Below are 72089 nucleotides of genomic sequence, written 5' to 3'. Positions count from 1 at the left end.
CTATTTCCTGAAATACTATAGAAACAAGAAGGAAAAAGTTTGATCGTGCTTAAGGATCTCCTTTACATCTAAAAGCTAACCACTGTTTTCCTCCCACTCCGAAGCAAACCATGTGAAGTTCCTGATTCAGCAGATAAATAAAAAGCTGACTTAGACTTCTTTTTGAAAAATAAGATATAGGGAATTCCCTGGTGGTCCAGTGGTTAGGGCTCTGCACTTCCACTGTAGGGGACATGGGTTCGATCCCTGGTCGGGGAACTAAGATCCCACAAGCCACGTGGCACGGCCAAAAAATAAATAAATAAAATAAATCATTTAAAAAAAAGAAAAAGAAAAAGGTATACAGTTTCTTAAGGAACATATGGATGGATGACTAGCAAATACCCTGGATAGGAACTTCCACATAGGAACTCATATGAATGTAGCCATTAAGTACGAAAGAAAATATAGCTTTTGATATATGCTAAACTAGTTTAGAAATTAACTATTTTACATAGAAAATAATAGTGTTTTCAAAAAATTCTACCTTGGGTATTTCCTTTCTTTCTCCTAGGTTTGTGGCTCTTTTTACTTTATATAACATGGATACATTTCAGCTGATTTAACAAAAACAAAACACAGGAATGTTTAATCCCAGAAGCAATTTTCATGCAATGAACATACAAACTATCTTAATAAAACCATTTAATTTTAGCTAAGCCTTTATTCTAATCTGTATATTGCTATAAGAGCACAGTAAAACACAGTCTCAAAAATTCTAGGGTCTCTGCCAGAGAAGTGACAACAATCCAAATTCAGCTCTCTGGCAAAGGAGGCTAACGTTCAAATACTTTGTTATGCACCTTAAAGATTTCAGCAGGTATTTGAAAAAAGGGATAGAATTGTGCGAGTCATTTTGATGGACAGAAAGCTTACAAATAAGGAATTAAGTATTAACCATTTTACAATTCAATCCAATAACAGATTATAAAACAGTCACTCAGACAAGTATAGCATATGACAGTAATAAAAATAAACCTAAAATGCAGGGTGAAGACTATCTCATTTCTAATCTTTGTACAGTTCAATCAGATCACTTACTTAGGCTGTGTCTCTGTGGAGTCTCTAGTATCTTCTATGCTCTTGTACGTGACTGTATCTTGGGTTTATATGATGAGTAAGTTACGGTCACAAGCCAATGTGAGAAGAGGTGACTTACTGCCACCTAAGTCTCTTCCTTCATTTCTTAGATGAAATATGCCTGCCAAAAAGCGCAAGTCTGCAAAGACTTCTAGATATTCTTGGCCTTTTATAAGATCTCTGTGTAGAAATAACCTAAGGTGTTTGCATACAGTTGATAAAGTCAAAGTTATAGGTGCTGAAGTGTGCCTATATCTACATGTTCATTTATTTTTCAAGTCTTAGAACCACAGGCCCTAGGGGAGAAAGAAAACGTGAGTGTATCTCTTTACAGATACACACATGGATTGCTTCCTCACTTCACTAGATCTGCTTGGCGAGTCTTTGGCTGACCACCTCGTCACTGGAGCTCTCCTCAAACAGACTCATCCTTTACCTGCTCACTGTCCATTCATCACAGCATCTGACAACATAATGTATTTTATTGGTTCGTTCTCACCCTCCCCCAGTGGAATGTAAGCTCCACAAGGGCGAGCACTTCATTGTTTACTGTTGTGTCCTTAGTGTCCACAGGAGTGCCAGGCACATTATAAGCACTAACATATATTTGACGAATGAATGACCCCAATGTATATTTCCCCACAATTCATATTTTTACAAGGACTCTGTAAATTCTCATTGCTGGTAGTGTATTTCACTTACTATGTTTTCTTAGAAGGGCTGAAACTAAGTCTGCCTAAAACCAAGCTCCTTGACTGAGTTTGTAATTAATTTCTCAATCCAAAATTGTATTCCCCTTCTTGACCCCCTGACCGCAATGCTGTCCTAACAGAACACTCATCAACCAGAGTCAGATGACTAAGATTGCTGTTGTCGATAACATCATGACTGTACTAAAATGGCTATTATAGATATCATCATTGATGTACAAACTTAAGGTGGTTTTTCAAGGGCAAGGTGAGCTAACAGACCCCCGAGCGTGGACCACCTGGCCAGACACGTCCTATGACTCCCAAAACTATGATTAAGAAATGCCACAGAAATGGCATTAATTATAATTAATGGTTATAATTATTATAAAATAATTAATCAAAATTATTAATTAATAATTAATCCCAGCCTCTTTGTTCTTCCCCTTAAAAAATAAAAACCCTAACTCAAAGACCAAGTTGGAGAGATCTGAGGCTTGTCTCCCACTCCCTTGCTGGTGCCCCGCAATAAATCCTTCCTCTGATGCAAATTCTCACTGTCAGAGTTTGGCTTTCTGTGCTGTGGGCACATGAGCCCTTCGCTCCGTTTCAGGATCATGTGGTTTAAAGTAAACCTGGAGGGGAAGATTCGCCTACCTCTTGCTGATAATCTGATACAGATTAGTAACAAATGCTTAAATGTTTTAGAAATTTATTTTTCAGTCCTTAGTGCAGGAATTAATTCCAGCTACAATATTAGAACAGCACAGTGAAAAGATCCAGTGAAATACCTGTCTGGGCATTACTGAACCTGCAGATTATCCATGAAACATTTTAATGACAGTCTGGCTTTCAACTTCCAGAAAATGACACTCATAGCCAAGAAGAGCAACCTATAAATCACGTAATATTTCCTCTTCTAAGTGCTTTAAACTTTGAAAAGTGTCTTTTCATCCATTTATTGTAAATTAAGAAATGAAATTAAATATATTAGTCTGTAAAAAGTCTAATTTAGAAGACATAAGTACAGCCCCTTACCTGCCAAAAAGATATATGTAACTCAAAATCAAGTGCAAATGGAATGGAAGCTATGCAAAATTAACACACTGTATTTGTTATCTTTCACTAAGTTTTAACTTACACTTTAAAAAAGTCTTTTTGTCCTCACCTCGATTATTTTGAATCCCCATTTTAAAGATAAGGAAACCGAGATACAAGATACAAGGAAATGAGATAAATTGGCCAGGAATTTGGGATGGGATAAGCTAGGATTAAAGCCTAGGCCTTCTGACGACGCATTTAATACTCTTTCCCTACATAATGCTTCGGTGGAAAAAATATCAGATACGCACAAAAAATAGCACTTTCCTCATTTTCTGTAACAATTTTCTGCTTTACAACCCATTCTGCTTGGCTGGTGGAAAACAAATCATTGGTCAGGGGAGGGGTGGCCATTTGATCCTTGGTCATTGATCGACACGGGCTGTCCTGGAGTCTGCCCACTGGCTTTGTGTGTGTGGCTTTCACCTTTCACCTTAGCAGCACCTTGCTGCTTCTGCTACTTCTCTATCCTCATTCTGCTCAAATGTGGCAGTTTAGTCACTTACAATGCTGCCTAAGGTTCCAGGTGCCCACCACCCAACACAACTATCCCTTCAATGTGGTCTTGCCACCTCCTGGGCAACACAGTAGGGTCCTAGCATCCCTCTACTCAGGAAGCACAGATTTCCCTCCCTCTCTTTCTATCCCCAACCCAGGTGGGGATACTGAAGAATCTCCTAGCCTACTACCAGCTGTGGTACTTTGGGCATGTTATTAACCTGTCTGTGCCTCAATTCCTTCATCTTTAGATGCAGATTTCCTCTACACCAAATATTTATTGAGTACCTAATCTTTGCCAAATACTGTTCTGGATAACAGAGGTAAAGCAGTAAACAAAAGAAGACAAAAGTCCTCACTGGCATGGAGCATTCTTACGATATTAGTAGTAACTCCCTCATAGGGTTCTGAGAGCATTTAATGAGTACATACCTATGTGCTTCAAGAGGCGTCTAATGCGTAGACACCTGTGAGTGTTAGCGATTGTTAATATCATTCGCAATTGTCTGAAGGGAGGATTGATTTCCTTCAAGCCTATGCTGACGGATTCTTGCCGTCTCTGTGGTTAGGTTTTGGAACTAAGAGCCAGGAAGAAAAGCAGTTGCTGGGCCACTTTTATTTTTCATGCTGCTTCATCCTCTCCCAAGGAAATATGCACAGAGCCAACTCTCTGTTTGAATGGAGGGAAGAGAAAGGTGAGAAATGCAGGGTGAAAACCCCGTGTGGATCTCCATCTCACATTCTCCCCATGAGGCGGTTATCTCTTCAAGCCACGTGCCCTTCACGGACACCCTGTGCATCCAGATTGGACCCTGTGCGTCCAGATTGGACCATACGAGAAATAACTGTGAATAAATGTGACAATTTTTTGTCCACAATGTCCACACAATCACTGGAAGGACTATTACAATTTGATTGAATATATTTTCTCTAGCGGTTCCTATGTTGGAAAACTCTTACGACTCTGATATAATTAGCAAGTTCCCAACTGCTGCTCGAAACCCAACATTAACTCAGAGTCCAATTTTATTCTTGTTTTCCTTATTCTCCAACCTGGGTAGTAGTGTGGTCATACAAAGTACGAATGAGACTTCAGGTCTGGAGTACTGCCGGCTGGAGCCCTGGAATTGGAATCCCAGCCCTACTTCTTTCCAGCTCTGGAACCTTAGGCAGATCCCTCAGCGTCAGTTTCCTCCTCTATAAAACAGTGATATAAAAATCATTCTTGGGCTTCTCTGGTGGCACAGTGGTTGAGAGTCCGCCTGCCGATGGCAGGGGACACGGGTTCGTGCCCCGGTCCAGGAGGAACCCACACGCCGTGGAGCAGCTGGGCCCATGAGCCATGGCCGCTGAGCCTGCGCATCCGGAGCCTGTGCTCAGCAAAGGAAGAGGCCACAGCAGTGAGAGGCCCGCGCACCGCAAAAAAAAAAAAAAAAATCTTATTTCTCAGAGTTGAAAGGATTAAACGGGTTAATATATTCAAGTCACTGCATTGCTTGGCAAGTGGTTTCTGCTTGATAAATATTACTGGTTATTACATATTTCTTTAATGGAAAAATAAATATAATATTTTAAAAATAGCTCACATTATTAGTTCCTCTTTATTTATTTTGGTAAAGGGGAAGTGTTCAACCAAACCCATTTCTACTTTTCTAGCTGCACTGTTGATGGAAAAAGAAGGAAGCCTCCAGAAGAAGACCACAGAGCTTCCTTCTCAGCTTCTAAAGCTTTTGGGTATATTTTACTTAATCAAACAATTTCCTTTTCACAGTCAGTTATTTGAGAAACTAAAAACATCTAAAACTAAAGTATTTAAACGTGGGATTGAGAAGGCAGGAAATGAAGAATGTTTCTTTTTCTCCTCCTTAACCTATTTGGGTAATTGAAATGTGCTTGCAAATTTTTAGTGTCTGTGTTTTCCCAGATTTCCACAGTGATAGCACTATTTTTCTTACCTGGCTCTTCAGGTACTGTGAAGAATAATACAGTAATTATCACCAAGAATGTGAGTAAATGTTTTACTGCCTAGCCTTTTGGTGGAAAGAGGATTCCCAGATACAAGCGAATAATACTAATAAAAATAGCTAATATTTGTTCATTGCTTCCTGTGGGCTGGCATTGAACAAAGGGCTTGCCATGTATTATCTCATTTAATGCCCACAAAATAACATCACAAATAGTTACATAACTTGACTGTGGTTACATAACGACTAGGGCTTGTCATGAAAGTATTTCTAGAAGTAAAATTTCTCAAACATTTGAATCTTATTCATGAGATTGCATCTTTACTCTTCTGTCAAGAATGAGGGCAATAAGCATTAAAACAGAGTAAGTTAACTTGTTTTTCAAGATTTTTCCAGATTTAATTCCTGTCCCCTCTGTATCATCACAACACACACTAAGAGGAAGGACCATGCATTAAATCCCACCTCTGCCTCCACCCTGTCGTGTAAACACAAAGCAGTTCACCTCCTCTCAGAATGTCAGTTCTAGGAAAGTAAGAGTAGGCCCCGTGACCTCCAAAGTCACTTTCTGCTCTATTGTTCAATAACATAATTTTCCCCTGAAGACATTTCTCTGTCTTACATGAAAACTAAGTCCAAAAGGACACAGAGTTCTGGATTGAGGGTTACAAGGACATAAGCTATTTTGTCCTCTAATCTAGCAGCAAAGACAAGATACTCAGATCAAAGGTAGGTCACCCTCTCTGATAATCCCAGGATGGATTTCCTATTTATAGGCACTAAAGTAATGCAGACAGGAGTGTAATTTAGGGAGAATTTTTTGGTGACAGTAAACCCTTTCCTAGAACTTATCGAGAAGCAAGCAGCCAAGCTGTATCTATTAAAATGATTTGCATATTTGGATTTTTTACATATTTTGAAAACATATTAATGCAAAGAGGTGTGTTTTTCTCATGAAATCTAGCAAAACAAGATTTTGGAGAAGAATGTATCCAAAAATTTCCAGGACTCTACAAAGGACTAATAACAGCAAACACTGATTATTTGTGCTAATCACATACCTAGTACTAATGTTTTAATTTGTCAAATTCTCAAAGCAGCAGAGTCAATATTTTAGCCAGCTAGAGTGCCTTCAGAGTCTTTGCTATTAATCACTGCATTATATGGTCTCATAAATACATCACTAGAATGAAATATATAATAAATATATATTTATAATAAATATATTTCTATTAATATAAATGCATTTATAAATATATTAGAAATAGTTTTAAATTTATATTAATTAAATAAATTTTTAAAATATTTCTGTGTATGTTACTTATGTATTTGTTTATTTGTTATTTATATTTCTTAAATTTTTTTAAATTTTTATTTATTTTTATTTTTGGCTGTGTTGGGTCTTCGTTTCTGTGCGAGGGCTTTCTCTAGTTGTGGCGAGCGGGGGCCACTCTTCATCGCGGTGCGCGGGCCTTTCACTGTCGCGGCCTCTCTTGTTGCGGGGCACAGGCTCCAGACACGCAGGCTCAGTAGTTGTGGCTCACGGGCCTAGTTGCTCTGCAGCATGTGGGATCTTCCCAGACCAGGGTTCGAACCCTTGTCCCCTGCATTGGCAGGCAGATTCTCAACCACTGTGCCACCAGGGAAGCCCTGTCATTTATATTTCTTACTCTATCAGGCTTCTATAATTTGCTGATACTATTTCTTAGTATTATTTAACTATCTTTAGCCTGGCCGTACATATCAAGCAAACTTCTGATCTAAATTCTTTCTCTTAAGCATGTTTTTGTTTTGTTTTTTTTTTCCATTTCATTCTAGAAATTGATTTTGCATGCCTTTGTATGAAATATGTAGGATTTCTAACAGAATCTTTCAGACTGACCTGTAATGCAAGGTGAGGAAATTGCTTAGAACAAAGGAAATCAGGAAATCTTGGTTTTGCTGACACAACTAACATCTGCTGTCCTGTGTCTACAAGGGAAACAGAGCTCCAGTGAAAGGAGAATTCTAAGTGATGAATACAGAAATTAAATGAAGCTTCAATCCTTGGAGCACAGACTTATACAAGAATATAAACATAAATACAGTTTTTATAAGCAAAGGAGAAGCAGCTTTCATCTATAGCGAAGGAACAGAAAGATCCAGAAAACAATAAACAAAGTTATGCTAAAAAATTTTTTCTGGCCTCCAAGATGCAGTTTTGCTACGTGACTACTTTGGTCCTTCATGAGCCTGAGCCATATGGAGAGAAAACATCAGTTGTTAAATGCTGGAACCTAGTCCACAAAGGCTGGAAATGGTATGTTTCCTGGCAGTATGTACATCTTGTTAATATAAACAGTTTCAATAGCTCATGGGAAGCTACAGGCCTCAATTAGGATGAAATACCATAGTCTGGAGGAAAAGACCCAGAATTGTCTCCAAGGCCTGGGGTTTCGAAGAATTTATATAAATGGTAAAAATTTGACATCTGTAGACTGATGTCACAACTGAAAGAAGATAGATAAATGTGATTCTGAAAAGAATTGAATGCTTCCTAAATATTAAAACGATCCAGATGGCCCATGTAACAACGTCAGACACCACGGTGCTGTGATCACAGCATTTTTGTTTAATTGCTTGCAAGGGTGGTTTTGACCATTTGGCTATTCACTTCCTTTTCAAAATCCATTTGATTTCCTCTCAAAGTTCTATTTCTTTCAAAGAGAGCAACTGCCTCAATCAAATACTTGGGTTTAACCAAGGAATGAAAAGCTCAAAGAAATGAGTAATTAACATGAGATTATCGCTCAATGGACGTTCACACAACCAACATGTATTGAACACTGGTACCAGCACTAGTAGATGTCTCCTGTAAAGATTTTTTTTTTCATAACATGTGCTTTTGGGTGTCTGGTAAGAACACTTTAAAAGAAAAAAACTTTGTAAGACAATTTTCAGGTTTCCATCTCTATCTTAGATAAAAGATGCTTTGATAGACAGGTGCAAGTATTCCCTTTCCCATGCAAATTTATCCCTCTACTGGTTATGCTGTTTGTTAAAAGGACCCAGTTCTCTATAATTTGATGCAACACTTGGAAAGATTTGCTAAACAACTGACAGTAATTTTGTGATTTATTTGGCAAGTGTATTTTTAGTATATTCTAATAAATTATATTTTGGTTTTTTAGTGGTTCATGAAATATTGAGTGACCTAATTCCATTTCCCAAAAGCCCAGAGTAAGGAGCAGATCTTAAATTAATGGAGACTTGCTAACTGCCGACATTTGGCGAGGCTCAATTTGAAAAGCCAGGTTTCTTTTCTACAAATGAATAGAAATTCATATGAAACTATGTTATATTGACTTAAACTTCATGTTAATATGCTATTATGTTTTTGTAAGTGTTCAGAATCAGATCTTTGTCTTTTATTTTATTTCTTTGAATGTAGTGGTAATCCTACCTCAATTTTAACTTTCTACTTGTTTTCCGTTTTAAAACAGCAGATAAGAGACGTATGCTCTGGGCAAAAGCAAAGTCTCTTCAGTTACACAGCTCGAGCAAAACTGCTCAGATGAGTATCAGCTACCAAGATTAAATTGCTGTTCATGGTTCATTTTATCAGTTTTTAGCAGATGCAAAGTATTACATTCTTTAAAAAAAAAAATCAGAGCCATCTTTTATCTTTTACCAAAGTCAAAGGCATCTTTTAACACCCTATGAACTTCAAAAAGTGAAGTTTGAACTTAAGCTAGTTGAGTGTTTAGTTTTAGTTCTCATTCTTTGGATCCTATTCATTAAGCCCTATTTATAAATTCAAAGAATCAGGATAACAAAACTCCTGAAAAATGTGCTTTTAAAAGAAATGTGTCGCACCACCACCATACCCACTGCCACCACCACCACCACCAAAGAAAGAAACGTTTAAAAAACAAGTGCTGAAGCTTTTTCGTGCATTGTCTTAAAAGTTGTATAGTGGATGTGCTCAAATTAAATGTATAGATTGATCGCCTTTTCAGAAACTGAAAAATAAAATTCTTATACATCCTTTACTTGAAGTTTTAAAAATTTTCTCTTTTTCATTATTCACGTCTAGTTTGAATCCTATCGTTTAAATTTCCAGACTTGTTCTTTCAAACAGCTGGTTAGGCATGACATATTAACAACACTTGTTAATATCCCCAAGCCCAACACTTGTTAATGTCCCCAAGACAGTGCAAGTATACAGAAGGTATAGTCAGAAAGGAGAAGAAAAAGGGGAGGAGTCAAGCATATAGGAAACATTTCAAAAAATATTGTGGCAGACAGGAAGCAAGTTGGAGGAGAAGCACTTGATTAAATCCATGTAGTCAAGTAATGACCCAAGTTTCCCTAAAGGTGGGAAGGAAGACATATACTGAGGAGATGGCATCCCAATAACCCTGAAGAACCCACGAGACCCTAGGATCCTGGGACCCACAAAAGTGAACTTGACATTCAGGGCAGAAAAAAGGGGATTGGTCAAAAGCCAGCAGAGAAAGCATTAGAGCCCTGATTGCATTATTCTTTCTCAACCACCTCTGCCCACCACCAACTCCTCTGTCTTTAAAAGAAAAGGAGTGGAGAGAATCTTGAGGAAACAGAGGCTATGCAAGGTATGAGACAGAAAATCAAGTATTCTAACTATTGAATAATATTTTTATGATATATAGTTTTGGAAAATAATTTCCATAAAAATTGAAAGTGGGAATATTGCAATCAGTTCAAGTATCTGGTATGCTTATTTCATAATCGTGAGAGTTGTAGGGCTGTTTAAGACACACAGCAAGTTTGTAATACAGATCTTATCAGACCCATTGCACAGATGAGAAAATTAAGGCTTACAGAGATTAAGCCATTTACCCAAAATCAAACAGCTATTAGGTAGTGGTCCTAGTACTCAGACTCAGTGCTGTTGATTACAAGCCTAATGCTCTTACAACTACTCCAAAATGCTTCGAAAAGTTTTGGTTTACAACGACTCTGAACAAAAAGAAGATTCTTCAGGATAAAGAAAGATGTGTAATGGAATATTCCCTGAAATTTTAGAACTTCTAATTACTTCATTGTTTAATTAGATTGATGAATTTGAAATGTAAAGGCTGGTATAAATACTGTTGAATATGATTTTTTCCCTAAAGCTGCAAATACACAAAATTAAATTTAGAACTGCATATTAAACTGAACAATGTGGGTCAATCCTCCCCAGTGTTTCTTGTCTTTTTTTCTGTTAGTCATTTCCTCTGACACTTGTTTTTCTCTGTGCCTATTATGTTCTAAACTCTTCTTCTGATGGAAGTTTTCCTGTGGTGAATAATTGAAACCAAAGTACCTAATATGATTTCTACCCATTTAAATATTAGCTTAATATTTTTTGTATTCTTTACTGACCTTTGTCAGGTTGTTCAAATAGCAATTTGCATAATCACATATTGATTCTGTATAGGAGTAGGTGATTTTGCAGAGCCATCCCTCAGGAGAGTTGGACTGAGGTGGGGTGTGGAGAATTGAGTAGGGTGGGTGCAGGCCTGGGTTTGCGGGAAGATCTGGAAGGAAAAACTTTACATCATGTCTTTTGTCCATCTGTCTCATCCAGCATTTTTAGGCAGGTGGAATATAATGAAAAGTCTATCGAGAACAACCGTAAACATGGGGAAAAATGCTTTGTGAAGAGCATATGCAAATGGGGGAGGGACAGTGTCACCCGGCATAAGTCAGATGACGTTAAGGATGGAGCTGAGGTCCTTGAACATGCTCCAGCCTCCATAGTCTGTTAGTGGCAACTGGGAAGCTGTTCCTCCGCCACCCCACTGCATGCCTGCCTGACTGGGAAGACCCTCAAAATTATGAGCCTGGGTCGACCACCTCAGGTCACTTTTTACTAGAAACTTCTGGAAAATGCTCAACATCAATTATGCTGCACATCTTTTCCTTCCATGCTAGTTTCATAATATCTGCTAAACAGGCTTCTGACAAAGTGTGTTAAGTGCTAAGGTTTGCAAGCTCTGGGTAAAAAGCTATAAAAGTCAACCTTTTCAAAGGCCCACAATGAAACCCTAAAAGTTTGTTAAAATGAGGTGCCTGATAACCTTCCTTTTTTCATTTTTTCAGTTTTATCTTTATTTTTAATCTCATTTTTTCCTTCCTGTAGAGATATTTTTTAACATTTCACAGTAAAAGCACATTTTTTTAGTGTGGAAAAGAAATTCATTACATTGGTGGTGGTAAATTTGTTACTTTATTGGTAAATTTAATCTACTACGTCACTGTGCAAAATTTGTGATTATATACCACAGATGAAATGATCAATTTAGCTCTGCCATGTATATAATGATAATATTCAGGCAAAAGCAAGACACCAAAAATTTTTATTCAATTCGTTTGGCCAATTTTTTCTTTTCTCCCATAGTAAATATTTGGTACATAAATTTTTGCACAATTTATTTTTAATTTTTAGAAGGGGAATTGCTGAGTAACTGGTTATATGCATTCTAAATGATAATACCCATTGCCAGACTGACATTCACAAACTCATTCTCCAGCTAATATGAGTTAATGTTAATTATTTTATTCTTTTTCAATCTTATGAGTAAAAACATCTCTAGTTGTCTTTTGTTTTGTTTTTTACTTTTAAAATCTTTTTATTGTAAAGTAAAATACATACACAGAAAACCACACAGAACAAATGTGTATCTTAGTGCATTATAATAACGTAAACACAATCCTAACTACTAAACAGATCAAGAAATACAACTTTGTCAGCCAACCCCTGTAATTTCCCCTTAACATACTCCTTCCCTTTAAAAGTAACCACTATCCTTACTTTTTATAGTAATCCTCCCTTGCATATGTTTGTGGTTTTATTATCCAACTAGGCATGTCTAAAAACTATAGCTTAGTCTTACCCTTTTTAAAAATTGATATGTTTCTATTTGTTTCAATTTTATTTATGTTTTATTGAGGTAACATTAGTCCATAACATCATATAGGTTTCATGTGGACAACATTATATTTCTACTTCTGTATACACGACAGCATGCTCACCACCAAAAATTTAGTTTCTACCCATTACCATACAGTTGATCCCATTTACCCATTTTACCCTCGTCCCCTACCCCTTCTTCGGTAACCAATACTGTATTCTCTGTACCCACATGTTTTTGTTTGGTTTGGCTAGTTCATTTATTTTGGTTTTCTGTTTCTTTGTTTGTTTGTTTTTTATAATACACATATGAGTGAAATCATATGGTATTTGTCTTTCTCTGACTTATTTCACTTAACATAATACAGTCAAGGTCCATCCATGTTGTTACAAATAGCAAGATTTCATCTTTTTTATGACTTGAGTAGAATTCCATTGTATATATGTACCACATCTTCTTTATTCATCCATCCATTGATCAACACTTAGGTTGTTTCCATATCTTGGCTATTATTAATAATTCTGTAATGAATATAAGGGTGCATGTATCTTTTTGACTTGGTGTTTTCATTTTCTTTAGATAAATACCCAGAAGTGGGATACATGGATGTTATGGTAGTTCTATTCTTAATTTTTTGAGAATCTCCATACTGTTTTCCATTGTGGTTATACCTATTTACACTCCCATCAACTGTGTGTGAGGGGTCCCTTTTCTCTACATCCTCTCCAACATTGTTATTCCTTGCCTTTTTATAACAGCCATTCTAATGGCCATGAGGTGATATCTCATTGTGGTTTTGATTTGCATTTCCCTAATGATTAACAATGTTGAACATATTTTCATGTGCCCATTGGCCACCTGTATGTCTTCTTTGGGAAAATGTCTATTCAGGTCCTCTGCCCATTTTTAATTAGCTTTTTGTTGTTGTTGTTGAGTTGTATGAGTTCTTTATATATTTTGGATATTAATCCCTTATTGGATATGCAATTTGCAAATGTCTCCTCTCTTTAAGTGATTTGTCTTTTGGTATTGTTGAGGGTTTCCTTGGCTGTGCAGAAGATTTTTGGTTTGATGTAGTCCCATTTGTTTACTTTTGCTTTTGTTTCCCTTGCCTAAGGAGACACGTGCAGAAAGATATTGCTAAGACTGATGTCAAAGAACGTACTGCTTATGTTTTCTTCTAAAGGTTCTATAGTTTCAGGTCTTACAGTCAAGTCTTTAATTTCATTTTGAGTTGATTTTTGTGTTATAGTGTGAGATAGTGATCGTTTCATTTTTTGTTTCCCACACCATTTATTGAAGAAACTATCCTTTCTTCATTGTTTATTCTTTACTCCTTTATTGTAAATTAATTGTCCACATATGTGTAGATTTATTTCTGGACTCTTAATTCAGTTCCATTGACCTATGTTGTTATCTCTCTGTTGTTCTGCAAATACCATGCTGTTTTGATTACTATAGCTTTGTAATATAGCTTGAAATCAGGGCGTGTGATACCTCCAGGTTTGTTTGTTTTTTTTTTCCTCAGAATTGCCTTGGTTGTTTGGGGTCTTTGGTGGTTCCAGACAAATTTTAGAATTTTTTGTTCTATTTCTGTTAAAAATGTCACTGGGAGTTTGATAGGGACTGTATTGAATCTATAGATTGCTTTAGGTAACATTTTAATAATGTTAATTCTTCCAAAGCATGGAATACATTTCCACTTATTTGTGTCTTCTTCAATTTCTTTCAACAATGCCTTACAGTTTCTAGTGTACAGGTCTTTCATCTTATAGTGTTTTAAATTAGCACATCTTTGATTACAGAAAAGGTTGAACATCAAAAGATTGAACATCCTATGTTTCTTTATCATTTATATTTTTTCTTTTGTGAATTTTCTACATTTTTTCTATTAGGGTTTCCAACTAAAAAGATGGAAAAAATTCTTATTGATTTGCAAGAATCTCTTTATATGTGTTACATATGTGCTATAGAATTACTCTTTCCCATCCTTGTGGATTCACAGTAGACAGAGTGTAATTTCCCTCCATTTGACTTAGGACTTCACCATGTGATTTCCTGTGCCTAATGTAATACCAGCAGACATGATACAACCAGAGGCTTTAGAAGTGCTTGCACAGTTTGGATTTCCATTTTGTTCCCCTGCTCTCTGCCATAACATCATGCCCTGGGTAGCCAGTGGTCCCAGAATGAAAACATAGAAAGCCTGAAGCAGAGCTACCCCAGCTGACCTGTAGACTTGTGAATGAGGATACTAAAATGTTTGTTGTTTTAAGCCACTGAGAATTTGTTATGCAGCATTATGGCAGCACTAGCTGACTAATACAGTGCTGTAAGCTCTTTCTCTAAATATCAATGTGATCCTGTCTGCTAATTACAAGAAGGGGAGGAATTTCAAAATAAAATAACATATAGAAAATATACTGTTTTTTTTCAAGAAAAAAGGTACTCCAGGAACACTCTGTCCATGAATAGTCACCAAGGTTAGCAAGAGAAGTAATAGCTTCCAGCAAACCAGCCAATGTAGCAGAGTGTATAAGAGGCCAAGCAGAACAATTAATATTTCTTCAAGAAATACCTAATAGTTATTGTATTAGTTAAGGTTCTCCAGAGAAACAGAATCAATAGGATTTATTTATTTAAAGAGATTTATTAGAAGGAATTGGCTCATGCAATTATGGAGGCTGCAAAGTCCAAAATCTTCAGGGTGGGCTGGCAGGCTGGAGACCCAGGAGAGGTGCTGCTGCAATTCCAGTTCAAAGGTCATCTGCTATAGAATCAGAAAAGCCAGTGCTACAGATGAAGTCCAAAGGCCATCTGCTGGAGAATTCTTTCTTGCTCAAGAAAGCTGGTGTTTTTGTTCTATTCAGACCTTCCACTGATTGAATGAACACAGCCACATGAGGTAAGGTAATCTGCTTTCTTCAAAATTTACCAATTTAAATGTTAATCTCATCCAAATCTTCCCTCACAGAAACACCTAGGATAATGTTTGTCCAAATACTAGGTACCCTGTGGTGCAGTCAAGCTGACACACAAAATTAACCATCACAGTCATTCTGAGATTAATATTGACCATCAGGCTAAATTTGGTATTTTGAGAGCAAATATGAATCCAGCGTACTCAGGGTAAATAGCAAGACAAGCCAGTTACAAAGGCATTGAAATCATCAACAAGAGGGAGACAGGAGTCCAATTAGGAGACCACACACCAGTTATCTTAACAGACAGAATTTAAGAAATAGAAATACTCACTAGTTACTGAGGGACCAAAAAGGCAAAAAATTACCTTAGAATACCATGGAGTTAGCATATGCAGGAAGCAGTTACCACTTCTGGCCTGGAGGAACAAAGGGAAAGAGGTTATTTAAACTTTTAAGCTTGAAGCAAATGTCCATGTTGCTGAAACTCAGACCCTTAAGTCCATGGAGCTGGGAGCACAGACCTCTAAGGAGTGCTGGGCAGGGGGAGTCAGCTGGAGTTAGTGTCCCTGAGCGGGCAAGGTGAGGCTGGCCTGTGAGTGTTCGAAAAACCAGGACCTGGAATCAAGGGCTACTACTGGAATGGACTGCCACTTTCAGAGTGAAGAAGTGTTGCTAGATGACACTCAGAGGTACAGCCAACCAGAAGAAACAGAAACTGTACGTTCCTCCTTCCTCCTCCAGTATGAGGTCTCCCTCTAGTGCCCTCTCCTGGCAGAGCCTAATAGGCCATAGCTGCCGAGGAAAAAGGTGGTTCAACCAACCCCAGTCCACTTCCAGCTGAGTAAAGAAGGGTGGGTTTGTAGCTGGGAGACATTAGCTTAATAATGGCTGTGAGCTCCAGAGTGGAGTAGCTGCACCCAGGAAGATGCATGAGACAATCCATTAGGAAATGGGAAGAAATCTATTTGCATTTTTTATCTAAAAAAATAAGAAAGAAAGAAAGCTTTATTCATTTTAAAGTGCATATTGATAGCAAAAGCTGTCTTTGGGAACATTAAAGGGAGAAAAATGAAAACAGAGAATGTTGCCAAGAGAAAACAAAAATCTAAACAAGACAGCAGGAGGGAAACTGGTCTGGCTAAAATGCAACGCACTTACACTTACATGTGCAGCGGCAAGGAAGAACTAATGCAGTAACCGAGAACCTTTTTGTACAAGTAAGTCATATTTGTACTAGTGGACACTAAAGAAAATCAGATAGGCTTTGTGGATTCCTAGTGTCCAAGTGTAACATTAAGTTGGCGTGAAAGAAGGATTCTCCCTATTTCTTTGTGGGATGCAGCATGGCTCCAGTGCTCAGAAAACTGAAATATACACTCTGCCATTCAGCACACTCAAGATTTTTCAGCCACGGAAGCATCAGGACAAGCACTCTTGTCAAGGGCAGCACCGTGCTCACATTCTCTCATTGTTCAGCCACAGCAAAGAGAATAAAGAGACACTCCCTCAAGTTGTTTGTGCCACGGGCAGCAGCAACAAGGAAGCCAGGTCAGAAGAGCTGGAGTAGACTTCTTATACACAAGGTAGACACATGTTAGGGACACCTACAAAAACTGCAGGAGATTTGGGGAGAGGGAGGCTAATAAATCAGTCAGACAGAGGAAGCACTGAACCTGTTAAATTTGCATAATTAATGTTAATGTGATCTCATTTGTACCCTCATGCTGGTTGTATCAAGAGATGTGTGTGTATGTGCGGGGGTGGGTAAGGGTTTATTCTTTCATTCTGGAAACATTTCTTGAGTTCCTTCTGTGTGACCGGCACTGTTCCAGAAATCAGTGGTACAGAGATGAACAAGGCTGACAAGATCCCTTCCTTCAAGAATTACACACCGGGACTTCCGGGGTGGCGCAGTGGTTGAGAATCCGCCTGCCGATGCAGGGGACAGGGGTTCCAGCCCTGGTCCGAGAAGATCCCACGTGCCACGGAGCAACTAAGCCCGTGAGCGACAACTACTGAGTCCACGTGCCACAACTACTGAAGCCCTCGCGCCTAGAGCCTGTGCTCTGCAACAAAATAAGCCTCCGCAATGAGAAGCCCGCACACCGCATCGAAGAGTAGCCCCCGCTCGCCGCAACTAGAGATAGCCCGCGCGCAGCAACGAAGACCCAACGCAGCCAAAAATTAATTAATTAATTTTTTTTTTTTTTAAAGAATTACACACCTAAGGAGTCCCTCTGAAGTAGGAATGGCCTGGAACTTCAATTTCCTGACATGCTTGAGCTCTGTAGGTGGTACGGTTCATGTCGTCTAAGAATCCTCAATCTCTATGAACTGGCCCCTAAATTAGATTCAGAATCAAGGTAATCTCACCAAGTCTACAGCCAATTCTGTAATATTATAATGCCTGTTCCAAGCTAAACTCAAAGCACAAAGCTTTCCTCCAACTCAAGAAGTCATATATTAACTCCATTAACTCCATTCTATACATAATATTTAGAGACCTGCTGTCATCTTGAAATGAAAGATATGATTATCTAAGCTTGGTAGGAGAGTTGGACACATCAAACCATTGGTGTTCTCTTTTTCTCAATTTCTTCAGATGTAGCTTTTAAAAAATAGGGCCACTATGATAGTAGGTCTAAAAATTATTTGATAAAGTGGAATAGTGATCACTCATGTGCATAATTGATATCACTATTTTTACACTGTGGAATTCTTACACTGCTTTACATTGGATGTAAATATAATCCAAGGTAACTTTCTGCTCATCAACACTGCTTTACATCTATTCCCAGTAGGGCTGTTTTCCAGTGCTCCCAAGTAGACAATTAAAGAACAGAATGAGCAAAGCATGCATTTGAACAAATTGAACTTACACTGCGAACTCAGATACACATTCTTTTAAGGAACTGTGATGTAATCAAAAGTTTCTTTAAAAAGACATTTTTAGAGCTTCCCTGGTGGTGCAGTGGTTGAGAGTCCGCCTGGCGATGCAGGGGACACGGGTTCGTGCCCCGGTCCGGGAAGATCCCACATGCCGCTGAGCGGCTGGGCCCGTGAGCCATGGCCGCTGAGCCTGCGCGTCCGGAGCCTGTGCTCCGCAAAGGGAGAGGCTGCAACAGTGTGAGGCCCGCGTACCGCCAAAAAAAAAAAAAAAAGTTCATCCTGAATAAAACCGAACTTGAAAATATTCTCCAGACTGAGTTTGAACTTTCGTCATATGTTATTTGGTTTGAGTCTTGAAAGACTACCATACCAGTGGTTCTTAGGTTCCTGCCAAAATCTTTCTGAGTGTCTTTGGCTTGGTTTTGAAGGATAACATTTATTGGCTACATAAAATATAACTCTTGTCCTTACTGACTCATTAAAATAAATGAATAAATAAACTGCCTAAATTGAGCTCAGTTTTGAATTAAAACTCATATCCTTAGCTCCAAGAAAATGCCTATTGCCTTTCTAGCATATGTGTTCAATACTTACATTTGTATTTGCCAAACTATTCCTCTAGAGATACCATATGACTATTTCAATTGAAACACGTTGGACTTTATTTGATGTCCAAATCTTACAAAAAAATATTTGTATGGAAAACTGGTTAATGGTTCAATGTCCATGTTCAGGCCAAGGTATGTACACAGCTGAAATGATGATCAGTTCTAGTCCATTGGGATCAATGTTCAATACAGAGTTGATGGTCCTATGATCCAGGAGATTATTGTCAAATACCTCAAGTAGATTCTTAAACCAACCAGGTGTATGTTTTTAATGTAAAACTGACCCCAACTTTTATCTGTCACCAACTCAGAATGTTGTTTTCCAAGATTTTTTCATAATAGGCCATAAGGTATTTTGCAGTAAGTCTAAGTTAATACATTGCTGAAAAGTTTATTTTGATTCTGTTTTTATTTGAACAATTTTCTGTTATGAACAATTTAATATAATTCCAGCAGGTTATAGGTATTTTTATTAATGTAAATGTATTTTTAATTCTGATCATACATAAAGTGATTACTATCCAACTAAATTCAAAAGGCTTGGCGCAGAAGTAAGGTTTCAATTCTTGGTCAGTGATACTTATCTTAAGGGTTCCGCTTTTTTTGTTTTCCAAATATTACATTCTTCTGTAATGTAGCTTATGGCAAACATATAAGTACTGGCAGGCTATGCAGAATGCCAACATTAATGATGATTCTGGTCAATATTTCAATCAATATTATCAAATAATCTCTGATTACATAGATCAATTCTTCAGAAAACCATGTTTGGCTTTTGTTTTGAAATGCAGTGGCTGCATTTTATGGTTTGATTAAGTTATTGTCCTTTATTTCCTCTTAATACCTATAGCTTCATAAATTACTGGCACCAGGCATTTTATAAATACTTCGTATGAATTAATTTAATCCTCACAACATCACTATGGGGTACGTTTTATTATTATTATCCCTATTTGATAAGCAAGGAAAATGAGCCTCAGAACTTGTCCATATGTTACAACTAATAAATAAGAGTTAGGATTTGAACCCAGGAAGTCTGTCTTTAAAAGTATTGCTCTTAATCCCTAAATTATCATACAGGCACATCCTGATAAATTTCTGCCTGTATCTAGCTTCCTTTCTCAGCTTTGCCTCTTTGTGCCTTATGCTCATGTATTATAAGGCTCTTGGTTGTTTTTGTTTTGTTTGGTTTTGGCCTTTACAATACTTATGTTAGTTGGTGAAAATTATATGGCAGAGAGCTTCCCTGGTGGCGCAATGGTTGAGAGTCCACCTGCCGATGCAGGGGACACGGGTTCGTGCCCCGGTCCGGGAAGATCCCACATGCTGCGGAGCGGCTGGGCCTGTGAACCATGGCCGCTGAGCCTGCGCGTCCGGAGGCAAAAAAAAAAAATTATATGGCAGAGAGCAGAAGAATGTTCCTGACTACATTGTTTTGCTCTGAGTTGCTGGGTCTTGGTCTCCTTGTCAATTGTGACTAACAGTCAATGAGGATTGCCCAGGTGGCTTTGCCTTACAGAAATCAGCTTTTGCAGAAATGAATAGAATAAAAGATATTATAAATGTATTTTTGAAGTATTCCCTATGGAATTATTGCAATTCCATGTAAAGATAATCTAGGTGAGCACTGTAATAAATACAGTAAAAGCTGAGGTCCAGCATCATTCATAATTTGTCTAGAGTAAGATGAGAGTTGACAGCAAGGCTGAGAGTAGAGGCTACTTCTTTTGACTCCCCATTTAGTGCTCTTTTCATTCTGACCTCAAGAATTCAGTCTAACACTGGGTGCAGGGAAGTAAAGAGACAGTTATACAACTGGGAATGTGTTAGAGGTGAGCACACGGGAAATGGAATCCAAATGGAGAGAGTAGAAAATGTTTCCCACAGGAGATGATACAGAACTTTAGAATTGACCAGGTAAAGGGAAGGGGAGAACGCCCCCAGCAGTGACAACAGCATATATAAAAATCTTGAATCTGTGAAAGTAGAGGACCTGTTCAGAGACTGCAAGTCACCCAAACGTCTGGGTGAGCTGGAGTGTGGGAAAGAGGACGCTAGATATCGAGAGGAGAAAAAGTAAGTGCCTACGATGCCATACTAAAGAATTAAAATTTTAGCCAAACTTCTTGGGATGACATTGGAAGATTTTATACAAAGAAGCATTGCGGTTAGATTTGCATTTTAGAAAGAATACTCTGGCAGGAGAAGGCAAGGACACAAAGAGACGAGGAAACTTGCAATGCCATGGAGAGAAAATGCAAGTTCCAGAGACAGTGAAGAAACAGTGATACTTTGGAAAACACAGGCTGTAGGTGTCTGCTACATGACACCGAGACAGAAATGCAGAATGAGGAACACTCTAGGCATCACCTTGGTGAGCAGAGGTAACTGGGACATCCAAGTGGAGACATGTAGTTGGTATATGGTTTTGTGCCTCTGGAGCTCAGGACAACAGTCAAAAGAGAGCTAAAATGGGGTGATGGCTAGTCATCCATTCAGTAAACATCTAGTGAGCATTTACGAAGTGCCAGATACTGTGATAGGCTCTGGAATTCAGAGGTGAATTAAATCAAGCCCATCTTTGTCTCCCAGGTATTTATAGTTTGCAGAGGAGGCAGGAAAGGAAAGAATCATAGCTTCTACTATGCCACTGTGTCCAGAGCATGGTGGGGTATTCAGTTCTCTCTGGGCCAAGTTAATCTGATGCAGGGCTGTGAAGTTATATTCTCAGTCCTTGAAAAAAGAATTTGCATAAATGGTAAAGCACTAACTTGCTCAGAAGTTTCCTTTGGCATTTGATTCTAATGAATAATGCTCACTGGTAAGTTTATCTAAATTGTTGTTTCAGGAATAATAACAGTAGCTAACTTTATTGAGTATCTACTACATGTGAGGCTGTCCAGTCTTCTGAATATTTCACATATATTTTCTCATTTAATCCTTCCAAGGACCCCAGAAAGTTGGAACTATTATAATCTCTATGGTACACATGAGAGAATCAAATCACAGAAAAAGTAAGTAACTTACCCAAGGTCACCAATTAGAAAATGGCTGATCTAGGATTCAAGCATGACGATCCTGTATCTCCTCACAGGAAAAAGTAAGAATAAGTTTCTTTAGGAAAGATAACAGAATGCTCTTCTATCATTAATTGTGTATTAATGTTGACTTTTGTTATTTTCCTCTTTTAAAAAATTATTTTCCTCTTTTAAAACAATTTCGTTGTCATTTGTCTCTAGGTATTATTGTTTGGCCTGAATAAACACACCATACCTCTTCCTTTCTTTCATGTGAACTACCAGAATTTGGTAAAGTCTTTGTATTCCTCATGTCTGCATGGAGACCTTACAGGATCTCTCTAAAAAGAAAGACCCTTTACAAAGATACTCAACTTTTTATAAAGAATTGGTTAGTAAAACATACCTATTGGGTAATTATTTTGACTGAGAGAAATATTGTAATGAAAAGTTATCATTCATTAAAGAAAAATCATTCAGCACTTACTCCTGGGTGTCAAGTACTGTCCTAGGCTCTAGAGATAAAAACTCACACAAAATATGGTTTCTGCCTACATGTTAGCAGGAAATAATGATTAAATCATTCACCTCTGGTTCCCAATAAAGATAACCTCCCCACAGAACACACAGAGGGCATAACCCTTAGTGGTTGAAACTGGGGAAAGAAAAATCACACACATTTCTTAGCTAATACATACCATAATCACTTAGTTTGGTTTCCAAAATAAAGGCCGTTATTAGACCCTGAAAGCTTTTTAAAAATTTTTATCATTGATTTTCTGGGTAGTCCAGAAAGTATTACTTATAGCTTCACTCTTTTGTATAACACACCCTTAGCTTTTAGGACCTGGATCTACATTTTTGGGTGTATTTAATTGGAAGAATTTGAGAAGGATAGTTATTAGCTCTTCTCTAAATGTTTGAGAGAATTCGCCTGTGAAGCCATCTAGTCCTGGACTTTTGCTTGTTGGAAGATATTTAATCACAGTTTCGATTTCAGTGCTTGTGATTGGTCTGTTTATATTTGCTATTCCTTCCTGGTTCGGTCTCCCAAGGTTGTGCTTTTCTAAGAATTTGTCCATTTCTTCCAGGTTGTCCATTTTATTGGCATATAGTTGGTTGTAGTAATCCCTCATGATCCTTTGTATTTCTGCAGTGTCAGTTGTTACTTCTCCTTTTTCATTTCTAATTCTATTGATTTGAGTCTTCTCCCTATTTTTCTTGATGAGTCTGGCTAATGGTTTATCAATTTTGTTTATCTTCTCAAGGAAACAGTTTTTAGTTTTATCGATCTTTGCTGTTGTTTCCTTCATTTCTTTTTCATTTATTTCTGATCTGATTTTTATGATTTCTTTCCTTCTGCTAATTTTGGGGGGTTTTTGTTCTTCTTTCTCTAAGTTTAGGTTAAACCTAAATAAGTTTAGGTTGTTTATCTGAGATTTTTCTTGTTTCTTGAGGTAGGATTGTATTGCTATAAACTTCCCTCTTAGAACTGCTTTGCTGAATCCCATAGGTTTTGGGTCATCGTGTTTTCATTGTCATTTGTCTCTAGGTATTTTTTGATTTCCTCTTTGATTTCTTCAGTGATCTCTTGGTTATTTAGTAACGTACTGTTTAGCCTCCATGTGTTTGTGTTTTTTACATTTTTTCCCTATAATTGATTTCTAGTCTCCTAGCATTGTGGTTGGAAAAGATGCTTGATATGATTTCAGTTTTCTTAGATTTACTGAGGCTTGATTTGTGACCCAAGATGTTATCTATCCTCAAGAATAGTCCATGTGCACTTGAGAAGAAAGTGTAATCTGCTGTTTTTGGATGGAATGTCCTATAAATATCATTGAAATCTATCTGGTCTATTGTGTCATTTAAACGTTGTGTTTCCTAATTAATTTTCTGTGGATGATCTGTCAATTGGTGTAAGTGAGGTGTTAATGTCCCCCACTGTTATTGTGTTACAGTCGATTTCCTCTTTTATAGCTGTTAGCATTTGCCTTGTGTATTGAGGCACTCCTATGTTGGGTCTCATTTGTTAATTTTTGTTTTTATTTTCATTTCTCTAGGAGGTGGGTCAAAAAAGATCTTGCTGTGATTTATGTCAAAGAGTGTCTGCCTATGTTTTCGTCTGAGAGTTTTATAGTGTCTGACCTTACATTCAGGTCTTAATCCTATCTTGGAAACTCTTGACAAAACACTTTTTTTTTTTAATTTGGTGAAGGTGCCAGGGATTGACGACAAAACGCTTTTTAATACAAAGATTTTAAACATTTCATAGAATTGTGTTTTCACAAATTTCATATTGTCTCTTTCTGAAATGAAAACTTCAGATGAGGTTTACAAGGAGCCCATGTGCTGATCACATTTCAAATATGTAGACAGGTTTCCTTATAAATCTCTCAGAAAACTCAGTTTTAGAATCATGAATATAGATGACATACTTCAATATTGACCATTGGGGAATGAGGCTTCCTTGAATCAAGGTAATACAAGAAGGTTAGAAGGAATTAGATTAGAACAGTGACTTTCCATTTCTAACCCACTTGACAATAGAAGGTTTTGAAATTAAGTAAGGAGTCTATCAAACACTAACTTTTTTCAGAATAAATAAAATATCGTACAAATATATGTATTAGTAATTCTCAGATTCACGTAGATGCTCTTAAAAGTAGTAAAATGTCCAAGTGTTGCTAAACTCATGGCGGTTCTTGCCACTGTCTGTTCATCAGTTACTTTCAAGTGGAATGTGCATTAGACCCATTACCAGAGTCCAGCAAGAGAAGGAGTTGGTCTCACTGAAGGCAGATATGCCCTGGGATGTCCAGAAATCTCTTAATTGAAGCAAATAGTCTCCACTTGATATTCTCCATTTATCAGTGAGAATTGTTAACCTTTCCTTCTACAGAAAGACATATCTTGATAATAGCTACAGAGATAAGTTCTCAGTCAAGTTACAGATGGTTGGCTTTGTTGACTGGAAGCTCAGCTACCCATGGATAAGCTTCCCTCATGGTGATTATCTGTATGACTCAGATTCTAAATAGCCTTGCTTCCAACTGTGTTGCAGCCTCTATAAACCTGTTGGGATACTCAGGTACTTCAGTTTGTTCTAATGCCCATGTTGGTGTTTGCTTAAACTGTATTTGAAGACCATTGAAACCCCTGGATACAGGCTTTTCTGCAGGAGTAAATCTGTGTTGTCAACCACTACTGTTGGGGCGAGTTTCCTTGAGTCTCTCCTGCTCTGGAGTATGGGTTTATTGCCATCCTTGGATTTACTGTTCCAGCCATTCAAGCGCCATACAGAGTCATAAAATTTCAAGAATGGACACCCAGTGGAAACGTTATCTAAAAGATAACACAGTTATTCATTTAAGAAAATAAAGTCCCTTCTTTCTGGAGAACTCCAACTTGTTTTTTGTTTCATTTGCCCTCTGCTTTAATTGAACTAACCATTCATCTTGAATATGTTAAGCTGTGACAGGTTTTTTTTTCCAGAGTGTTAATGAACAAAATTGTTTTAAATTTTCCACTATCTATATTGGTGACCTGAAAACTAGGGCACACAAAGACTTCTCATGCGGGGTGTGAACATGGAAAGTTTTAAGGGAATCAATTTCCTTCATATATACTTTTCCTTAAAACTGATCTGCCTCAAGGAGTCATGCCAATTTTCCTCTCCCACTTTCCCTTTCACAGTATAAAAGTGAGGTGAGCAATTCAGCCATACTGAGTTTTACTATGTACATTGTGCCAGGGTGTAAACATTTCTGAGAGTGCCAAATATAGGAAAGGCTGAAAATATTGCTGTCAGTGAAGCCTTATTTGAGCAAAGCACCATAAATCCACAGTAGGACTTTATATATCCCTGATTTATACGTATTTCTGTGAGTGGTGTTAGAACTAGAGGTTTTGGCCCATGCTGGAATGTTCTGAATTTAGATATATTGTAGAGTAGGAGTAGCTAGAGTGATGACTTTTTTTGTTTAATGACAATTTTTCTCTCCCCTAATGATAGGCAACAAAAGTATATTTCATCTGAGGGACAGTGCAATGAGAACAAGCAAAGACAGCATCAGTAACGCCTACCAAAGGTGACAGTACATTATTTCATCCAGTCAGGGAATTCAGTTTCTTAAACTCTTCTCCTCCAATGATCTCGCACTTCATCCTACTTTAGCCATTAACTTCCAGGATCATAGATTAGACCCTGTCATTACCAGTAACTTCAACACCTCCACAGTCTCCCACTACCATACAAATTCACCCACCAATAAATGTAACCACATCCTCTGCTTTCCCACCTGATAATATAGATAAATATCATGCTATGGTGGAAAACCAATTCCGCCACTTGGGCATAGCTCCCACCCTCTCTCTCCCTAGTCAAGAACTGAGACTAGCAATTCCACTTCTTCTCATATAATCAATTTTTTACTATCTACCAAATTTCCTATCAGTATCCAAACATGTTGAGGTTTTCTTTTTCTATCTTTAAAGTACATTATTTTTAACCTCACTCTGAAAACTGTTATCCATTTTTTGCTCTCATTTCTAATAAGACTCCTCAAAAATTGTCTATACTCACTTCCCCTGATTCCTTTTCTCCAATTCTCTCCTCAACCTATGAAGTGCTACAAAGTTAGGCTTTCACCCAACATTACACCAAAAGTTTATTATAAAGTTCACTAATGACTCTCACAGTTATTAAATCCACTGATCATTTCGGCTTCATCTTCCTTGATCTATCAGTACGATTTAATATAGTAATTGATTAACCTTTCTTCCTTGAGATAAATTTTTCTCTTAGCTACATATCGCCTTGGTGTTCTTTCTCCCTCACTGGTCTCTCTTTCCCAGGCTCCTTTGTTTTTTCTTCCTCTTCACTCCAACCTCAAAATGTTGGTCCGCCATGTGACCCAGTCCTTGATCCTTGATTGTTCTCAACACACACACCCTTTGTGATCTCATTCAACCTCATGGCCTTAAATAACAGTCTATCATATTACCAATGACTCTCAATTGTACATTGCTATCCCAGTCCACTCTCTTGAACTTCAGGCTTATCTACAAACTTTATGTTGTGTATATAGATTTATTTACATCAAAAGCCCGGAGCCATCCTTTACTCCTTCCTTTCTCTCATGTTGCACATTCAATGCATCTGGAAATCTTGTGACTCACCTTCCAAAAAGTCCATAATCAGACTTCTCACTAGCCTTTTCTGAGACACCATCAGGTCTCACTTGAATTGTTCGATACCCTCCTTACAGGTCTCCCTACCTTTGCTGCTATACAGTCTATTTTCAACAAAGTGACCACAATGATCCTTTAAAAATGTTTGTATCTTTATGAGATGATAGATTTTATCTAAACTTAACTGTGATAACCATTTCGTGAGGTATGTAAGTCAAATTATTTTGCAGGGGCTTCCCTGGTGGCGCAGTGGTTGAGAGTCCGCCTGCCGATGCAGGGGATGCAGGTTCATGCCCCGGTCCAGGAAGATCCCACATGCTGCGAAGCGGCTGGGCCCGTGAGCCATGGCCACTGAGCCTGCACGTCTGGAGCCTGTGCTCCACAACGGGAGAGGCCGCAACAGTGAGAGGCCCGCGTACCACAAAAAAAAAAAAATTATTCTGTGGTACACCTTAAACGTATACAGTGCTGTATGTCAATTATATCTCAGTAAAACTGGAAGAAAAAATGCAGTTCAGGTCATGTTATTCCTGTCTTAAAACTCTCCAGTGCCCTCTTCCTCCATCTTACTCAGAGTTAAAACTAAAGTCCATATAATGGCTCCAAGTTCCCTCAGGATCTGGCCTCCCATTGCCTCTCTGAATTCCTCTTTTACTGTCCCTACTCCTTACCATATTCCAGAAACACCAGCACCCTTGAACATGCCCAGCAAGCTCCCATATTAGGGTCTGTGCACAGGATTTCTCCTTTGTCTGGAGTGATCTTCCAATTTCCCCCTTCCTTTTTTTTTTTTGGCCATGCCACGTGGCTCACAGGATATCAGTTCCACGAACAGGAATCAAACCTGTGCCCCCTGCAGTGGAAGCACGGAGTCCTAACCACTGGACCAACAGGGAATTCCTGAGTTCTCCCCTCTGTTAACACATTGCTCAAATCTTATTAATATTACAAACTTCCCAATGCATTCCCTTGCTTTTGCATTCCTGACCTCTATTTTTCCTCTTCTACTTTTTTTTTTCCATAGCACACATCACCTTCAAACATACTATTTAATTTCTTTATTATCTGTTTCTAAACTGTAAGCTCCTTGAAGGCAGGATCTTGGTTTTTGTTTACTGATGTGCCCCCAAAACATAGAATAGCACCTGTCCACAGAAGCTGCTCAAAAAAATATTTGTTAAATAAATGAATAGAAATCCTCTAGGGGCTATGCAAGCAAACAACTTTGAAAACCATTGATACGAATGATTTTCAGTTTCATAAGGGAGCTGTAAGTTCAAATGAGACATGTCTAAAGAAAAACCTTGTAACCTCAAATTATGGTTTCATTTTAAAAAATTCAACAGTGTTAAATTTGGAAACTGCTTTAAGTCATTTTGTGAAATGTAGGTCTGACTGAACACAAAGAGATACAGACTTTTTTTTTTTTTTTTATGCGGTACGCAGGCCTCTTACTGTTATGGCCTCTCGTGTTGCGGAGCACAGGCTCCAGACGTGCAGGCTCAGCGGCCATGGCTCACGGGCCTAGCCGCTCCGCGGCATGTGGGATCTTCCCAGACCGGGGCACGAACCCATGTCCCCTCACTGTCAGGCGGACTCTCAACCACTGCGCCACCGGGGAAGCCCGAGATACAGACTATTTTTCAACTCAGAGCAATGAGGTGATTGCTCTAATTCATGATCACTTTAAAATAGAGCATTCTCTGTAAGTCTGCCTTCGGAATAGGGAAGAGAACTTCCCTGGAAAGTTTCATATTCCGTGGTTATATGTTTTTTAAAGACAAAAATCAAGAATTGATTTCTTGCCTTGGTTTTAAAATGCTAATCTTTAGTGTTTTTGGTTAACTGTAAATCCTGTCAGTAAGAGTCAATGCAGTGCCTGTCTTGCTACAAAAGAAAGGGGCTCTTTAGAAATTATAAAGAGTTTAATGCCTCTTCCTTCCAAATACCCCTTAGAAACTGTAGGTTTAAAAGTTCAACAACTCTTGCCTCCAAAGAGTTAAATTTAATCGTTAGAAAATCAACTGGCAAACACCTTAGGAACAAAAGAATAATAAGAAGCATGGCTTTGTGGAAAAATAGCCTGTGGGACCAATCTAGCTTTTCTGGAGACCAGAATGACAGAACTAGTTAGAATAGGTGTAATTCTTCTTGACTTGAATAGGATCACTGTGGGAATGGAAATTATGACCCCAGAAAAATACAGTCTGGCATGAACGTCAACTCCTCCTTTCAGTGATTTTTCTGTCAGACTATAGGCAAGCTTTCTGCACAGGCCGCTTTTTGTGGTTATGGTAAGAATTTCATTGGCGACAGCTTGTAGCCACGGTTTGGTAGCACACAAGAGGAGTAAGATACTCTGACAAAACGCTGCTGCACAGCAGGCCAGCATACACCAAAGCCAATGGCAAAAGCTCACAGTGAGCCATTTCTCATCTGTCCACAGAAGGCAAAGAAAATGATGCTTGAGGAACAAGCTCGGTGCAGCAGCAAAGCAGATTAACCCCCAAACAGAAGATGTATGTGTGTTGCCCCCAAAGATTGCCTAGCTAATACTACTGTCCAATGGAAATATTTTCCTAGGAAAAAATGAACAGTCCTCGAAGGTAAGACTGACCTAGAAGCCAGGTATTTTGTAGAGTTTAATCTAGTTGGGTTTATTTTCATATTTTATTTGATGATCACATTAATGGAATATAGAGCATATAAATTAAAATCATAGGTAATTTCAAATTAGAATAAGATATTTGCCATGACAATAAGATATTTTGTCCTAGCCAGAAAAAATGGAATTCAGTTTAAAGGTTCATGTTCATAAAGTGATCCAAATACAGAAGAAAAATTACACTAAATTTAAGGATGTGTGGCGTAGCTAAAAAGAAGAGAGTAATCACAGAGAACACAGATAATGACGTAGTAGAAACGCAGAATATTATTTAAAAGTGTATATGATACAGGATCTTAAGAACTTAGTTGTAACAGAGGAATGAAATTACTCTCAACTCTGGTATGTACATTAAAGTGTCTTATATACAACGTATTAGAGACAAGAAAAACTTTGAATTCCCAGGCATAAACTAAGATAATTAAGGGTTTGCAAATAGGTGATATGAGAACAGGTTAAATGAATGGGATCATTACCCAGAAGAAGGGAAGATTGTGGAATGACCTCAGCCTTCCAATTTATAAAAGAATATGATGAAGATGGTGATCAGCTGTTATCCATCTCCACTGAGGACTAAATCAGAGGAAGTGGGTCTAATCTTTGGCTTGTGGGATTTCGGTTAAATATGAAGAATAGTTTCCTGACAGCAAAGTTTGTAAAGTACTGAACAAATTCCTGAGAGGCATTATAGAGTCTCCTTCCTTCGATATCTCTTAAGAATGTAAAGTGCTTTACCATTTGCCAGCAACAACTGCAGAGCTGTTGTTGAGCTGCAGAGAATACTCGAGAACTCAAAATCTGTTGTGAGTCAAAACAATCAGATGGGATGCTTCCCCCCAGGCAGATTTCCATGTGTTTTTGCTGGGGGGGAATTTTTCTTTTTGTTTTGCTTTTTGAGAAGTGATGTCTTAGTAGTTGAGAATTTTACTGACCCCAGTATATTTTTCTACAGAAGGTAAAAACATTTCCCTCTACTTCATTTAAAAATATATGTGGCATACAATGGAATACTACTCAGCCATAAAAAGGAACGAAATTGAGTTATTTGTAATGAGGTGGATGGACCTAGAGTCTGTCATACAAAGTGAGGTAAGTCAGAAAGAAAAAAACAAATACCGTATGCTAATGCACATATATGGAATCTAAAAAAACGGTACTGATGAACATAGTGGCAGGGCAGGAATAAAGACGCAGATGTAGAGAATGGACTTGAGGACACAGGCGGGGAAGGGGAAGCTGGGATGAAGTGAGAGAGTAGCATTGACATATATACACTACCAAATGTAAAATAGTTAGCTAGTGGGAAGCAGCCGCATAGCATAAGGAGATCAGCTTCATGCTTTGTGATGACATAGGGGTGGGATATCAGGGTGGGAGGGAGACGCAAGAGGGAGGGTATATGGGGATGTATGTATACATATAGCTGATTCACTTTGTTGTACAGCAGATACTAACACAACATTGTAAAGCAATTTTACTCCAATAAAGATATTTTATATATATATATATATATAGCTCATTTTCACTGGTGTCTAAAAGCAATTCAGCCTTGTAGGACTTCTAGACAATTAAATACTGCCTTATTCATCACTCAAGAGGAGATGTTATGAGATCTGACAGTTTTTGCCCCATTATTTTTATCACCCTATAGTCAGAGCACTGTTTCTAGGAAAACCTAGATCAGTCTATTTTCACATGGTGAAAATATTTTGATTGCCAACAAAATAGAGGCTTGAGAGTGACACAGTATTATAAGAACAATGGTGTTTTATCTTCATTTTGCATGTATTTAAGCCTTTATTTTTCATTTGAAAATAAAAATTAAAACTATGTTATGTCCCTGGCATAAGAATTTAGAATTCTTAGAATTTGTGCATCTGTTCTTATATGGGTAAATCAGACAAGGTAAGTGTAAGCCTTATTGTTCATATATGTGTAAACAGGGAAAATTAAACATTTAATGTCCAATTCTAAATTTCCTAAGGAGGCAATATACATTGGCTATAGTTGTCACTGCTTTTACAAATGAGTTTTTATATAATCTATGACATTAATGGTGAATATTTTTGCTGATGTAAAAATGTCATGTTTAATATTGGCTACTAGAACTTTCCATACCTATTACCATATTAATGCCTTTGAGAACCTAGTAAGTTCTTATTTTATTAAGTATATTCCAAATAAGTTAAATAATTCACCTAAGCTCACATAATTGGAGAACATAATTGGAGTAATTGGAGAATTCAGAACTACATCTCAGAAATTCTGAATTTACCTGGAACTCCTTATCTCAGAGAATATATTCTCTACCCATAAACTTTACAAAACTAATGCTGCCTCTTTCTCTTACCTTGTCCTTCCCTCCCCTTCCAATCAGAAGACCATAGTATCAATTCTGTCATAATCCTGCCAAAAATACCTGAATTTAATTATGAGGAAAGACTTTTTTAATGCAGGATATTTTACAACATAACTGGCCTTAATATTTGAAAGTGTCAATGCCATGAAAGTCAAGGAAAAATTGGGAGTAGCCCCAGATTAAAAGAACCTAAAGAGACTTAATAACCAATACAAGGTATGACTCTGGGCTGCATTTTTTGCTATAAATGACATTATTAAGTTACAGTGTTTTGATGTCTGAAGAGAGAAAGAGGTTCTTAGTGGATATGGATATACCACTAGCACCCAATTATACATTAGTAATACTTCCTCAGGGGTACCTAAATGCCTCTATGTCACAAGTAGGGGTCAGAATTTAGTACAATGTGTATAATCTCTAATGTCTATTCTTTTCATGAATGTTTATGTAGTGAACAGCCTTGGGAGATAGAGGTAGGGTCTCTTCTGGAGGAAAAAGTAGGCATGCTTTCTGCTTATTATAAAAGATTCAGGTTCCTTTCCTGGAACACAACCCATTGCATGTACAGGCATCATCTGGCCGTCTTTGAGGTGCCCTGTAGAAACTGAGGTTCAGGGACCAGTACCAAAAATGCTGATTTTCTGGCTATGGCTATTGATGTGAGTAATAAACTGTCCTTCATCTCTCACCCAGTGCCTTGTGTCTTCTACCATGAAACTGTCAGGTTAACTTGCAAGTAGGGTAAATCGCATACCCTTTGCACTTTTTGACATACCCTGTACCCATATAGACCAATTTGTAGAGTTAACCACTACCAACCATGCCACACAAAACAACCAAGGGAAGGAAGAAAGGAAGAAAAAATGTAATTGGTTATATATACATACAGCGTTTATATAAGACAAGATGAAATATGGACAACTCCCCATTTCTGCAATTGATCAATGGTCAAAATTTGTGACTTCTTTTTCCAATATCCATTTTACATTGTTCTTTCCCTGTGTTGCACTCAGTTAGTCTAAGTTCTTTATGAATCAGATGTGATGGTTCAATAATACATTGTGGTATATTTATACAATGGAACGCATATCTCAAAATGAGTGAACCTCACAAATATAAATGTTAATGATTAAGTCACAGAAAAAGGCACATAGTATGGTACATTTACACCAAAACTAAACAATATATTTTTAGGGGTAATATATAGACAGCAAAACTATAGTGACAAGAAAGGAAATGACGGAGAGGAACCAAGATGGCAGAGTAGAAGGACGTGCTCTCACTCCCTCTTGTGAGAACACCAGAATCACAACTAGCTGCTGGACAATCATCGACAGGAAGACACTGGAAATCACCAAAAAAGATACCCCACAACCAAAGACAAAGGAGAAGCCACAATGAGATGGTAGGAGGGGCGCACTAACAGTAAAATCAAATCCCATAACTGCTGGGTGGGTGACTCAGAGACTGGAGAACACTTATACCAAAGAAGTCCACCCACTGTAGTGAAGGTTCTGAGCCCCACGTCAGGCTTCCCGACCTGGGGGTCTGAAAATGGGAGGAGGAATTCCTAGAGAATCAGACTTTGAAGCCTAGTGGGATTTGACTACAGGACTTCGACAAGACTGGGAGAAAGAGAGACTCCACTCTTGGAGGGCACACACAAAGTAGTATGCACATCAGGACCCAGGGGAAGGAGAAGTGACCGCAGGGGAGACTGAACCAGACCTACCTGCTAGTGTTGGAGGGTCTTCTGCAGAGGTGGGGGGTGGCTGTGGCTCACTGTGGGGATAAGGACACTGGCAGCAGAAGTTCTGGGAAGTACTCCTTGGTGTGACCCTTCCAAGAGTCTGTCATTAGCCCCACCAAAGAGCCCACGTAAGCTTCAGTGTTGGGTTGCCTCAGGCCAAACAACCAACAGGGAGGGAACCCAGCCCCACCCACCAGCAGTCAAGTGAACTAAAGTTTTACTGAGCTCTGCCCACCAGAGCAACAGTCTGCACTACCCTCCACCAGTCCCTCCCTTCAGGAAACTTACACAAGCCTCTTAGATAGCCTCATCCACCAGAGGGCAGACTGCAGAAGCAACAAGAACTACAATCCTGCAGCCTGTGGAAAATAACCACATTCACAGAAAGATAGACAAGATGAAAAGACAGAGGGCTGTATACCAGATGAAGGAACAAGATAAAACCCCAGAAAAACAACTAAATGAAGTGGAGATAGGCAACCTTCCAGAAAAAGAATTCAGAATAATGACAGTGAAGATGATCCAGGACCTCGGAAGAAGAATGGAGGCAGAGATGGAGAAGATGCAAGAAATGTTTAACACAGACCTAGAAGAATTAAAGAATAAACAAACAGACATGAACAATACAATAACTGAAATGAAAAATACACTAGAAGGAATCAATAGCAGAATAACTGAGGCAGAAGAACTGATAAGAGACCTGGAAGACAGAATGGTGGAATTCACTACTGTGGAACAGAATAAAGAAAAAAGAATTAAAAGAAATGAAAACAGCCTAAGAGATCTCTGGGACAACATTAAATGCAACAATATTCGCATTATAGGGGTCCCAGAAGGAGAAGAGAGAGAGAAAGCACCCGAGAAAATATTTGAAGAGATTACACATGAAAACTTCCTTAACATGGGAAAGGAAATAGCCACCCAGGTCCAGGAAGTGCAGCGAATCCCATACAGGATAAACCCAAGGAGAAACATGCCGAGACACAGAGTAATCAAATTGGCAAAAATTAAAGACAAAGAAAAATTATTGAAAGCAGCAAGGGAAAAATGACAAATAACATACAAGGGAACTCCCATAATGTTAACAGCTGATTTTTCAGCAGAAACTCTACAAGCCAGAAGGGAGTGGCATGATATACTTAAAGTGATGAAAGGGAAGAAACTACAACCAAAATTACTCTACCCAGCAAGGATCTCATTCAGATTCCATGGAGAAATCAAAAGCTCTACAGACAAGCAAAAACTAAGAGAATTCAGCACCACCAAACCAGCTGTACAACAAATGCTAAAGGAACTTCTCTAAGTGGGAAACACAAGAGAAGAAAAACCTACAAAAACAAACCCAAAACAATTAAGAAAATGGTCAAAGGAACATACTTATCCATAATCACCTTAAATGTGAATGGATTAAATGCTCCAGCAAAAAGACACAGGCTTGCTGAATGGATACAAAAATACGACCCATATATATATGCTGTCTACAAGAGACTTACTTCAGACCTAGGGACACATACAGACTGAAAGTGAGGGGATGGAAAAAGATATTCCATGCAGATGGAAAACAAAAGAGAGCTGGAGTAGCTATACTCATAGCAAATAAAAGAGACTTTAAAATTCTAAATGTTACAAGAGACAAGGAAGGACAGTACATAATGATCAATGGATCAATCCAAGAAGAAGATATAACAATTATAAATATATATGCACCCAACATAGGAGCACCTCAATACATAAGGCAACTGCTAACAGCTATAAAAGAGGAAATCGACAGTAACACAATCATAGTGGGGGGCTTTAACACCTCACTGACACCAATGGACAGATCATCCAAAATGAAAATAAATAAGGAAACAGAAGCTTTAAATGACACAATAGACCAGATAGATTTAATTGATGTTTATAGGACATTCCATCATAAAACAGCAGATTACACTTTCTTCTCAAGTGCACATGGAACATTCTCCAGGATAGATCACATCTTGGGTTACAAATCAAGCCTCAGTAAATTTAGGAAAATTTACATCATATCAAGCATCTTTTCTGACCACAATGCCATGAGATTAGAAATGAATTACAGGGAAAAAAACGTAAAAACCCCAAACACAGGGAGGCTAAACAATACATTACTAAATAACCAAGAGATCACTGAAGAAATCAAAGAGGAAATCAAAAAATACCTAGAGACAAATGACAATGAAAACACGACAATCCAAAACCTATGGGATGCAGCAAAAGCAGTTCTAAGAGAGAAGTTTATAGCTATACATGCCTACCTCAAGAAATAAGAAAAATCTCAAATAAACAATCTAACCGTATACCTAAAAGAACTAAAGAAAGAAGAACAAACAAAACCCAAAGTTAGCAGAAGGAAAGAAATCATAAAGATCAGAGCAGAAATGAATGAAATAGAAACCAAGAAAACAATAGCAAAGATCAATAAAACTAAAAGCTGGTTCTTTGAGAAGATAAACAAAATTGATAAACCATTACGCAGACTTATCATGAAAAAGAGGGAGAGGACTCAAATCAATAAAATTAGAAATGAAAAAGGAGAAGTTACAACAGACACTGCAGAAATACAAAGCATCCTAAGAGACTACTACAAGCAACTCTATGCCAATAAAATGGACAACCTGGAAGACACGGACAAATTCTTAGAAAGGTATAAACTTCCAAGACTGAACCAGGAAGATAGAGAAAATATGAACAGACCAATCACAAGTAATGAAATTGAAACTGTGATTAAAAATCTTCCAACAAACAAAGTCCAGGACCAGATGGCTTCACAGGTGAATTCTACCAAACATTTAGAGAATAGCTAACACCCATCCTTCTCAAACTCTTCCAAAAAATTGCAGAGGAAGGAACACTCTCAAACTCATTCTATGAGGCCACCATCACCCTGATACCGAAACCAGACAAAGGTACTACAAAAAAAGAAAATTACAGACCAATATCACTAATAAGAATAGATGCAAAAATCCTCAACAAAATACTAGCAAACAGAATCCAACAACACATTAAAAGGATCATACACCATGATCAAGTGGGATTTATCCCAGGGATGCAAGGATTCTTCAATATATGCGAATCAACCAATGTGATACACCATATTAACAAATTGAAGAATAAACACCATATGATCATCTCAGTAGATGCAGAAAAAGTTTTTGACAAAATTCAACACCCATTTATGATAAAAACTCTCCAGAAAGTGGGCATAGAGGGAACCTACCTCAACATAATAAAGGCCATGTAGACAAACCCACAGCAAACATCATTCTCAATGGTGAGAAACTGAAAGCATTTCCTCTAAGATCAGGAACAAGACAAGGAGGTCCACTCTCGCCACTATTATTCAACATAGTTTTGGAAGTCGTAGCCACGGCAATCACAGAAGAAAAAGAAATAAAAGGAATACAAATTGGAAAAGAAGAAGTAAACCTGTCACTGTTTGCAGATGACCTGATACTATACATAAAGAATCCTAAAAATGCCACCAGAAAACTACTAGAGCTAATCAATGAATTTGGTAAAGTTGCAGGATACAAAGTTAATGCACAGAAGTCTCTTGCATTCCCATACACTAATGATGAAAAATCTGAAAGAGAAGTTAAGGAAACACTCTCATTTACCATTGCAACAAAAAGAATAAAATACCTAGGAATAAACCTACCTAGGGAGACAAAAGACCTGTATGCAGAAAAGTATAAACCACTGATGAAAGAAATTAAAGATGATACAAACAGATGGAGAGATATACCATGTTCTTGGATTGGAAGAATCAATATTGTGAAAATGACTATACTACCCAAAGCAATCTACAGATTCAATTCAATCCCTATCAAATTACCAATGACATTTTTTATAGAACTAGAACAAAATTTCTTATAATTTGTATGGAGACACAAAAGAGCCCGAATAGCCAAAGCAGACTTGAGGGGGAAAAAACGGAGCTAGAAGAATCAGACTCCCTGACTTCACACTATACTACAAAGCTACAGTAATCAAGACAATATGGTACTGGCACAAAAACAGAAACATAGATCAGTGGAACAAGATAGAAAGCCCAGAGATAAACCCACGCCCCTATGGTCAACTAATCTATGACAAAGGAGGCAGGGATATACAATGGAGAAAAGACAGTCTCTTTAATAAGTGGTGCTGGGAAAATTGGACAGCTACATGTAAATGAATGAAATTAGAACACGCCCTAACACCATACACAAAAATAAACTCAAAATGATTCGAGACCTAAATTTGAGACCGGACACTATAAAACTCTTAGAGGAAACCATAGGAATAACACGCTTTGACATAAATCACAGCAAGATCTTTTTTGACCCACCTCCTAGAGTAATGGAAATAAAAACAAAAATAAACAAATGGGACCTACTGAAACTTGAAAGCTTTTGTACAGCAAAGGAAACAATAAACAAGTCGAAAAGACAACCCTCAGAATGGGAGAAAACATTTGCAAATGAATCAACAGACAAAGGATTAATCTCCAAAATATATAAACAGCTCAAGCAGCTCAATATTAAAGAAACAAACAACCCAATGCAAAAATGGGCAGAAGACCTAAATAGGCATTTCTCCAAAGAAGACATACAGATGGCCAAGAAGCACATGAAAAGCTGCTCAACATCACTAATTATTAGAGAAATGCAAATCAAAACTACAATGAGGTATCACCTCACACCAGTTAGAATGGGCCTCATCAGAAAATCTACAAACAACAAATGCTGGAGAGGGTGTGGAGAAAAGGAAACCTTCTTGCACTGTTGGTGGGAATGTAAATTGATAGAGCCACTATGGAGAACAGTATGGAGGTTTCTTAAAAAACTAAAAATAGAATTACCATATGATCCAGCAATCCCACTACTGGGCATATACCCAGAGAAAACTGTAATTCAAAAAGACACATGCACCCCAATGTTCACTGCAGCACTATTTACAGTAGCCAGGTCATGGAAGCAACCTAAATGCCTATCGACAGACAAATGGATAAAAGTGTGGTACATATATACAATGGAATATTACTCAGTCACAAAAAGGAACAAAATTGGGTCATTTGTTGAGATGTGGATGGATCTAGAGACTGTCATACAGAGTGAAGTAAGTCAGAAAGAGAAAAACAAATATCGTATATTAACACATGTATGTGGAACCTAGAGAAATGGTACAGATGAACCGGTTTGCAGGGCAGAAATTGAGACACAGATGTAGAGAACAAATGTATGGACAGCAAGGGGGAAAAGCCATGTGGGGTGGGTATGGTGGTATGCTGAATTGGGCCATTGGGATTGATATTATACACTGATGTGTATAAAACTGATGACTAATAAGAACCTGCTGTATAAAAAAATAAATAAAATTCAAAAATTTAAAAAACAAGCAAAAAAAGAAAGGAAATGACAAAAATTATAAACATGAAAATCAGAACAACATTACGACTGGGAAAAAGGAAATTTGTTCACATATCCTTCAAGAGCTGGATAATGTTCTATTTGTTGGGATGGTTGGTGTGCACAGATATTAATTTTATAATATATGTCAATATTTGCTGGACATGTGAGTAATATTCAAAGCCTTTCTTTCTGCCCTAGTTCCAGAAAATCAAGGTAAAACAGTAGTTCTTTTAATGTACTTGCCATTTTCTTCCCCTCTTACATTTTTGACTATATTAATAAATAAATAAAATTAAATTTTAAAAAAAATACAAAAAATTTTTTTCAAGCCCAAGCCAACATCTCCTTATAGATCTGGGGCGCATTTGAAATCTCCTTGAAAGAACTGTTGACTTATTTTAGTGTTTTAGTTGTTTGTTCCTTCATGGATATCCTCTTCTTCACTGGATAGTAAACAGCTTTCAGGTGGTAACTACTGAGGTATAAACAAAATAAGTAGAAATGACAGAAAGCTTTCAGGTGGTAACTATTAAGATACAACTAGAATAAGTAGTAATGACAGGAACCTGGGTCCAAATCTTAGCTTATACTCCCACAATTCGTAGTTTTGTTTCCTTTTTCCCTTTTTGACACAGAGCTGCCTGCTGGCAGTAGGGTGCTAGGTAACCTTGAAACTATTTTACATGCAATTCGATGCTAGCGCACAGGAAAAGGAAAGTTGATGAGGCTGTACCTCAAAAAGTTTTATAGATTGTACTGATAGTAATACTGTTAATGATACTGAAAATGTGCCATGTAGTTGAGGAAAGGGTATTTTCTTTTAAGCTGAGTAGATCCAATTGAAATGTTGATGAGAAATCCTCATTAAGAGTAGCGGTTGGAGACACAGGTGAAGAGGGGGAATCCATTCTGTAAGATTGTTGAAAGGCAAGAGAAGGATTCTTGGGCACAGAAAACTGGCCAAGATGAGAAAAGAGGACTCTCTTCCGATGCATCAGGTAAGAATGCTGAGGGAGAGGTGAGGGTTGGGAGGTAACAGGGAGGTGATAGTTTTGATATTACCTGAGCTGAAAGGGTAGATGGGATAACAGGCATTTAGGAGACTGAGAAATGTGAAATAGTTAAGCAAACAAGAAAGCAAGTTGCCTAGGAAAACACACTAGGATTTCAGGGCCATGCTGAGAGCCCAGTTGAAGCTGGTGATCATAAAGTTCTGGTGGTACTGACATGTGCTGTCTTGTGAATTTTTCCCATAGTTGTTCTGTTGTACATATAAATATACGGAAAAAGTAGAGTTGGATTACACTGGCAGGGTTTTGGCCAGAGAGAAGAGATAAGACAGAGCAACAAGAGTTTGTGGCATTGACAAAAGTGTTCTTAAAATTATCGACCATGGAAAATAAACTGAATAGGAAGAAAATTAAACCTAGAGGGAAAGATATAGATATGGGGATTGGTCCTTTATTGGAGAGGCCAAAGAGGTCAGGGGATTACCAAGGTGGGAATAGTTGCAAAAGCAAGCCAGAAAGGTGAGAGATAGCGCTGTGGTTGCTCAACATCTAAGCCATTGATTTGGAATATCAGTGATTTTGTTGGTTAAAAAATCCAGTGTGACCATGGGAAGAGGTGGCTGAGGTGGAGTAGAAAAGGCCATCGAGATGAGGGGGGTAAGGAAATGAAGAACCAGAGTACTGAAAGAACACTGTGGATATTGAAGCCATCTACAGTGATGGCAGGAATTGGAACAGAGAGAGGACTGTGAGTCTGGTGCCACAGCGTTTGATGAACAACGGAGAGTGGTCCAGTGATAGATGACATTGACAAAGAAAGTGAGCTGGTCATAGAGGGCAAATGGCATAAGCCTCAAAGGAGTAGGGTTTCTGTGAGACAGTGGGTGGATACAGTAATGATCTGGGAGATATAATGAGGAGCAGAAAGACTTCGAATCTGGCCTCTAGAGAGTAAAGTTTATAAGGTTTGGAAGAACCAAACCCACGGCTCTGCTGGGCTGCTAGGGAGCATCAGAGCTGCAATAAGTCAGGTGGAGGCAATGCTTGGAGAAGAGTAGTTTGTGTCAATGAGAGAGCAGCAGTTTCAGGGCTGCATGATTGGAGAGGTGGGAGGTGGGGATGGAATGGAGGGCAAATAGTTTACCACCAATAGTCTGTTTAGTGTTCTCATCTTTCCTGAAGGAGTTTCTCACACTGAAGAACTAAGTTGAGGCTATTTCTGTTAAACATTTACTGTTGCTGAAATAAGAATGTATTGCTCTCTAGAAACTAGTTAGTTCATATGAAACATACAGCAAGTCCGGACTTCAGTTTCCTTATTATAAAATGAACATAATTATTATCCCACAGATTTGCAATGGAATTTAATTTTGTATATATGCACACACACACATACAATATCATTAAAAATAATTGACACTTTGCAGAAATAATGCATACAATGGAATAGAAAATGAATAGAAAAAATCAGGGCAAGAAAAAGTAGGATAGTAAGATGAGGGCAAGGGTGAAGTTAATTACTGGAAATCTTAGGTTCTTACTCAAATGCTGGAGTTTAGCCACAGAATTCCTTGATTTCCTAGAACTAGATATGATGAATTCAAAATTCAGTGTCCATGAATGGTGCAGATGAGCTGCAAAATGTTAAATAGTGCCCGGAAGTCTCCATTCCACTTACATTATTACTACCAGAGAAGCCGGGTCCACCACCTAGCCCAGATCAGTCTATACTGTACTTTAGTGCTATCTGTTTTGTGAGAGTTGTATATTAAAGGTGTGTTGATGGCCATTAAAAAAAAATTCCGTGTCTATGAGATTTAAATATTCTGGTTGATTAGTTCAAGTACATCTTTTCCTAGCACTGGGGATTAAAATATCTCTCACAGGATCTCATTAAGCAGAATTCTCATGTAGTTAGAATTTTAAACAATATCCCAACAATCAATGCCATAACAGTAAAACTTTTGTATATTGTGTTACCATTATATGAGAATTTATGCCTAGAAATCAAGTTGCTGCCACCAGATAAAGAGACATACCTTGGGGCTTCCCTGGTGGTGCAGTGGTTGAGAGTCCGCCTGCCGATGCAGGGGACGCGGCTTTCTGCCCTGGTCCAGGAGGCTCCCAAGTGCCGCGGAGCGGCTGGGCCCGTGAGCCATGGCCGCTGGGCCTGCGCGTCCGGAGCCTGTGCTCCGCAACGGGAGAGGCCGCAGCGGTGAGAGGCCCGCGTACCGCAAAAGGGGGGAAAAAAAAGAGAGAGAAATACCTTGTTTATGGAACTCAAGCCTTTGGAGTAGCTTTCTTCAATTGTGAGCAAATGATTTTTAGCTTTTTTATAAAAATAACTCTTTAACTTTGAGAAGAAAAATATATGTAAAAGAATTAGTGGGTGTGGATTCAGGGAGAAAGACGCCCACAGCACAGAAGTTAAACAATTCCTCATATGGGATTTAAATTTTTTTAAAAACTCGTTGTTATTTAAAACTAGGCCATATCCTTCCCAAATCCCATTACATATATAATCTCGTTTAGTCCTCCAGTGAATGCCTGCAGGGAATCACATGAATATTGCCTACAGCTGATTCTCTATCTCTCTGCTCTCCTGCACACCTGTCACTTCAACCTGAATTGTCTGCTGTTGTTGACTGTTTCCCTGAGCAGAAATTATACCACGCCAGGAGAGCAGACTGACTTATGATATTAGATCTCCTTTTCCAGTACCTTTTTTTTTTGGCGGTAGGCGGGCCTCTCACTGTTGTGGCCTCTCCCGTTGCAGAGCACAGGCTCCGGACGTGCAGGCTTAGCGGCCATGGCTCACGGGCCTAGCCGCTCTGCGGCATGTGGGATCTTCCCGGACCGGGGCACGAACCCGCGTCCCCTACATCGGCAGGCGGACTCTCAACCACTGCGCCACCAGGGAAGCCTGGCGGTACCACTTTCTTAATCAGGTTCCTTTGATGCTCAGTTCAGCACCCACCCATCTGCCTCTTTCTGATGTGGTTTCTGATGTGGTAACAGACCAGCTTCTGAAGTAAGAGAGCAGGGAAACTTTATGATACATTGGTGTGTCTGTGTGTGTGCGTGCTCGTTGTTGTGTGTGTATATTGTAGCATGCTGTCTAGCACAGAGGCAGGAGGAGCTCAATATAGTAAATAAGTGAATTTTAATTTTTAAAGAAATAGAAGTGGTTGCGGGTTCAGCTCTTCCGCGAGCCCGGGTCGCGGGCTTCAGGCATGGGGTTAGCCAGCCTGGCGTGGCTGCATAGGCTCTTCACCGCCTACAAGCCCCGGGGCTAAAGTGGAAGTATCTGCGCGATACTGTGGAGCTGCAGCTTTTGAAAGGTCTCAGTGCTGGGAAGCGTCTTGCCTCTGAACATCGTGCTCGCTTCCTACTGGGCCCCGTGGAAGGCAGTGAAGAGAAGGAGCTGACCCTCACAGCCACCAGTGTGCCCACCCTCATCGACCATCCGCTGGTACGTGGACCAGCATTCACCAGCCTGAAGATTGGCATGGGGCACCGACTGGATGCCCAGGCGCCTGGGGTGCTTGTGCTCGGCGTGGGACGTGGACGAAGGCTCCTCACCGACATGTACAACGCTCACCTCACCAAGGATTACACAGTACACGGCCTCCGGGGCAAAGCCACAGACGACTTCTGTGAGGACGGGCGGCTGGTGGAGAAGACGAGGTATGTGGTTAAGAATCCGCCTGCCAATTCAGGGGACACGGGTTCAAGCCCTGGTCCGGGAAAATCCCATATGCCGCGGAGCAACTAAGCCCATGCGCCACAACTACTGAGCCTGTGCTCTAGAGCCCATGAGCCACAACTACTGCAGCCCGCGTGCCTAGAGCCCATGCTCTGCAACAAAGAGAAGCCACCACAATGAGAAGCCCATGCACCACAACGAAGAGTAGCCCCTGCTCACCGCACCTAGAGGAAGCCCGCGAACAGCAACGAAGACCCAACGCAGCCAAAAATAAATACAGAAATTAATTAATTAATTTAAAATAAAAAGAAATAGAAGTGGTTAAAGACATTTTATTCCTGGTTTAAGAAAAGGCCTGCATAAATATATTTGCTGCTTTCTAATTACACATAAAACTATTGTATATAAAAATCTAACTGGTTTTCATCCAAATTATGCTCTCTTATGGCTACCTAGAAAATCTTACATGCATATATATTGGGTTGGCCAAAAAAGTTCATTCAGGTTTTTCCGTAAGATGTTACAAAAACCCGAACAAACATTTGGCTGACCCAATAGAAGCATCACCACAATTGAATTTACCGAAATGCTGACCTAGATTGTTATTAGGAAAAAACTTTTCTGAGAATCAGAAGATTTTGGTTCTAATGAAAATTTGTCTCACTTAATATTTCTGAATCTGTCTCCTTATCTATAAAATGGAACTTACAATATATTGCTTACTTTTAACAATAGAGTTGTTAAAATCAAAGCACAAAAAATAATTTGCAAGCTCTGATATGAAACATAAATAGAAGGCATTAGGAGGAAAAGCAGTGCCAATAATGCATTTTCAAAAGCACTTGTCTTTAAGATGTTAAAAGTTACTTCACTAGCAGAAAAAGATGAAACATAAATTCACTGTAATGAACAACATAAATTGGAATGAAGAAATCAAGAAAATATAAACAGACCTAAAATACTAGAAATTGTTTCAATTATATCTACCTACCTACCTACCTACTTAGGACTTACATTCATGCAACAAATATTTATGCAGCTACTATTTGAAACTCCAGTGAGTTGTAGTTTGCCTGTCATGCCTACAAACAAAAGTTTTATATAGACATTGTTAAAGAAACATATTACAACAGTGTGGCTGGATGGGGTCCAAATCTTAATCTTCGTAAAACCATAAAATGTCTTTGTTCAATGCATTACATTAGTTATTCGGTCCTGTAGTTTGTGGTTAGTAACAAGATAAATATAAATCATTCTTAGACTCCTGCACTTACAGCTTTTGGATCCCGTTGTGATGCTTAGAGTTAGCATCATATAACATTTCTTCAGTGTTATGAGTTCCCAGTTATACTTCATTATGACGGTTTAGACATTAAAACCTTCCATTCTTAAACTTAGGTTTTAAAAAATTCCTTTATAATATCTAAATATCAAAATGCTATCTGTATGTTAACTAAGATTTAGTCTGGAAAATATATTAAACAGCTTCCGTATATATGGAAGCTAAAAAAAAGGGTGCAAATGAACTTATCTACAAAACAGAAATAGAGTTACAGATGTAGAAAACAAACTTATGGTTACCAGAGGACAAGGGAGGGAGGGATAAATTGGGAGATTGGGATTGACATATACACACTACTATATATAAAATAGATGACTAATAAAGACCTACTGTATAGCACAGGGAACTCTACTCAATACTCTGTTATGGCCTATATGGGAAAAGAATCTAAAAAACAGTGGATATATGTATATGTATAACTGATTCACTTTGCCGTACACCTGAAACTAATACAACATTGTAAATCAACTATACTCCAACAGAAATTAAATTAGAAAAAATAAAATAAAAACCATATATAGTTAAGCTGTACAACAGGATGATTTGATGTACAAATACATGGTGAAATGATTACTACAGTCAAGTTAATTAACATGTCATCTCCTTACCTAGTTACCATTTTTGTGTGAGATGAGTTCGCCTAAAATCTACTCTCTTAGCGTATTTCCAGTGTTCAATACAGTATTATTAAGTTTAGTCATCATGCCTGTACATTAATGTCTAGACTTATTCATCCAACGTAACTGCAACTTTGTACCCTTTGACCAACATCTTCCCACTTCCCCCACCTCTTCCCCTCCCTGCTAGACCCTGGCAACCACCATTTGACTCTCTGCTTCTGAGTTCAACATTTTTTATTTTTTTACATTCCATGTATAAGTGAGATTATACAGTATTTGCTTTTCTCTGTCTGGCTTATTTCGCTTAGCATAATGTCCTCCAGGTTTATACATGTTTTCACAAAAGGCAGGATTTCCTTCTTTCTCAGAGCTGAATAATATGCCATTGTATTTATATACCATATCTTCTTTATCCATTCACCCATCAATGGACACTTGGGTTTTTTCTATATCTTGGCTAGTGTGAATAATGCTGCAATGAACATAGGAATACAGATATCTCTTCAAGATCATGATTTCATTTCCTTTGGTTATATACCCAGAAGCGAGATCGCTGGGTCATATGGCAGTTCTTGTTTTAATTTTTTGTGCAGTCTCTATACTGTTTTCCATAATGATTGTACCAATTTACATTTCCACCGACAGTATACAGGGATTCCCTTTTCTTTACATCCTTGCCAGCATTTGCTATCTCTTGTCTTTTTGATACTAGACATCCTAACAGAAGTGAGGTGATATCTCACTGTAGTTTTGAATTGCGTTTTCTGATGATTCGAGATGTTGAGCATCTTTTCATATATCTCTTGGTCATTTGTGTGTCTTCCTTTGAGAAGTGTCTATCTAGGTCTGTTGCCCATTTTTTAATCAAGTTATTTGTCTTCTTGGTATTGAGTTGTTTGAGTTCTTTACATATTTTGGATATTAACCCCTTAACAAATGTATGGTTTGCAAATATTTTCTCACAATCCATACGTTGTTTCTTCACTCTGTTGTTTCCTTGGTTGTGAAGAAGCTTTTAAATTTGATGCTATCCCGTTTGTCTATTATTGTTTCCTGCAGTTTTGAGGTCATATACAAAAAAAAAAAAACACATTGCCCAGACGAATGTCAAGAAGCTTTTCCCCTGCGTTTTCTTCTAATAGTTTTATAGTTTCAGGTCTTATATTTAAGTTTCTAACTACATATGGAGTGAGACAAGGGTCCAATTTCAATCTTCTGCATGTAGAAAACTAGTTTTCTCACAGCACTTATTGCAAAGTCTGTCCTTTCCCCCTTGTAAGTTCTTGACACCTTTGTTGAAAATCTGTTGACCATAAGTGAGTAGATTTCTTTCTGGGCTCTCTATTCTGTTTCATTTGTCTATATGTCTGATTTTATGCCAGTATCATGCTGTTTTTATTACTATAGCTTTTTTTGTAGAATATTTTGAAACCAGGAAGTGTGATGCCTTCAACTTTGTTCTTCTTGCTCAAGATTACTTTGGCTAGTTGTGGTCTTTGTGGTTCATAAGAATTTTAGAATTTTTTTCTATTTCTGTGGAAAACGTCATTGGAATTTTAATAGGATTTGATTGAATCTAGATTGCTTTGGGTAGTATGGATATTTTCACAATATTAATTTTTTCAATCCATGTACATGAGATATCTTTCCATTTATTTGTATCTTCAATTTCTTTCATCAGTATTTTATAGTTTTCAGTGTACAGATATTTCCTATCCTTGATTAAATTTATTCCTAGGTATTTTATTTATGCTATTGTAAGTGCGATTATTTTCTTAATTTCTCTTTCTGATATATCATGCTTAGTGTATAGAAATACAACTGACTTATATATGCTGATTTTGTATACTGCAACTTTACTGAATTTTTTTACTAGTTCTAACAGTTTTTATGGATGCTTTAGAGTTTTCTATATATAATATTACGTCATCTGCAAATAGTGACATTTTTACTTTTTCCTTTCTAATTTGAATGCCTTTTATTCTTGTTCTTGCCTAATTGCTCTAAGACTTCCACCACTATATTGAATTTAAAAAATGGCAAGACTGGGCATCCTTGTTTTGTTCCTAATCTTACAGGAAAAGCTTTCAGCTTTTCACCATTGAGTATGATGTTAGCGTTGGGCTTGTCATACATGGCCTTTATTATGTTGATGTACATTCCTTTTATACCTAATTTGTTAAGAGTTTTTTTTTTAAACCATCTTTATTGGAGTATAATTGCTTTACATTTTTGTGTTAGCTTCTGCTGTATAACAAAGTGAATCAGCTACATGTATACATATATCCCCATATCCCCTCTGTCTTGTGTCTCTTTCCCACCCTCCCTATCCCACCCCTCTAGGTGGTCACAAAACACCAAGCTGATCTCCCTGTGCTATGCAGCTGCTTCCCACTAGCTATCTATTCTACATTTGGTAGTATATATGTCCATGCCACTCTCTCACTTTGTCCCAGCTTACCCTTCCCCTTCCCTGTGTCCTCAAGTTCATTCTCTACATCTGTATATTTATTCCTGTCCTGCCCCTAGGTTCATCAGAACCTTTCTTTCTTTTTTTTTGATTCCGTATATATGTGTTAGCATGCGGTATTTGTTTTTCTCCTTCTGACTTACTTCACTCTGTATGACAGACTCTAGGTCCATCCACCTCACTACTAATAACTCAGTTTCATTTCTTTTTATGGCTGAGTAATATTCCATTGTATATATGTGCTACATCTTCTTTATCCATTCATCTGTTGGTGGACACTTAGGTTGCTTCCATGTCCTGGCTATTGTAAATAGTGCTGCAATGAACATTGTGGTACATGACTCTTTGTGAATTATGGTTTTCTCAGGGGATATGCCCAGTAGTGGGATTGCTGGGTCATATGGTAATTCTATTTTTAGTTTTTTAAGGAACTTCCATACTGTTCTCCATAGTGGCTGTATCAGTTTACATTCCCACCAAGAGTGCAAGGGTTCCCTTTTCTCCACACCTTCTCCGGCATTTATTCTTTGTAGACTTTTTGATGATGGCCATTCTGACTGGTGTGAGGTGATACCTCACTGTAGTTTTGACTTACATTTCTCTAATGATTAGTGATGTTGAGAATCCTTTCACATGTTTGTTGGCCATCTGTATATCTTCTTTGCAGAGATGTCTATTTAGATTCCTGCCATTGGATTGGGTTGTTTGTTTTTTTGATATTGAGCTACATGAGCTGCTTGTATATTTTGGAGATTAATCATTTGTCAGTTGATTCATTTGCAAATTTTTTCTCACATTTTGAGTGTTGTCTTTTCATCTTTATGGTTTCCTTTGCTATGCAAAAGCTTTTATGTTTCATTAAGTCCCATTTGTTTACTTTTGTTTTTATTTCCATTTCTCTAGGAGGTAGGTCAAAAAGGATCTTGCTATGATTTATGTCATAGAGTATTCTGCCTATGTCTTCCTCTAAGAGTTTTATAGTGCCTGGCCTCACATTTAGGTCTTTAAGCCATTTTGACTTTATTTTTGTGTACGGTGTTAGGAAGTGTTCTAATTTCATTCTTTTACATGTAGCTGTCCAGTTTTCCCAGCACCACTTATTGAAGAGCCTGTCTTTTCTCCATTGTGTATTCTTACCTTCTTTATCAAAAATAAGGTGACCATACGTGTGTGGGTTTATCTCTGGGCTTTCTATCTTGTTCCATTGATCTATATTTCTGTTTTTGTGCCAGTACCATATTGTCTTGATTACTGTAGCTTTGTAGTATAGTCTGAAGTTCAGGCACTTGATTCCTCCATCTCCATTTTTCTTTTTGAAGATTGCTTTGGCTATTCGGGGTGTTTTGTGTTTCCATACAAATTGTGAAATTTTTTATTCTAGTTCTGTGATAAATGCCATTGGTAGTTTGATAGGCATTGCATTGAATCTGTAGATTGCTTTGGGTAGTATAGTCATTTTCACAATATTGATTCTTCCAATCCAAGAACATGGTGTATCTCTCCATCTGTTTGTATCATCTTTAATTTCTCTCATCAGTGCCTTATAATTTTCTGCATACAGGTCTTTTGTCTCCTTAGGTAGGTTTATTCCTAGATATTTTATTCTTTTTGTTGCAATGGTAAATGGGAGTGTTTCCTTAATTTCTCTTTCAGATTTTTTCATCATTAGTGTATAAGAATGCAAGAGATTTCTGTGCATTAATTTTGTATCCTGCTACTTTACCAAATTCATTGATTAGCTCTAGTAGTTTTCTAGTAGCATCTTTTGGATTCTCTATGTATAGTATCATGTCATCTGTAAACAGTGACAGTTTTACTTCTTCTTTTCCAATTTGGATTCCTTTTATTTCTTTTTCTTCTCTGATTGCTGTGGCTAAAACTTCCAAAACTATGTTAAATAATAGTGGTGAGAGTGGGCAACCTTGTCTTGTTCCTGATCTTAGAGGAAATGCTTTCAGTTTTTCACCATTGAGAATGATGTTGGCTGTGGGTTTGTCATATATGACCTTTATTATGTTCAGGTAAGTTCCCTCTATGTCTACTTTCTGGAGAGTTTTTATCATAAATAAAAATTTTGTTGTTGAATTTTGTCAAAAGCTTTCTCTGCATCTATTGCAATGATCATATGGTTTTTGTCCTTCAGTTTGTTAATATGGTTTATCACATTGATTGATTTGCGTAAATTGAAGAATCCTTGCATTCCGGGATAAACCCCACTTGATCATGGTGTATGATCCTTTTAATGTGCTGTTGGATTTTGTTTCCTAGTTTTTTTTTTTTTTTTTTTTTTTTTTGGCTGTGTGGGTCTTCGTTTCTGTGAGTGGGCTTTCTCTAGTTGCGGCAAGCAGGGGCCACTCTTCATTCGTGGTGCGTGGGCCTCTCACTGTTGCAGCCTCTCTTGTTGCGGAGCACAAGCTCCAGATGCACAGGCTCAGTAATTGTGGCTCACGGGCCTAGTTGCTCTGCGGCATGTGGTATATTCCCAGACCAGGGCTTGAACCCGTGTTCCCTGTATTGGCAGGCAGACTCTCAACCGCTGCGCCACCAGAGAAGCCCTGTTTCTAATATTTTATTGAGGATTTTTGCATCTATATTCATCAGTGATATTGGTTTGTAGTTTTCTTTTTTTATGGCATCTTTGTCTGGTTTTGGTATCAGGGTGATGGTGCCTCATAGAATGAGTTTGGGAGGTTCCTCCCTCTGCTATATCTTGAAAGAGTTTGAGAAGTATAGGTGTTAGCTCTTCCCTAAGTGTTTGAGAGAATTTGCCTGTGAAGCCATTGGTCCTGGTCTTTTGTTTGTTGGAAGATTTTAAAACACGGTTTCAATTTCAGTGCTTGTGATTGGTCTGGTTATATTTTCTATTTCTTCCTGGTTCAGTCTAGGAAGGTTGTGCTTTTCTAAGAATTTGTCCATTTCTTCCTGTTTGTCCATTTTATTGGCATATAGTTGCTTGTAGTAATCTCTCATGATCCTTTTTATTTCTGCAGGGTCAGTTGATACTTCTCCTTTTTCATTTCTAATTCTATTAACTTGAGTCTTCTCCCTTTTTTCCTTGATGAGTCTGGCAAATGGTTTATCAATTTTGTTTAACTTCTCAAAGAACCAGCTTTTAGTTTTCTTGATCTTTGCTATTGTTTCCTTCAATTCTTTTGCATTTATTTCTGTTCTGATCTTTATGATTTCTTTCCTTCTGCTAACTTTGGGGGGTAGTTTTGTTCTTCTTTCTCTAATTGATTTAGGTGTAAGATTAGGTTGTTTATTTGTGATTTTTCTTGTTTCTTGAGGTAGGATTTTATTGTTATAAACTTCCCTCTTAGTACAGCTTTTGTTGCATCCCATAGGTTTTGGGCCATTGTGTTTTCATTGTCATTTGTTTCTAGGTGTTTTTTGATTTCCTCTTTGATTTCTTCAGTGATCTCTGGTTATTTAATAGAATATTTTTTAGCCTCCATTTTTTTTATTTTTTACAGTTTTTTTTCCTCTAATTGATATATCTAGTCTCATAGCATTGTGGTCGGAAAAGATACTTGATACGATTTCAATTTTCTTAAATTTACCAATGCTTGATTTGTAACCCAAGATATGATCTATCCTGGAGAATGTTCCATGAGCACTTGAGAAGAAAATGTATTCTGTTGTTTTTGGATGGAATGTCCTATAAATATCAATTAAGTCCATCTTGTTTAATGTATCATTTAAAGCTTGTGTTTCCTTATTTATTTTCATTTTGGATGATCTGTCCATTGGTGAACGTGGGTTGTTAAAGTCCCCTACTATGATTATGTTACTGTCGATTTCCCCTTTTATGGCTGTTAGCATTTGCCTTATGTATTGAGGTGCTCCTATGCTGGGTGTATAAATATTTTCAATTGTTATATCTTCTTGTATTGATCCCTTGATCATTATGTAGTGTCCTTCTTTGTCTCTTGTAATAATCTTTATTTTAAAGTCTATTTTGTCTGATATGATAATTGCTACTCCAGCTTTCTTTTGATTTCCATTTGCATTGAATATCTTTTTCTATCCCCTCACTTACAGTCTGTATGTGCCCCTACATCTGAAGTGGGTCTCTTGTAGACAGCATATATATGGGTCTTGTTTTTGTATCTGTTCAGCCAATCTATGTCTTTTGGTTGGAGTATTTAAACCATTTACATTTAAGGTAATTATCGATATGTATGTTCCTATGACCATTTTCTTAATTGTTTTGGGTTTGTTTTTGTAAGTCTTTTCCTCCTCTTGTGTTTCCTGCATAGAGAATTTCCTTTAGAATTTGTTGTAAAGCTGGTTTGGTGGTGCTGAATTCTCTTAGCTTTGACCTGTCTGTAAAGGTTTTAATTTCTCCCTCAAATCTGAATGAGACCCTTGCTGGGTAGAGTAGTCTTTGTTGTAGGTTTTCCCTTTCATCACTTTAAATATGTTCTGCCACTCCCTTCTGGCTTGCAGAGTTTCTGCTGAAAGATCAGCTGTTAATCTTATGGGGATTCCCTAGTATGTTATGTGTTGCTTTTCCCTTGCTGCTTTTAATATTTTTTCTTTGTATTTAATTTTTGATAGTTTGATTAATATGTTTCTTGGGTGTTTCTCCTTGAATTTATCCTGTATTAGACTCTTTGTGCTTTCTGGACTTGATTGACTATTTCCTTACCCATATTAGGGAAGTTTTCAACTATAATCTCTTCAAATACTTTCTCAGTCCCTTTCTTTTTCTCTTCTTCTTCTGGGACCCCTGTAATTCAAATGTTGGTGCATTTGGTGTTGTCCCAGAGGTCTCTGAGACTGTCCTGAATTCTTTTCATTCTTTTTTCTTTATTCTGTTCTGTGGCAGTGAATTCTACCATTCTGTCTTACAGGTCACTTATCCATTCTTCTGCCTCAGTTATTCTGCTATTGATTCCTTCTAGAGAATTTTTAATTTCATTTATTGTGTTGTTCATCATTGTTTGTTTGCTCTTTAGGTCTTCTAGGTCTCTGTTAATCATTTCTTGTATTTTCTCCATTCTATTTCCAAGATTTTAGATCATCTTTACTATCATTACTCTGAATTCTTTTTCAGGTAGACTGCCTATTTCCTCTTCATTTGTTTGGTCTGGTGGGTTTTTACCTTGCTCCTTCATCTTCTGTGTATTTCTCTGTCTTCTCATTTTGCTTAACTTACTGTGTTTGGGGTCTCCTTTTCACAAGCTGCCGGTTCATAGTTCCCGTTGTTTTTGATGTCTTCCCCTAGTAGGTAAGGTTGCTTCAATAGGTTGTGTAGACTTCCTGGTGGAGGAGACTGGTGCCTTTGTTCTGGTGGATGAGGCTGGATCTTTCTGATGGGCAGGACCGTGTCTGGTGGTGTGTTTTGGGGTGTCTGTGAACTTAGTATGATTTTAGGCAGACTCTCTGCTAATGGGTGGGGTTGTGTTCCTCTCTTTTAGTTGTTTGGCATGCGGTGTCCAGCAGTGGAGCTTGCTGGTCATTCATTGGAGCTGGGTCTTCATGTTGAGATGGAGATCTCTGGGAGAGCTCTTGCTGATTGATATTACATGGGGCTGGGAGGTCTCTGGTGGTCCAGTGTCCTGAACATGGCTCTCCCACCTCAGAGGCTCAGGCCTGACACCCGACCAGAGCACCAAGACCCTGTCAGCCACATGGACAGGTACGTGGGGAGTTCCTTTCTGTTTGGGAAGTCTGGGGTCTTCTGCCAGCATTCAGTAGGTGTTCTGTAGGAGTTGTTCCACATGTAGATGTATTTTTCATTTATTTGTGGGGAGGAAGGTGATCTCTACTTCTTACTTCTCAGCCATCTTGAAGGTCCTCTGTCTTGCTAAGAGTTTTTTTATCATGAAAGGCTGTTGAATTTTGTCAAATGATTGTCCTGTATCTATTGAGATGATCGTATGATTTTTAATCCTTCATTCTTTTAATGTGGTACAGTACATTTATTGATTTATGTATGTTGATCCATCCTTTCATCTCTGGAGCAAATCCCATTTGATTATGGTGTATAATCCTTTTACTGTGCTGTTGAATTCAGTTTGTTAGTACATTATTGAAGACTTTTGCATCTATGTTCATGAGGGATATTGGCCTGTAATTTTGTTTTCTTGTAGTGTCCTTGTCTGGTTTTGGTATCAGACTAAATCTGGTCTTGTAAAATGATATTAGAAGTGTTCTCTTCAGTTTTTTGGATGAGTTTGAGAAGGATTGGTATTAATTTTTCTTTAAATGTTTGGTAGAATTCACCAGTGATGCCATCAGGTCCTGAGATTTTATTTTTGGTGAGATTTTTGAATACTGATTCAAACTCCTTATTCATCATTGGTCTATTTAGATCTTTTATTTCTTCATGATTCAGTCTTTGTAGGTCTTATGTTTCTAGGAATTTATCCATTTCTTCTATTTGTTGGCATATAATTGTTTATAATAGTCTCTTATGATCCTCTGTATTTCTGTGGTGTTGGCTGTAATGTCTCCTCTTTCATTTATAATTTTATTTGTTTGAGTCTTCCCTTTTTCTTTCTCTGTTAGTCCAACTGAAGTTTGTCAACTTTGTTTATCTTTTCAAAAAACCAACTCTTAGTTTCATTAATCTTTTCTATTGTTTTTCTAGGCTCATTTCATTTCTTTCTACTCTGATCTTTATTATTTCCTTCCTTCTGTTAACTTTGGGTTTAGTTTATTCTTCTTCTTCTAGTTCGATGAGGTGTAAAGTTAGTTTGTTTGTTTAAGATCGTCTTTTTTCTTTATGTAGGCATTTATTGCTATGAACTTCCCTCTTAGACCTGCTTTTGGTGCATCCCATGAATTTTGGTATATTATGTTTCCATTTTCATTTGTCTCAAGATATTTTTGATTTCCCTTTTTATTTCTTTTTTGACCTATTGGTTGTTTAGAGTGGGTTTTTAATTTCCATATATCTATGAATTTTCCAATTTTCTTCCTATTACTGATGTCTAGTTTCATACCATTGTGGTCAGAAAAGATACTTGATATGACTTTGGTCTTCCTAAGTTTCTTAAGACTTGTTTTGCCGCCTGACATGTTCTATCCTGGTGGATGTTCCATGTGCACTTGAAAAGAATGTGTACTCTGCTGCTGTTGGACTCTATGTCTGTTAGGTCCTTTGATTTATATTGTTGTCTATGGCCATACCACCCTGAACACGCCCGATCATATATGATCTATATTTGGTACAAGTCTGCTGTTTCCTCACTGATTTTCATACAAATGTTTTTGTAATTTTTGTGAAACACAAGCACCAGAGCAAAAATCACCAGAGTATTTGATATTTAGCTCAATCAGTTATAATCTGTTAATAAGGCCAATGATGTTACTAAGAAATAACTATTTAATTAATGTATTAATCATGTTACATAAATTATCACATTTAGCATTTACAAAAACACTTAAAGATACATACTGTTATTATCTCCAATTTTCAGGTGAGGAAACTGAGGCTGGAGAACTTAAGATGTTTATCCATTGTCACATAACTACTAAATGTGTAGCAATATATTCAAACCCACCTCTCATTGAGTCCAAAATCTGAGTTCTAAATAATTAGCCTAATAACTCTATTGCTCCACACAAGGATTTTCCCCTCTGTTTCATAACCAAATTAATTCCTAACTAACAATTTAATACATTATGCACCCCTGATTACAACTTCAGATCTGGAAAGGGAAGGAAAATATGTTGCTGAAATTTAAATGATTACTACTATTTTTAAAATTAATTTTTATTGGACTAGAGTTGCTTTACAATGTTGTGTTAGTTTCTGCTATACAGCAAAGTGAATTAGTTATATGTATAAATATATCTACTCTTTTTTAGATTTCCTTCCCATTTAGGTCACCACAGATCATTGAATAGCGTTCCCTATACTAAATAGTAGTTTCTCATTAGTTATCTATTTTATACATAGTAGTGTGTTTATGTCAATCCCAATCTCTCAATTCATCCCACTACCTCTCCCCCCTTGGTATCCATACATTTGTTCTCAACATCTGTGTCTGTATTTCTGCTCTCAAATAAGTTCATCTGTATCATTTTTATAGATTCCACATATAAGCGATATTATATGATATTTGTTTTTCTCTTTCTGACTTACTTCACTCTGTATGACAGTCTCTAGGTCCATCCATGTTTCTGCAAATGACACAATTTCGTTCCTTTTTATGGCTGAGTAATATTCCATTGTATATATGTACCACATCTTCTTTATCCATTCCTCTGTTGATAGACATTTAGGTTGCTTCCATGTCCTGGCTATTGTAAATAGTGCTGCAATGAACATCAGGGTGCATGCATCCTTTCGAATTATGCTTTTCTCTGGATATATGCCTAGGAGTGGGATTGCTGGGTCATATGGTAGCTCTATTTTTAGTACTACAATTTTTTAAACTTACAATACACATATTACAGTGACATCATTAATATACTCACTAATAGAATATGTAGTTTTTATCTTCCAATATTTCTTTTAAGATGTGGCCAAGTAGGTAGTCAAAGGGAAAGGCTGGGAAAGCAATATCTTCAAGGTATGGGCCATTAATAAGTATAAAGATAATCTTTGGCGTTCGTATGACTTAATTCCATATGATATTGGCATTGGTGACACTGGCTTCTTTTGATTTCCTTGACACCATAGACCTAGATTTTCCTCACATCTCTTTGGGGTTATCCATCTCAGTTTGTTTTGCAGGTTCATCTCACTCAACTGATTCCTTTAATGTTGGTCTCTTTCATGGTTATGTTTCAGGCCTCCTCTTCTTTTCACCTACACATACCCCACATGGTTATATGCATAGCTCACGGTTTTAATTATAGTCTATATGCCGATGACTTCCAAATCTTAATCTGGAAGGTGAATTTCTCTCCTGTGCTCCATATCACATTTATAACTATTAATATCTCTACCATCCATCAGTTGCCCTGACAAGAATTGTGCATATTATTTTTTAATTCTCTCTGTCTTTCTCTCTCCCTGTCTCTCACCAGTTAATTACCAAGTCTTTTAAAGTCCACTTTCTAAATCTCCCCCAAATCTATCAACTTCTCTCCATCCCTTGATTTAAATCTCCATCATTCTTGCTGAGATCATTGCAACATCTTCCTAATCATATTCTTAACAGTATTTCCCAGCTCTGATCCATTTCTAATTGCAGACAGTGTGATTTTTTTTTTAACATCTTTATTGGGGTATAATTGCTTTACAATGGTGTGTTAGTTTCTGCTTTATAACAAAGTGAATCAGTCATACATAAACATATGTTCCCATATGTCTTCCCTGTTGCGTCTCCCTCCCTCCCACCCTCCCTATCCCACCCCCAGTGTGATTTTTATATTGTCTGTTTCCTACTTTAAAAGTCGACAATGGCTGCTCATTGCTTTCATGGCAAATCTTGAAATCCTAACAAGGATGGAAATTATCTTCAATATTTGACATCGCCAACCACATCTCTTCTCATTCCGTCCCAGGGTCTAGGCTCACATCATGCTATCTCTAACCTTTGGGGCCTTGCTCATGCTGGTACCTCTCATTGAAATGCTTTCCCATCTTTCTATTGCCCATCCCCTCCTTCATATTTGGTCTTCAGATCCTTACTCCTACTTGCCTTTCAGTTTTTATTTCAGGTATTACTTTCTCTGGGAAATTTCCCAGTGTCAAATGTTGAGTTGTATTGCTTTTCTATATGCTTTCATAGCACCTTGTAACTTAACCTCATCCTAGAACTTATACTTCTTTATAGTGCTGTATCATAATTGTCTACACACTTGGTTTTATCCTACATAAGATATCAAACCCATAAGAGTGAGGAATGTGTATTCTTTACTATGTATTGTATGCTGTGCTAGTAAATGCCTGGCATGTGGCACATACTCAAGAAATATCTGTTGTATGGAATGAATAGCATAATCCAGACACCAACTTGACCTTTTTAAGATTTATAATCAATTGAGATGAATAGAACCCATATTCTTTCATTTAAAGGATGGTATTCTAAGCCCAGTAGGATATGAACAAATTTAAAGAGGATAATAGGTCACCATTTCTTCTTAAGTAAATATAAAATATTAAAACTGAGCAATTGGGATTTCCCTGGTGGCACAGTGGTTAAGAATCTGCCTGCCAAGGCAGGAGACACGAGTTCGAGCCCTGGTCCGGGAAGATCCCACATGCCGCTGAGCAGCTAAGCCCATGCACCACAACTACTGAGCCTGCGCTCTACAGCCTGCGAGCCACAACTACTGAAGCCCACGTGCCACAACTACTGAAGCCTGCACACCTAGCGACCGTGCTCCACAACAAGAGAAGCCACCGCAATGAGAAGCCCTCACACCACAAAGAAGAGTAGCCCCACTCACCACAACTAGAAAAAGCCCGCGTGCAGCAACAAAGACCCAATGCAGCCATACATAAATAAATAAATAAATAATTTTTTAAAAAAACAACTGAACAATTAATGATTCAGGCTGCACGGAGGAAAAAAGCTCCTGAATAACAGATACAAGGATGTGCTAAGCTTCATTTATTTAGAGGTTTACAATTATTTAGAAGTTCTTATTTAGTAAGTAAGAGAAGATAATTTACCTTTGCCAGTTCCTAAGTATATATATGGTTGATTAATCGAAATTGATAAGCAAAGGAGAAGAGAAGTTAGTGAAGAGCCCACTCCTCATTCTTTAGGTTCACACACAAGCCTAGAGCATAAGACTTTCACTTAAGCCCTAACTAACATAAGCCACATCTGTCATTTCGGTTCATTGCCTCTGCTCTATAAATAGGAAGAAACCAGGGCATACCTCATCACTTCCAACCAGTGACAAGATGGAGTGCTAAAGAATGGAGTTGAACCAGGGATAGTTAAGTATGTGGAAGCTGGGCTCAGTTAGAAAAGGTAAAATGTATTTTAAAATAAGCATTATGGCCCAGTTATCTCATTTATGCAAGGGGAAAAATATCACAAAACCATACAAGAAATTGGATTTTTGAGCATTTCAAGAGAAATTTTTTTTTGCCTCTACCCCAGTTCAAGTTATAGGGTAAATATTTTTACAATCTAAGTGGGAAATTTTATTTTTTTCTTAAGGGAGCTTTACTCTTTGTACACTAATTCTTTGTTATTCTTACTAGAGCTACATATTTTGGACGTGTCTATGTTAAAGGGGTTCTCATGCCAGTATGTCTTGATCATGATTTTGTTAATGGATGCCAAGTGATGATGCCAGCACTTTTAGGGCCATTTGCCTTTGAACTTAGCACACTGTGTAGATGATAACGAACAGGGAGATTTTATCTTGGCTGTGAACTTATTTTCCATCGGTAATGAAAAACATAGCATGCTTTTAAAGAAAGTTCTATTTTAACCACAATCTTCTCTCTTTGATCCTTACTTAACCCATACTTTGGCTACTGGCCTATGTATTTATCTCTTATTCCCAAATAGTGTCAATTGCAGCAAAGCTTAACATTCCTTTGTTTATTTGCTTTTTAATATTTATTTATTTATTTGACTGCATCAGATCTTCATTGCAGCATGCAGGATCTTTTGTTGTGGTGCTTGTTGCGGTGCTTGTTGCAGTGCACGGGCTCTTCATTGCAGCTTCTTTCTAGTTATGGCGTGCGGGTTTTCTCTCTCTAGTTGTGGCATGGGCTCCAGAGGGCATGGGCTCTGTAGTTTGTGGCAGCGGGCTCTCTAGTTGAGGTGCGTGAGCTCAGTAGTTGTGGTGTGTGGGCTGAGTTGCACCACGGCATGTGGGATTAGTTCCCCGACCAGGGATCGAACCCGCATCCCCTGCATTGGGAGGCAGATTCTTTACCACTGGACCACCAGGGAAGTCCCAACATCCCTTTGTTTTAATTCAATGCTTTCATCTAAGAATATCTAGGAAAAAGGCCATTATTTTTAATTGAGTCCAATCTAACATAAACATAAAATTAGTTCAGATTTTTAAAATATACTTCTTACTAAAATCAATACTTTGCAAAAGATGTTTAAATCAATGCCTAAAATGCCTAAAGGAAATATTCACCCTCTTAACAGCATTTGGAATTAAACATTTGGAGTTTAATTTCAGACTGTTTTGCTTGTTTTCATTGTGTATTTCAATAAAACAGTATCTATAACATCTTGTAATTAAAGATTAAAGTTCCTATCGTAAAAAATTTTCCTGAAATAGTAAACATATCAAATTAGTTGGTAGCATTCCAGAGTTTTTCCAGCAAATGAAGGTTTTTATTATTTATACATATATACAATAGTAAAGAAGTCAAGGAATTTCAGATAAATTTTAACAGGGGTCATTGTGTTAAATTCCTGATGATCCCATAGCTCAGTCTACAGAGAAAAGGACTCTGAACATTTAGGAAATCATTAAATGGTTTAAGTTTCAATTCTGTATCTCCTACCCAAAGGAAAAAAAATTGTAGTGTAATCTCTCTCCTCTTTTATCATTTATTAATTGCAAAGTAAGCAGCTCTTCACTGCAGTGGGACATCCTCTTAGAGCAGAATAGTAGGTCAGTGCTACACTATTTCTAGGAATAATGTTGGAAAGCATTTGTTTTTAGAATCTACTGGTAACTTTTGCATATATTACAAGATCTGGTAAGCCTGAAGATCCCCAAGCTTATTTCTAGCCACTCAGTCTACAGCATTCATTGCACATGGTCTGCTGTTCCTTCTCCAATCCTTCATCACGGACTAAAGAACAAATTCCTTAGGATAATGAGTGATGACAGTGGAGTTGATGGAGTAACTGTCAGCTTATTCTTAGTGTCCAACAGACTTTCCATTTTAAACAACAGTGACCTATACATTTTGTAAGTTAAAATGTTTAAATTACTTGGTGAGCAGTGGCTCTTACCTCTTTTTTTTGAATAAAAATTCCAAATATATCAAAAAGATACAAGAATAGTATAATGAATCCCATTGTACCCTTCACCTAAGACTCACCAGATTCTTGGCATTTTGCCAAAAAGTTTTCTCCATCTCTCTGTCTCACCCCCTTCTTGTTCCTCTCTCCATATATACTTATTTAATAATAGTAAATTTCATACTACTATTTTTACTGAATCATTCTCTTATATAACCATAATGTAATTATAAAATCGAGGAAATTTTACACTGATAAATTACTATTATCTAATATACAGTCCGTATTCAGATTTTGCTAATTGTCTCAGTATCATTCTTTATAGAAATTTTTTAAAAATCTAAGGTCTAATCCAAGGTTATACTTATCATGAATTTTATATTTTAAAACAATTTTATCCTACCTAAAATTAGAAAATGCAGGTGATGTCGTTGTGTGTAAAGATTGGTAATTTCATCCTTATGATGCAAAAAAATAAAATAAAATTATTAGAGGAAAATTTTAATCAAATTGTCTATACATTGTCAATTAGCTAAAATCCTGAAGATTTCAGAAAAGATTTCATGGTTCTTGCTCTCAGATAACTCACAGTTTAGGTGCTGAGGCAGATCTAGAACCCAAGTAAAAATTGACTGATAAATAACTATTATTATATATCCAGCAGCTTTCGCTGCAAAGCAAGCCACCCTTAAAAGTAGTGACTTAGGACAACAATCTTTTTTTTTCCTTACCTAGCAATTCTATGAGTCGGCAATGCCTACTGGCCAGTTCTTCTGTTGGTCTTGCTTGGGCTCAGTCACGCAGCTGCAGTATGTTGGCTGGGTTGGTTGGGGGCTAGTGGCTCTAGGACAGCCACACTCATATGTCTGGCAGTTGATACTGGCGTTTAGTTGGTACTGACCCTGGATTAGGGAGCAAGGTTGACCGGGCCACATGTCTCCATCAAGGTAGCCCAAGTTCTTTCACATGGTTGGTCTCAGGGTGCCAAAGAGCAGCAAGAGAAGGCAAGCTCCAGGGCACAGCATTTTTCAAGTCTCTTTTTACATTGCACTTGCTTATTGCCTCTTCGGCCACATGTCAAATGGCCAAATCCATTTGGAGTCTCTCCAAGGCCACAGGTACAAGGAGGCATGGATGAATCAGGGTCACCACTGAAAAAATCTATCTCGATGGTATAAAATTTGACTAGAGTGAAATGAGGAGCAATGTCATGGAATAAGTATTATTTTGTAACTGTGCCTTATTTTAAAAGTATTCAATGTCAGTCAAAATACACTATGGGAATTATGATGCAAAATTATTATGGTTAGACTAGTTTAAGAAGACCTCAAGAAAAGAATGACGTGTAATGGCTCTCAAAGAATAGATAAGAATTGGATGCATAGGGAGAAATTTATGGACAGAGGGTTTGGAGTGGGAAAATGAAAGATATAACTTTGTCAGTTATGGAACTGGCAAAGAACATGACATATATGTGGGATAGTGGAGGAACAAACTTAAGTTGAGTAGATGGCCCATCAGAAATAATAGAAAATAAGATTAGGGTGAAATCAGCAAAAACTATGAATGGGGCCGTTTAAAGGTCAGCCATAGTTTAGAATTGTAGTTCCATGACACCAACAATATTTTAAGAGAAATCATTTAGTAACAGCATTAAGATGGATGAGGTCAGGGGTGAGCTGTAAAAACCAGATACACATTTATTGCAATAATCCAAATTAAAGTAATGACATTGAGAATAAAGAGACTGGGCCAAATCTAGGAGACATATTAAGTGAGAAGAAAGAAAGGTATGAATTTGATACATATTTTATATAGAAAAAAGTGGAATTTTTAAACTATAGGTTTAGACTCAATATCTGTTTCCTCTTTCATTTTCTTTCCTTCTACATCATAGTCTTACATATATATATATATATATTTTTTTTTTTTTTTTTCTTTTTTTTGCGGTACGCGAGCCTCTCACTGTTGTGGCCTCTCCCGTTGCGGAGCACAGGCTCCGGACGCACAGGCTCAGCGGCCATGGCCCAGCCGCTCTGCGGCATGTGGGATCTTCCCGGACCCGGGCACGAGCCCGTGTCCCCTGCATCGGCAGGCGGACTCTCAACCACTGCGCCACCAGGGAAGCCCAGTCTTACATATATTTAAAACGAGCTAAAATATCATCTTTAATGTTTTGCCCCAGTTTGTTTAGCTGTTCTCCATACAACTTCCAAAATTTCCTGCTTCTGAAAACTCTGTGATTAGTTGACATCATTAAACTCTGATACCCAGAATAGAACACAATATCTCACATGTACCTGCCCAGGACAGAGAACAGTACTGATCTGAATATCATACTTATATTAATGCAATTGATGTCTTCATTAGATATTTTTCCTGTGATATCATATGATCTGTTCATATTTATACTATAAAATCAACTAAGTTCCTCAGAAATCTTACATGAGGGCATTCCAAGTCAGGTTATCTTCTAAATCAATTTTTTTCAAATATTTTTAAATGTATGCCCCCCAAATAGTCTTAGTTTTAAAAAGAAAACTTTTTAAGCCTATTAAAATTTAAAAGAGACTCATTCTACACATGGGCAAACTTTTAAAACTCTTTAGGAATAATTTTAAATCTCTAAGAATACCTTTTATCAGTATTATCTGACTGCCATTACATAGTCCTATAATGTGTGGGTCCACAATCAAATGCAATGTTTAGTACAAATTATATTCTTTTACTTGCATGATAAGAATTTACTGAACATACTTATAGAAACATTTATAAGACCTCCTTTTCTGTTCTTAACATACAACTATCCCTAGAGAGCAAGGAATCTGAAATCATGAGGTATAAATGCACTGGGAGGCTAGACATTTTCTGGATACTCATGCACAAGACAATGTGCTCACATCTAAGTACGGCATTAGGGTGACAATTAGTCCTATAATGTCCTTTATTGACCTGGAGAAGGAATGAAAATTATCAGCGATGTCTTACCAGTCTTTCGTCTTCTTACAAGCAAGGCAACGAGTAAATATGACAGTTTAAGAAGAGGTGTAAATAAGGGACACAGCTAGGACTGTGTCCTCATCCTCCCCCACCACACACACCTATGCCAATTTTTGTAACATGGGCATCCTCTAGCACTATAATTTTCTTTTTTAAAATTTTGCTAAACCCTGAAAATCATCTTATCTCAATGACCAGTGAGTCAAGCATGTAAAACCAAAGAATTGTTTTTCTAGTAAATAAAACTCTTTGGCCTTCATGGTAAAATAAAATTTCATGTTTGTTCATATCCTCTCCTATATTAAAAGTTTCTTCAGGGTAAGAATTATCTCATACTTTTTCTGTGAATAGTCGCATACAGGTAGTTTCATAGTAGATATTCAACAAATATTTTCGGTTAAATGTAAAAATCCATGATAGCAACAAGCAAAACCCACATATATATACATATTTTATATATATATATATATATATATATATATATATATGAATATATATGAGTGTGCCTTTAAGCCAGGGGGATAAAATCTCTTGGGATTTGAAGATGAGAGTGGCAATAGACTGCAAACTCTTTTTTGTTTCTTTTTTTTTTTTTTTTTTATGGTGCTTTGATTGAATAAGAGGAAACAGGAAACTTCTCAGGAAATGTCTCGGGCACTTGAGGTGAGAGAGACACATCGGGAAAGAGAGGGAGAGAGAGAACCACTAACCACTAGAGGGCGGCAGCCATCTCACTTGCCATAACTAGCTTCACTCAAGCATAACCCCTATACCTATAGCAGTTTAATATTTCTTCTAACTAATACTTTGTCATTTTCTTCCTCTTAGAGCAAATATCTGTTATGTAGTTGAACTAACTTTAAAATACCAGTGATTTAGATGGATAATACCTGGGATCATGAGATCGAATAAAACGTTTAGAATCTGTTGTTTTTAGTGTTATTTTGGTCCCATAACTTAGAAATAAGGTGACACCTTGGATTTGGGAGAGAAATCACTTCTCACACGAAGCGTTATTCTTTTTTTTTTTTTTAAACATCTTTATTGGAGTATAATTGCTCCACAATGGTATGCTAGTTTCAGCTTCACAACAAAATGAATCAGTTATATATATACATATGTTCCCATATCTCTTCCCGCTTGCGTCTCCCTCCCTCCCACCCTCCCTATCCCACCCCTCCAGGCGGTCACAAAGCACCGAGTTGATCTCCCTGTGCTATGCGGCTGCTTCCCACTAGCTATCTACCTTACATTTGGTAGTGTATATATGTCCATGCCTCTTTATCGCTTTGTCACCGTTTACCCTTCCCCCTCCCCATAGCCTCAAGTCCATTCTCTAGTAAGTCTGTGTCTTTATTCCTGTTTCACCCCTAGGTTTTTCATGACATTTTTTTTTTCTTAAATTCCATATATATGTGTTAGCATACGGTATTTGTCTCTCTCTTTCTGACTTACTTCACTCTGTATGACAGACTCTAGGTCTATCCACCTCATTACAAATAGCTCAATTTCATCTCTTTTTATGGCTGAGTAATATTCCATTGTATATATGTGCCACATCTTCTTTATCCATTCATCCGATGATGGACACTTGGAGAAAAGGGAACCCTCTTACACTGTTGGTGGGAATGTAAATTGATACAGCCACTGTGGAGAACAGTATGGAGGTTCCTTAAAAAGCTACAAATAGAACTACCATATGACCCAGCAATCCCACTACTGGGCATATACCCTGAGAAAACCATAATTCAAAAAGAGTCATGTACCAAAATGTTCATTGCAGCTCTATTTACAATAGCCCAGAGATGGAAACAACCTAAGCGTTATTCTTACAAGTAAAATTTAGTCTGTGGCCTGTAGAATACTAGTTAAGGTTGCTTCTTCTTAAGACACGTTTTACCCTTTATCCTAGCATACAGGCAGCTACAGCCAGAGAGTCCCTTTGCCAAAAATACCTCTCCATCAGCTGTCACTCTACCTGAAATCCATTAAGACAGTGGATCCCAACCTTTTCAAAGTGAGGGCCCTTGACAAGCAAAATATCACAGACCCCCATGTGATAACTCTTGAACTCTTAAGATCAGTAGATTAAATAAATATATATATGCACACACGCATATAAACATAAAAACAATACTGTAAAAAGACATACTGCCAGTAATACCTTTTAATGAATTCATGTTGTATTAGCCACAGTAGTGTATATAGCAGTACAAATAGACAAAATATATTATTTAATCAACCAACAGTTAAGGCTCTTTGCCTAAGCAAGTTCATGAATCCCTTGAAGTAAACACACAGTGTACTCCTTACCTGTAGCATAAGGTCTGGGGTCTGAAAGAAGAGAATCATTGAATTTATGTGTTATCCCACTAAACCTCCACTTTTAAGATGGAAACATCATATTTTTTGGTTAGATTTTTTTTTAACCTCACCAACTCTTGGAAATGGAAAATGTGTATCTTTCTACATACAATTAAGAAATGCCACAATTCCTGGCAGTCATCAATTAAGACACCCGACGTAAGTGTGTCTGTAGCTGCCGACATATGTTCTCCCCGTGAGGACTTGTTAAGCTCAAAGTTTTTAAAATATCAGTGGAAGTTTGATCTCTCAAAGACGTCAATTCCAAATACAGTTTGTCTGTATGACGCAAGCAACTTTCTTTGGTGTCCTGCTGAGTACATAGCCTACATTCTGAACTCAGCTATCCTGTGGGTTTTGACATCATAGATATCTCCTGGCACTGTGAAAAGAGTATCTGGCACCATGTGGCTAGCTCTGCAGAGAGCCAAGTTTCCATAGCTCATGTTAGCTGACAGTGAGACTCCACCAGTCAATTCTGGCAAAAGTCAAATTGCATCTTTTATGAAAATAACTCATTGCATACTCTGCTTCTGCTTCTCATTGGAATCCATCACCCAGAGGATATTTTAATTAAATCAAGTACGTAATCACAAATCCATGCTTGTTTAATTATTATCAGAGAAAGGAGCCAAATATAATAAAGATCATATGTGGCACTTAGCTGAGGAAAACAAACATACTCAAAATACAGCGTTCAATTCCTACATCAATGAAAAAGCCATCATATAATATGGGAGAACTTAATTGATTATACTTTTCTATGCCTCAAGGTTATTTTACTATAAAATAGAAGTGATTATTCTTATCCTTGTCAAATATAGAGGAGGGGTCCATGAGTTAAAAGCTAAGAGAGAGAGAGAGAAGCTTGTTCATAACCTATGGCGGTGTTTTCCACCCTTTTCAAAAGTCTTCTTTGGAGACAGTAACTCCACAACCTTTCACATGTGGTAGCGGTACTCAGTCAGACAATTCTGGGCTGCATAATTATTTGCAGGCCCTTGTCAATAGATAGGACATTCTGGAATTTGAGGCCCATCAGTTGGGAAATGCTGATCTGGGCTAACGTTCATTTCTGAGGTCCAAAGAGATTAACCAGTTTGTACAAAATTACACAATTAACTAGAGCTAGAACTCTAGAGCTAAAATACAAGTCTTTTCAAACTTTGTCACATACAATTTCCACCATCCCAGAATTACAGAGGAAAGTAAAACCATGAAAAGAAGATTCTTATGCTAAATCAGAGAACTGTATTTTCAGGCAAATCTATCAGCTAAGTGCCAAGAACACTGCTATAGTTTATATCTGGAAACTCAGGAGGGTGCTCAGGAAACTTATAAATAGAATGGTTACAAATGGTTTGATGTGGTCTTAAGACATAAATAATGTTTAGCAGGTGTCAAACCAAGGCCAGGCTCTATTTGACATTTTCATCAGTGACCTAGAGAAAACATTGGCAACCGAGAGAGCCAAAATCTCTCAAAAATATTTTACATTTTAGGAAGCCTTCTGATGTCTCCTGCCCACAAATTATCACTCCTCTTCTCCCATAATCAAGTTCCATTTCATCCCCACAGCTCAACTGACCTCACCTAGGGCTTAGATTATTTCATTAATTACCGCTAAGCTACGAGTAACTAATATAACAGCTCTTCCAAATGCCTTGGAGATCTTTAATTTTTTAAAAATTAGTTTATTCATCCAGAAGAATACTAGTAGTATTCTAGTAGTAGTAGTGGGTGGAGGTAAGCATCTCTGTGCTGCTTACTGACAAGAACGTTTCTTCTTGCCAAAAATAACCATAATTCCTCTAAACTCATTAACATTTTTGAAAAAATTCTTGAAGATTTCAAAATCACATCACTTTTTCTTGCTGAGCCTGAACTAAACTTCTAAACCCTTCTCCATATGATTCTCCAAGCAGCAACTAGCAAGTGATCAGTGACAACTGATTGGCACATGCCAGGAAACTTAGTTGCCATTTCTGATCTATATGATGTGAGTATATTCCTGGCTGGAGGTAAAGAATGGTATTTTACAACCTCTCAAAAACACCCCCTCCCTATAGCTCATTTTATAAAAAACGTACTTCTTTTTTTGCTCCCTACTTCTTGTTACTTATAAACCATGCGGAAGCTTAAAGAAAAATAACATAGCAGCAGCTTTGGTTTGTATTAAAGAGAAAGCAGATCCTTCTTCAGGGTCACCTAGATCTAAAAATTATTTCTGGAAGTAACCAAAATACCTACAGTGGTGTGAAATTATATAAAATGAAGTTGTAGCTGTATGTAGTGAATGCTTAATGAATACACTACTACATTTTTTTTTTTTTTAGTAAAAAATGACACCAATTTGGGACCAAAAAAAATCCACAAACAAGGGTTTCCAAATGAGGCTACTTCGAAGCAGCCACAAGAATCTGACAGGTCATGAAAGTAAATTGTCTCATACAGGCTTTGCTGTTAAAAATACTACAGTGATGTATTTTTATAGGCAGGCGAGGGAAAATTGTCTATAAATAGCTCTAGGAAGTTTTGCCAAGAACTTAAGTTGCCAGTAAAAATATTAAATTGACCATCATTAGAAATATTTCAAATTTACTTAATACTTAAAAGGCAAACATAGTAAGAAACTGAATTATTGCAGTTTTTAAGTTTGTAGCATTACCTTGTCTCTTATATTGTATTTTTCTAATTTTTTCCTCCATTTTCACATCATATGATTTTCTTCATCCCCAATTTTATTTACTTATTTATTTATAAATTTTTATTTATTTATTTTTGGCTGCGTTGGGTCTTCGTTGCTGTGTGCAGGCTTTCTCTAGTTGTGGTGAGTGGGGGCTACTCTTCGTTGCGGTGCATGGGCTTCTCATTGCGGTGGCTTCTCTTGTTGTGGAGCACGGGCTCTGAGCACGCAGGCTTCAGTAGTTGCAGCACGCGGGCTCAGTAGCTGTGGCTCGTGGGCTCTAGAGCACAGGCTCAGTAGTTGTGGCGCACGGACTTCGTTGCTCCGCGACATGTGGTATCTTCCCGGACCAGGGATCGAACCTGTGTCCCCTGCATTGGCAGGCGGATTCTTAACCACAGCACCACCAGGGAAGCCCCCCAACTTTATTTTTATTCATCACTGATTTAACTGTTTTATTTCTTTTCTGTTCCAAAGTGTGGATTTTTTTTTAAACCTTATCCCAGCAACTTTCTCTTCTGCATTTCAAATCTTCAGTGCCAATCAATTTCTTTTTAAATGGGTGTGGTGAGGTGGGAGGGAGAACTTCTCCTTTCTTACACTGGCAATCCATATCAATAAGATGCCCTCCATCCTGACTTCCTTGAGGGTCAGCTGTCGGCACTCGACCATGAACTATGACTTGGCTGCTACGATCTCTAATCCTAACTCAGGTTTGTGAAGTTTCACAACTTTTTCCCTTGAGAACAGCCAGTGCTGAGCTGGCACGACACAAGCAATTACAGATCTTTGAAGAGCACGCTGCTCAAGTCCATGTAAGGAATACGGTCCTTGGTCAAGGCAGCTCCTCCTCATTCAGTAGCAGCCCTGAGAGTGAGGGGAAGACTTTGGAACCTCCCTCTGATAGCCTTCTCCCATGCCAGTTTGAGAAAAAGCGAAAAGGAAACATGTTAAACATTTCCGACAACATTTCAGAAAGACAGTCTGATTCATGGTGACTTCTAACTTATTAAAAATGAGAAATATTTATATATATGAAAAACCAATTAATTGGACAGTTACCTAACTGGTTATAAGTTTAAAAATTAGAAAGTTTCTTAAATCAAAGTCTTAGGTGTTTCAACTCCCTCCTGTGAAGAATTTAGAAGAATCACTTTAACCCTTCATTTATGCCTTGGCTTGGGAATGAAACAAGGAACAGAAACAGGGCTGGAGCTCAGAATCAGGATCAGGGCTTAATGTGAACAAGCTTCCTAGTCTTTTGATTTTTAAAAGCTACCTCATGTAGATTTTCTTTAGACACAGACAGTATTTTCCCATGTTTAAAAGTGTACCTTCTGGGCTTCCCTGGTGGCGCAGTGGTTGAGAGTCCGCCTGCCAATGCAGGGGACACGGGTTCGTGCCCCGGTCCGGGAAGATCCCACATGCCGCGGAGCGGCTGGGCCCGTGAGCCATGGCCGCTGAGCCTGCGCGTCCGGAGCCTGTGCTCCGCAACGGGAGAGGCCACAACAGTGAGAGGCTCGCGTACCGCAAAAAAAAAAAAAAAGTGTACCTTCTTGTCCTCACTAACATAATTTTTAACTTATTAAACTTGCCGATTCTCTCTTACATTCCAATGTCTACGCCCCCCACTCTCACAGCTCTTTACTAGTTACTACAATAGAGGTCCTCTCAGCTAGCAATTTTAGAGAATATGTTATATTTTAATATAAAAACATCCTTCCCCAAATTCTTCCAACAGATGACCCATGTCATTTCTTCTGATACTCTACCACTGAAAGCTACAACTGAGGTTAAGTGTTGACCAAAGACCCCTTTTCCTGTTTTCCTCAGAGTTACTGAAGTTTCAAATTCTTCCTGGGAATTTCAACGTAAACAAGAAAGAGTTTGCAGTGATTTTCATAACATGTTCCTTGAAACCCGGGAGCCTCTTAAACACCACTAGGGTTATGTAGAGGTATGCAGAATGATCACAGCTGGATTTAATTTATTTCCCACATTTTTTTTTTTCTTCTGTAGCCTAACTTTAAAAGATTGAGGTTTAGGGACATGGAAAACTAGCCTTATGATTTGGCAACACTGCCCAAATGACCCTTACCCCGTTGAAGAAGACCATTTCACAACTCACTGCCAGTTATTTTGGGACACATTCACTGTCTTAGACTGAGCTGTGCTAGTCTTCAAAACAGAGTAAGAACAACTTTGCTTTTGGCAAAGCTTATTCATTTTATACAATGACAGGAGTGAAACTAGTGAGGCTCCTCAGTGTTGCTTCTGTTCTTTATGTTTGCCTTTGGCAAGTGTATCAAAGGTTAACTTTACTTAATCCTTTGGAATTTTAATTTCCAAAACACTGTCACTTATAAACTTAAATTCACTACCAGTTGATTAGAAACTGGTACTATCGGGTGTGAATGCTGCTTGTTTCACAGGCAAAACGTGTCTGGCAAACAATACTGGGAACTGAGCCAAGAAATGTCATTTCTCTCACTTTATACTTCCATGATAAGCCTCCATCCCCAAATACTTTCCCCAGTTCCATTCTCTGACTAATCTACCCACTCCAAATATTTCCTGTTTACACTGTGAAAGAACGGTATTTAAAAAAACACCCCTTAGCAAAAGTACCCAACAAAGCTTTGCACATAGGGACATGTAATAAAGGTCATTTTGAAAATCTTTTAAAATGGATATTCTTTTATGAATGTCATAGATCATGAAAAGAAATAACTCAAAGCTAAACCCAGCAACGGACTCTCCATTATAAAATTGCTCATAAGTGAAAGGAACCAAGGAGCCGCCCCCGCTGCTGCCGCAGGGAGGTGGTGGGGGGGAGTGAGTGGAAGTTACTGCCATGCCACCGAGTCCTGACCGGGGACTTTGGGGCCCAACTAGCTGTGTGGCTGACAGGGTCTTGGTGC

General features: G+C 37.8%; 1 protein-coding gene across 1 annotated transcript; it reads left to right on the top strand.

The window, feature by feature from the left end:
- Positions 1 to 40069: 40069 nt before the first annotated feature.
- Positions 40070 to 70166, top strand: LOC309960751 (pseudouridylate synthase TRUB2, mitochondrial-like; the record flags this gene model as incomplete). The annotated part of the gene is made up of 3 exons (XM_082837681.1): positions 40070 to 40102; positions 43380 to 43801; positions 69914 to 70166. 3 exons carry the CDS (start codon positions 40070 to 40072, stop codon positions 70164 to 70166), a joined length of 708 nt encoding a protein of 235 aa, XP_082693807.1.
- Positions 70167 to 72089: the final 1923 nt, after the last annotated feature.

This window comes from Leucopleurus acutus (assembly GCF_964270905.1).
Source record: "Leucopleurus acutus genome assembly, chromosome: 4".
Taxonomy (NCBI): domain Eukaryota; kingdom Metazoa; phylum Chordata; class Mammalia; order Artiodactyla; family Delphinidae; genus Leucopleurus; species Leucopleurus acutus.
Note: the sequence above shows the minus strand (reverse complement) of the source record. Positions and strands in the feature narration are given on the sequence as shown.